General features: G+C 43.1%; 1 protein-coding gene across 1 annotated transcript; it reads right to left on the bottom strand.

Annotated features, from left to right (window-relative positions):
• Window positions 1-38,902: 38,902 nt before the first annotated feature.
• Window positions 38,903-64,793, bottom strand: prcp (prolylcarboxypeptidase (angiotensinase C)). The gene is made up of 9 exons (XM_078221892.1): window positions 64,584-64,793; window positions 58,766-58,906; window positions 55,315-55,416; window positions 51,873-52,054; window positions 49,890-50,047; window positions 45,487-45,656; window positions 44,255-44,419; window positions 41,350-41,537; window positions 38,903-39,768 (listed from the first exon to the last, which is right to left on the bottom strand). The coding sequence occupies exons 1-9, from the start codon at window positions 64,728-64,730 to the stop codon at window positions 39,555-39,557; spliced, it is 1,467 nt and encodes a 488-aa protein (XP_078078018.1). The 5' UTR covers window positions 64,731-64,793; the 3' UTR covers window positions 38,903-39,554.
• Window positions 64,794-72,089: the final 7,296 nt, after the last annotated feature.

The following is a 72,089-nucleotide window of genomic DNA, read 5'->3' as shown; positions in this document are numbered from 1 at the left end:
TTCAATGTGAGTCATATAGCCAAGCAGGTTCTTTACAATTCCCCTCCCCTCAGTTCACTATGGCTGAAGAGTCTTAGACAGCAACCTTTCCCCACCACGCCCCTGCAGCGGCAACCCCAAGTTTTAGCACATCCCTCAGCATGTAGGGTCATAGGCCGGAATTTTACCTGCACGCCCACCCAGAAATCGGGATGAGCAAGGTTCGCAGAACGGAATTATCTGTTGGCCTCGGGCGGGATTTTACAAGCTTCGCCCAAGCGATGTCGTAAAATCCCAGCCCAAGATTCCTGAGCTCCGGATTGTGCCAGTCTGCAACGTTCAGATTTGTTGCACTGGAAGACCAATCAGTTTCGGGTGGACCAATGAGCTGAGATCTCCCAACAACAGCTGATGTTTGTCTCGGTGTGTCCCTGTGAACAGCCCGTAGGGCATAAAGCTATTCGAGTTGAACCTCAACTAAAACCACTCGCTCCAGACCTTCCTTGCAAAGACACAATCCACAAGGAGGTGGACGACAGACGCTTCCCCACCACAGTCACCTCAAGGGCAACGTGCTGTTCAGACCAAGTCTCTGTACATCAAAAACTTGCATCACCATCAACTCTCAGGTAACTTTGCAACTCCTGCTCCTAACTAAACTGTTGCTCCTCCATAAAGGAACACTCACTGGAATCTGGCTTTCTGGACTCTGGCAATCACATGAACTGATATCCATAATCTAAAAAGACTTGTTAAAATCCATGTAGACTACATCAAAGGTGGTACCCTCAAAGACCCTCCTTGTTACCTCCTCAAAAGATTCAATCAAGTTCGTGAGATGTGATGTTCCCTTACAATATTAGTAGAATTTAAATGATGGAAAGTAAACATCGGAGCAGAGAGAGGGTACTAGTAAATTTGGCTATGTGATGCCTGGACAGTGCTGCTTCATGGGTTTCCTGTCCATACTGGGGATACCTGTGTAGGTGCCATTTTGATCGAGCCTCACCCTGTCGGTCACTCTGGAATCCACTGCTGGTGCTGGGAGCCCCTTGAAAGCGACACTGGGCTGGCATAGGGCTGTAACTGAATTTCATACCCAGATAATTGTAGTCCAAGTTTGCAAATGACACTAAGTTAGAAGGTGCCAATAAGTGGTGTAAATGGCAACAGGAGGTTACACAGACAATTAGATTAAGTGAGTGAGCAACATGGAACTCAATGTGAGGAAGTGTAAGATCATCCAATTTCAATCCAAAAAAGGCAAATCAGAATAATTCCTAAATGATGAGAAACTAGGTACTGTGCAGAAGCATTGGAATGTGGGTGTCCAGATACACAAATCATTTAAATCTAATCCAAAGGTACAAAAAGTAATCAAAAAAGCTAAGGAATTTTTTTTCTCTCAAAGGGGTTGGAGTACAAAGGAGGAAGTTACACCTCAATTGCAGAGACTTTGGCCAGGGTTTTACAGCCCACTGCGGCATATCTCTTTAAAAAGAGCACCCTGAACTGCACTTTAAAAAATGCATCCCCACCCTCCCCACAGATACAAGGACCACCCCCCCCCCCCCACACACACACACACACACATACCGGGTTCAACCCCTGTCCTTTCCCGTCCGTGAATATGGGGAACACCCACCCCCCCACCCAAAGCACCATGGCAACCACCCCACACATAAGGGAACCCTCCCCAATGGAGCTCCCCAGAGGGCCATTTCCCTGGCACTGCCCCTGCACTGCTCCCAGTACTGACACCCTGGCAATGTCAGTGCCAGGGAATAGTGCCAGGGTGCCAGAAGGCAATACCAGAGCACTGCCCGGGCATGTTCCTCTCCGTCTACGTACATGTGCGCCTGGCAGTTTCCGCTTGACTGCTTGATGTTTTTAAAAGGCAGCTGTAAACCTTGCTGACATGAATTTTAAATGTGGAGGGTGCATATGGCAGGGAAGCCGCTAATCATATTAACATTTATTAAAATGTATTGAAATAACAGAAACCTTGTTATGTCATTGGCGAGGGTTGGGGAAAATCAGAAAACAAGACCTCACCGGCAAGAATTGCTGCACCTGCCTCCATGGCAGGGGTGGTCACCTTGCTGGAGGAAGTCTGCATGACCGTGGATAGAGAATATCCCACCTCTGCTGCACACCATCCAGGGGTTTGGTCAGGACTATCTATCAGATTCGTGGTGCTGGCTTCCTAGAAGCCATTCCCAAGAAATATCTGAAACAAATGCCGGGGGAGTGCTGGGCAGGCGTTTATACGGAGCATCCCACTGATTGCAGAGATTAAGTTGTACCAGGACAAGCGAATCACCGGGAGGCCACAACGAGCACCAGCAGGATTTGCACCAGTTTTCTCCCTGGAACTGGCACTTTGCCAAATTCTGGTAAGATCCCGCCCATCATCTTTCATTAAACTGAGTCCCCACTTGACCTCTCAATAAACGATCCCATGACACCATTTGGAGAACAGGAATATTTTCTTGTTAACCTACCAATGTCTATTTTTCAAACAGCATTTTTAAAAAATCAATTATCTGATTATTTATCTCAGTGTTCTTGCTGGGGCCTTGCTGTGCTCAAATTGGCTCCCGCATTCACTGGCATACAAGATCAACTAAATTTCAAAAATAATTGATTGGCCTTGGGATACCTCAAGGACATGATATAAAAACAAACTCGTTATTCTTCCACCTTTTTGATTGTTAACTCAGTCCAACTTTTAAAAAAGCTTAAAGAAATACATGTGAAAATGATATGGATATCCCGTTCAGGGTACAAAGTGTTCAGTTGTTACACCCCTGTCAGATCTGACATGGTGGATATAGAGCTGTGTGAATCAGTTCCAATAAAGTAAGACACTCAGACTCCTTACCTCAACATCACAACTCACTGAGAAGATGTCTACATCAAAATTGGTAACAGTTGGTGGCAGGTACCTGAGGCACTGAGTTACACAAGTGATGAAAGTGATTTGAAATAGTTAACACTTAAAGATGAGCAGAGCGGAAATAGTGCTATCAATAATAAGGCCATAGACTGATCTGTCATCCGTCATTGCTGTGTACTATTAGAAGGCTAACAGAAAGAAAAAGAAGAAAATAATAAATAATTTCCAATTGCATACATTATCTTATATAGGATCATGATGTATAGGGGATATTTTAATTGGGGCAAACCATGTTCATTTCACTGGTGTGAAGTATTATCATCAAAGATTGAAAAAAAAAGACAATGAAATAGATTTTAATTAAGTCAGATTTGATTGGCCTTGTCCACTCTCTTGTGAGCATTCATGAATGGTTCATTGTAATTCCCCCAAAAATTGATAAATTAAGCTGGAAGACAACTGTGACTGGGCTGATTGTGTCAATAAAATGATAATGCTCTAAATTTATCTCCAAAATAAATCATTCTGTTTATTCCAGTTTATTTAAATATGAATGCATCACATGGAGTTGTAGCTGCAACGGGGAGATATCAGCAGCAACATCTGTGTGTAAGTACAAAAGCAGAATGTATTCTACTGCTAGGTTTTTATCACTTTTATGGTGATAATATGTACCAATGCCTAACAGCTGGGCAGATGCTGGCTCGGTAATTATCAGTACTGCCCATGGTAAGCAAAGCCACCAGGAAATGATATGATTCTGCATGTAATGAAAAAGCTGTTTGAGGTGACAGTTTAAAATGTGAGTCATATCAATAACTGTGCCATGTTTTAGGTTGTATTCAAAAACAGCTTATTTAACATTGTAACGTTTAACAATTAGTAAAGTTATGACCAGTAAATATGCCAGTTAATGAAAGTGTTTGTTTAAAGAGAGTATTTGCTCATACCTAGATTCATTGTCACCAGCATTCAACAGTGTTTCAACAGAGGCAGCACAGTGGCGCAGTGTTTCGCATTGCTGCCTCACAATGCCACAGACCCGGGTTCAATTCCAACCTTGGGTGACTGTGTGGAGTTTGCACATTTTTCCCATCGTCTGCGTGGGTTTACTCCGGGTGCTCTGCTTTCCTCCCACACTCCTGAGATGTGCAGGTTAGGTTAGTGCAGGACTGGCCATGCTAAATTGCCCTAAGATGTGTAGGTTAGGGGGATTAAATATGTGGGGTTACGGGGGATAGAGTTTGTGTTGGATGCTCTGTCAGAGAGTCAGTACAGATTTGATGGGCCGAATAGCCTGCTTCGGCACTTAGGGATTCTGTGATCTATGTGCTTGCTTATTGGAGAACAAAAGGAATGACTGAAAAAATAGAACATTTTCTGAGGGCTAATCATAGGTCCCAAATAATAATGGTAAAGAGCAGTAGAAATCTTTTTATTCCCTATTGAACTGTGTCCAATTATATTTTACATGCCCTTTATGCTGATGCCAGTAGCAGAGCTGACTGCAACAGCAGTGCTTCAATGCAAACGCAGTGATACGGTCTGTCTGTGGCACCAAGAAGCACCTCAGTCATTTTCTCCTACAAAAAGCACCAGTCATTTGTTCAGGAAATATAGCTGATGCAGAGTACTTTTAATAAAGAAAGACTTGCTTCTTTCAGGACCATTGGATGTCTAAAAGGCTTCACAGCCACTTAACTACTTTTGAAGTGTAGTTATTGTTGTAATTTAGGAAATGTAACTGCCATTTGCACTCAGCAAATTCTCAAAAGCAGCAATGTGATAAAGACCAGATAATCAGTTTGTGTGATTGAGAGATAAGTATTGGACAGGATGCCAGGGATACCTCTCTAGCCCTTCTTTGAAATGGGATCTTTTGCATCCACCAGCAAGGGAAAACAGGGCCTTAGTTTAATATCTGATTTCATTTTTATTCATTCAGGTGATGTGGGCATTGCTGGCTGGCCAGCATTTATTGTTCATCTCGAACTGCCCTTGAGCTGAGTGCATTTAAAGAGTCAACGACAATGCTATGGGTCTGGAGTCGCATGCAGGCCAGACCAGGTAAGGACAGCAGATTTCCTTCTCTAAAGGACGTTAGTGAACCAGATGGGTTTTTACAATAATCGACAATGGTTTCAAGTTCATCATTAGACTTTTAATTCCAGATTTTTAGTGAATTAAAATTTCATGATAGGATTTGAACCTGGGTCCCTAGAGGATTACCCTGGGTTTTTGGATTGCTAGCCCAGTGACAATATCACTATGCCACTGCCTCTCTTTAATCTGAAGGACAGCGAGTGGAATTTTGCTATCTTTTTGACAGTGTCATCTCAAGCAGGAAAAACAGAGTGTCGTCCATCAGTTGTACTGCTGGCTTTTCCTGCCATATTTTTTGACACTCCATCGGCACGGTAGCACAGTGGTTAGCACTGCTGCCTCACAGCGCCAGGGTCCCGGGTTCGATTCCCGGCTTGGGTCACTGTCTGTGTGGAGTTTGCACGTTCTCCCCGTGTTTGCGTGGGTTTCCTCCGGATGCTCCGGTTTCCTCCCACAGTCCAAAGATGTGCGGATTAGGTTGATTGGCCATGCTAAATTGACCCTAGTATCGGGTGGATTAGCAGGGTAAATATTTGGGGTTATGGGGATAGGGTGGGATTGTTGTCCGTGCAGACTCGATGGGCCGAATGGTCTCCTTCTGTACTGTAGGGATTCTATGATGATCGAAAGAAAAGCCAAGAGGTGGCAGGTTCCACGACAAAGCCTGCACAGCCGGCAACTTAGGTTTCGGGAAGAAAGGGTGCCCCAATGTAAAAGAAATATTAATAGAAAACTGAAACGCCCCATGGAAGCTGAAACACCCAAACCCAAACACCCCACTCAAAACACAGAGCAGCGCCAGGGTACTGCTAGGCTGGTCCCTCTCCCCCCTGGGGGCTGTTCTTTCCACTGCGCCTCGAGAAGGTTCTGTTCACCAGGTGCGTGTTGTGGGGGAGGCGTCATGATTCAAATTGTGAATGGACAGTCCAATGTGGGGAACTATCAGATGTAAATGCCGGATATGCATATTCAATTAGATGTAAATTACATTACATTATGTCATTAAAAAATCCAAAGATGTGTGGGTTAGGTTGATTCGCCATGCTCAATTACCCCTTTGTGTCATGGAGATTAACATGGTAAAAACTTGGGGTTACGGGGATGGGGCCTGGGTGGGATTGTTGTCAGTGCAGACACGATGGGCCGAATGGCCTCCTTTTGCACTGCAGGGAATCTATGATTGACCAGGGTGCAGCAATCCCACTGGCGTAAAAGCCATTTTGGTACTCCTCCTCAATTCTTCACCCCTTCTGCTGTTACACCCCTCCTCCCAGAATTCTGGCAGTGCTGGAGAGTTGGAGTGTGAGCCTAGATTTTTGTGACTGTGTGCGGTGTGGGATCTGAACCAGTAAGGAACCTTGCCACTCAGAGGGAAGAGTGTTACCCACTGAGCCATAACTGACTCTAAAATGCATGGGAGGTGACATTTCAACTTTGAAATCCACTCACAACGTTAATGGGTAAATCCTGAGTACTGGAAGCCAGCACATATTCTCAAACTACATGAAGCAAAACTGTTTGTAGATTGGAAAAAAATAACAGTGTATGTAACCATTATTCTAATTCTATTTCACATCAATCCAGTCCACAGCCCTACAAAAAAAATAACCATTCTGAATTTTGAGAAAATCACAACTATCATGTCTTTGAGTAACTGACCGAAAGGATGACTTTCTAAAAAGTATAAGATAAGTGGAGGGAAATATATTAAATGAGAACTTTGATGACTTTCACTGTGACACTTAAATTGACCCTGCATCTGTGCATTATCGAGTATAGTCCCTAATTCTGCACCTCGATATAATTAATTTATTGTATGTTTAAAGCATAATTCTGGTACAGATGATTTCTACAAAGAAACCATACAGCTTACTATATTTTTGAAAAGTTTACCTATAGCCAACAATTTCAATATCATTCAAAGAGTTATAGCATCATTAGGTCCACTACTAGACAGCAAGAAGTAAACACAGCATTTAAGGCATAATTGGTTTAGTCTAAAAGACTTTTCTGGTGAATTATTCTCCACATTTTATCTTGTAAAAATTATTTTTTATGCCAATTATTTTGAGGTAGAGGCAATTCAGAACTTGAATAGTCTGAAAGGACCTTTGATAATAGAAGAAAGCATGGAATGAGAAAAAGTCATTCAGCCCCATCACTCTGCTCCTAATCCATCCTATTACAGATTCTACTCCACCTATTTAATCTTCTCAGAAAAAGAGTATTGTGGGTTTTCTCTTAGAAAACATTAGGAATTTAAAATTGGTATTTACTAATCCTGAAGATTTAGCAAGTCCTTACTGTTGTACTTTATAAAGGTTACTTTTATTGATGTATTGCCTATGTTCTGTTTACCCGACTATGGGATGGGGAAATAAAGTAGAGATATTAAATATATATTTTCAAGGGGGGAAATTAGGTAAGAGATCTGTTAGTTTTAACATTCATGTTTCCACCTAGCTGGCTTTGTTGTCATTAATAACATGTTGAGTATGAGAATATGTGTATTTTCAAACTGCAATTGCAATTCAGTGGATGATTTGTGTCTGCATGCTGCACTAAAGAGGTTTTAAAACTTTTCAGCCCAAAATTTAATAAAGAAAAAAGAATTTAACATGGGAAAGAATGATACTTAGCTTCAGGCTACCTACTGGCTCTATTTTTATTTTCCCAACCTGTTCTTTAACAGCCAGTGGCTAAAATAAAAGACAGCAGGCAAAGAACTGGACATCCCACAGAGAATGCCTGAAACGGTCGTTATTGACTGGTTAGCTTCACAAGTCCCTCACAATTGTACAAGTCATAAAGCCATGCCAGAGACCACCTAACATCTATTAAAATGCTTTCTTTCATTGCGTTTTTCAGAATGTATTTTGTACTTTCTGCATTTTCCTTGCCTCCTGCTGACTGTAACTACATTATTAATATTGCTATCAGCAGGGCACCATAGACCATGGGGTCCAAACCTGCCTGGGTATAAACTTAATGACATTAGTTGACTTCTGTAAATTGCTTTGTGACCCAAGGAATTCAACAGGTTACCCATAGTTCTAACATTTATTCCGGTTCATTGCTCCTACCTCCTGCAGGCAACTATTCACTGCTCAAAGTCCAAATATAGAGCTTTATGCTTTTTATTATTACTACTGTTCAGTATACAATGTGCAAAACATGTCTTTGTCCCTTGAAAATCTTGATTAAGAAACATGATAAAGGTATCACAGTGCTTTCTGAATTAAAATCATGGCACAAATTAAGGTTATTAAATGCCCTTGGGAGTAATTACTTAAATGTAAATACATAGCTCTTTTAAAATAATTAATTATAAACTCAGGAAGGTGCTCCCAAACTGTCCCCACATATACACTTGTAACTTTAACAGTTATCGCAATATTTTAATTGGTTAACTTGAATGGGTGTCAGCAAATTTTCACAGATACCTTCAGACAAAAATATGGGGTTCGAGGTGTGCATATTCATGCTCTGATTCCAATGTAAAACAAATAATTATCATTAACAGCTCAGTTACTGCATTCAGTGTAAGGGAACAAGGACAACTAATGTTCGGCAAGAAATGCTGGTTTTGCCAGTAATGTCCATATTCTGGGAACCGTAATTCAAAATACTACCAAATGAATAATATCTTGCAAACCAGTCCTTGAATGAATCTTGAACTTTGTGGGTTTAAGCAAAATCCTAGACTCACAAAATGAATTTTAATGAATTGTTTGTAATTACTTCAGATTTTAATACTTTTGTATTTATGAAGCACAAGATAATCCAAGATTGAATTTTTCCCTTTCAATTTTGTTGCACATTTTCACGCTGTTGAGGTCAAAACAATGGTAACCATGACCACTAGTGCTTGATATAAAACTACACGTTTCTCAAAAAACAAACTTAGAAAACTTCAAGGTTTTATAACAACCACAAGAGCTGGTTTTGAACTAAGTTGTCTGAAGATTGTACAATAAAAGTGAAAGAGAAAATGAAATGTTGAATTTTATAATACTGCATAAATTTAAAAGCCTTAAGAATTAAATTAATAGCAAGGCAGAGTGAAAGGTAGGAGTGACAGAGACAATTAAGTAGACATTCCCAAAGATTAATGAATACTCCAGAGGGCTCCTGAGCCTACAATAAAACATGAACAATCTAGACAAAAGCGAACAAAACTGTTATGCAATGATTTTGGAAGAATATTGAAAGCATAAAATGAAGGATATTATAAAGGAGATCAAACTGGTTGGATCAATAAACAGATGGAGACGTGTAAGAACAGTAATGTGGAAATCAGAAAATACATTGCAGCTACAAGTTGCTCATCAACTCAGAGAATGGTAAAGTTTATGTGTTTTGAAGTTGACATGGACATAATCGGACTCAGCCAGAGCAATGAAGAAAAAGACAAGTCAATGATTTTAACACATTGTTAAAGCTGCCCAAAACTTCATTGTTTAACACTAAAATAAAAGCAAAACACTGCGGATGCTGGAATCTGAAACAAAAATGGAGAATGCTGGAAAATTTCAGCAGGTCTGACAGCATCTGTGGGGAGAGAATAGAATCAACATTTTGCGAATAGATGACCCTTTGTCAGAGCTTCCCAGTATTGAGGGTTGGTCATTCAGTGTTAATTTCCATCCACAGTGCCAGGCTTATACCCAAGTGGCATTTTGAAAATCTTTCCCAATGTGTCTATTAAGAATGACAAAGCCGTGAATTATTTGTACAATAATATTTCTAACAGCACTATCCACCCTATGGTATTATTCAGTTACTCATTCACACTCACGAAATTATCGAAGAGAACTATAAATCAGATTCCAAGTCCAGGTGATTAATATGGTAAAGTTTGACCAATAGTTCTCTGATCATTAAATGAATCTTCTGTTTCAATTACACAGACGCACACTGGATGTGAATAATTTCATAAAACTAAAGATCGCAAAAATGAAATCTACAAGTTTTCAAAATAACCCAAAGCTCCAGATTTTGGAAAGGGTGAAAGCTGAAAAGCTTTCTTCTCTTGGTCTATATTAAGAGTTGTTCACACAGCCAGGCCAGTGTTACAACAAAATGGGCAACAACTATATTAAAGTAGCTTGATCAAGTTCAAGCATAATAGTAGTCAACAGTAATAATATTATTTTTAAAATTATTTGTTACTGACAATCCAACAAGTCGAACTACAATATTAAAAAAATCACAACAAATCAAACTGCATTATTAAAGGAATCAGAGTGTAAAAAAAATGTTGGTCGACTTTTGGCAAAATATTGATGGCAGTCATCCCAGTAGCAAGACACTGCCAAGATAACAGAAAGTGTGTTTTGTCTCAATTGGCATATAATGAATCAGTATTCATGGAAGTCATCATAAATTTGATTGTATTAGCAGAATGTCTGTAACAGTCATCTCATTTATTTTCCTCCTCAATTTTAAAAAAAAATTAACAACTTTTTAGATCTCCGCTGCCCAGGAGAAAGGAATGACACCTTGAGATTTTAAGACTCCCTTTGGAATCACAATAGCATCCAACCTGGAGTGGAATTTTCCCAAGTCCCTGTCGGTGGGTTTGATGGCAGGCACGGAGGAAGAATGTGGCAGGAGGCCCAAAAATTGATTTGACACCGGCGTGAATTTACAGCGGGATCTTCCACTCGCCATGCAGATCGGAAAACCCACTAGAGGCCAGCATGAACCTCATTTGTGACCCATGAATAGAATGCAGACGCCATGTCAGAATCTCCGCGATGCCTGAGGGAAAACACACCGGCGTGAAACACGTTTAGAACAACGTGATCTGCAGATGTCAGGATGCATCTGAACAATGCCTTAGGCTGCCTCTGGAGTCCAAGGTGGAGGCTGCCCAAAAACCCTGAAGCCTGGAACATCATAGCAGTGGGTGGAGGGAAGCATCTATAGGTGGACCTTCCTGACTCTGTGTCCTGGAGGAGGTCAATCTTCCAGCCTCGCAATGTCCCTGGAGAACCATTTTCATTCTCAGGAGGTCCATCTTCCAGTCTTAGGGTGCTCCCGAAGGTCCATCTTCATTTTCAGAAGGTCCACCTTTTTTCTTTAATAGTGGGTCAGTGATTTTGGGCACCTTTTCAATATGGCAGCCAGACACAATGCAAACTACACATCATCCAGGCCTGCCCGGGCACATAATTAGTGAGTTGGGGCCAATGACTTGGCGTGTTTTCCCACCAGCTGCCGCAATGGGAAACACTCCATGTTCCCGCCCCACCACAGCACTTAGTTTCAAAATAGGAAAATTTCTGCCCTTTGTGAGTCACCCCTCATGCTGATCAGTGAGCCAGGCTGCTGTTGCACTCACAGGGAAGTAGAGTTCTTGACATACAAAGCAAAAAACTGTGGATGCTGGGAATCTGAAATAAAAACAAAAAGGGCTGGACTGAATGTCCACAAGCTGAGCTTCCTGTCACTTGCCATTTTAATTCTCCACCTGACTCCCACTCTGGCCTTTCCTCCCTTGGCCTGCCATAGTGTTCCAATGAAACTCAATGCAAACTCAAAGAAGAGTGCCTCACTGTTCAACTCAGCACTCTACAGCCTTCTGAACTCAATATTGAATTCAATAATTTTAGACATAACCTCTGCCTCCATCTTGTTCTCTATTATTTTTGATGGTCTTCCCTCACTTCAATCCTTATCCCTTTATGCTGCATCCAGATGGCTGCTATGTAGCCATTCATATCTCAACTGAACGCATCGTTTGCTTCTTTACGATAAATATTACCACATTGTCTGGCTTTTGGCACCATGATATCTTTTGTTATTTAATGTCTCCCGAACTCCCCCATCACAAATCTTCCCCTTTGTGTTTCATTTCCCCTTCCCCACTTCCACTGGTTAAAAATCTAGAACATTCCTATCTCTCTTTCAGTTCTGATGAAAGCTCATGTTTCTCTGTTTCTCTCCACAGATGCTGCCTGACCAGCTGAGTATCTCCAGCATTTTTCATACATATTTTGTCGTCAGTACTTGTAACTTGGAAAAGTCTTAAATGTCTTCAAATGAAAAATGAGACAGTTTGTAACACCCCAGGGCAGGTTTTAGTGAAGTAACGCACTTAACCAATAGTTTTTTAAAAAAAGGTTTCTCTCATTTCTCTCTGACTATTAATAATTCAAATCTTGGTGATTTTGTCAAACTAAATGGTATGAGATTTTTCACACCAGCTTTAATAAAGTGGATCTGCCTTTTGTGATCTTTTGTTGGCAACCCACTGGGCAAAAGAGAAGCGAAAACTTGGACTGAATTGAAAACTAAAGGCATTCAGCCAAATATTGCAAAAGACAAGGTAGACAAAGAATATCAAGCTGAAGCATTCCATATCCGTCGCGTAATATTATTGTGCCAGTTTAGACTCTTTATGATCTTCTTCTTACCCATAGCTAATCAAATTTATAATTTCTTGCCTTTTAAGGATCCTACATCAACACTTCTTTTTGGGAGGAGATAGAAGAATGACCATGCTGTTTTTATAATACAATAATTCAATGTGGTTCACATCATTACACAGACGACAAATCAATCATTCCAAGCTTTGGATGAAGTTTCATTATTTCAAAAGGCGATGGCCTAGTGGTATTGTCGCTAGACTATTAATCCAGAAAGTCAGCTAATGTTCTGGGGACCCGGGTTCGAATCCTGCCTCAGTAGATGGTGAAATTTGACTTCAATTAAAAAAACCTAGAATTAAGAATCTACTGATGACCATGAAACCATTGTCGATTGTTGGAAAAACCCATCTGGTTCACTAATGTCCATTAGGGAAAGAAATCTGCTGTCCTTACCTGGTCTGATCGACATGTGACTCCAGAGCCACAGCAATGTGGTTGACTCTCAATTGCCCTTGAACAACTTGGGATGGGCAATAAATGCTGACCAGCCAGCAATGTCCATGTCCCAAGAATTAATTTTAAAAATGATATAAACTTGAATTAGAGTCATAGAGTCATAGAGGTTTACAGCATGGAAACAGACCCTTTGCCCCAACTTGTCCATGCTGCCCTTTTTTTAAACCCCGAAGCTAGTCCCAATTGCCCGCATTTGGCCCATATCCCTCTATACCCATCTTACCCATGTAACTGTCTAAACGATTTTTAAAAGACAATATTGTACCCGCCTCCACTCCTACCTCTGGCAGTTTGTTCCAGACACTCACCACCCTCTGTGTGAAAAAATTGCCCTTCTGGACCCTTTTGTATCTCTCCCCTCTCATCTTAAACCTATGCCCTCTAGTTTTAGACTCCACTGCCTTTGGGAAAAGATGTTGACTATCTAGCTGATCTGTGCCCCTCATTATTTTATAGACCTCTATAAGACCACCCCTCAGCCCCTTACGCTCCAGAGAAAAAAGTCCCAATCTATCCAGCCTCTCCTTATAACATCAAGTCCTGGTAGCATCCTAGTAAATCTCTTATGCACTCTTTCCAGTTCAATAATATCCTTTCTATAATAGGGTGACCAGAACTGTACACAGTATTTCAAGTGTGGTCTTACCAATGTCTTGTACAACTTCAACAAGACATCCCAACTCCTGTATTCAATGTTCTGACCAATGAAACCAAGCATGCTGAATGCCTTCTTCACCACTCTGTCTACCTGTGACTCCACTTTCAAGGAGCTATGAACCTGTACCCCTAGATCTCTTTGTTCTGTAACTCTCCCCAACGCCCTACCATTAACTGAGTAAGTCCTGTCCTGGTTCAATCTACCAAAATGCATCACCTCGCATTTATCTAAATTAAACTCCATCTGCCATTCGTCAGCCCACTGGCCCAATTGATCAAGATTCCATTGCAATCCGAGATAACCTTCTTCACTGTCCACAATGCCACCAATCTTAATGTCATCTGCAAACTTAGCAACCATGCCTCCTATATTCTCATCCAAATCATTAATATAAATGACAAAGAACAGTGGATCTAGCGCCAATCGTGGAGGCACACCATTGGTCACAGGTCTCCAGTTTGAAAAACAACCATCTTCAACCACCCTCTGGCTTCTGTCATCAAGCCAATTTTGTATCCATTGAGCTACCTCACCCTGGATCCCGTGAGATTTAACCTTCTGCAACAATCTACTAAAGTCCATGTAGACAACATCAACTGCACTGCCCTCATCTATCTTCTTGGTTACCCCTTCAAAAAACTCAATCAAATTTGTGAGACATGATTTTCCACTCACAAAGCCATGCTGACTGTCCCTAATCTTGCGTCTTGCATCTCTAAATGCCTGTACATCCTGTCTCTCAAAATACCTTCCAACAACTTACCCACCACAGGTGTGAGGCTCACCGGCCTGTAGTTCCCAGGTTTTTCCCTGCAGCCCTTTTTAAACAAAGGCACAACATTTGCCACCCTCCAATCTTCAGGCACCTCACCTGTGACTATCGACAATTCAAATATTTCTGGTAGGGGACCCACAAGTTCCTCCCTAGCCTCCCACAATGTCCTGGAATATACTTCATCAGGTCCTGGGGATTTATCTACCTTGATGAGCTTTAAGACTTCCAGCATCTCCTTCTCTGTAATATGTACACTCCTCAAGCCATCACGATTTATTTCCCCAATTTCCCTAACTTGGTTTTCTCAACAGTAAATACTGATAAGAAATGTCCATTTAGGGTCTCACCCATCTCTTGTGGATCCGCACATAGATGACCTTAAAGGTCATTTACCCTTGATAGATTACTTGGGTAACACGGTGGCACAGTGGTTAGCACTGCTGCCTCACAGCGCCAGGGACCCAGGTTCAATTCCCGTCTTGGGTCACTGTCTGTGTGGTGTTTGCATATTCTCTCCGTGTCTGCATGGGTTTCCTCTGGGTGCTCTGATTTCCCCCTTAGTCCGAAGATGTGCAGTGGCCATGCTAAATTCTCCCCCAGTGCACCCGAACAGGTGCCAGAGTATGGCGACTAGGGGATTTTCACAGTAACTTCATTACAGTGTGAATATAAGCCTACTTGTGACTAATAAATAAACTTTACATGGGTAAGGATTTTTATAATGTTGGAAACTGATTGATAATCATGGAAAAACTGGTCTGGGTAAGAAATGAATCAGGTTTGGTGCTATTGAACCATTTTTGAATTTTGACTCTGGAGACTGAAATGGGGACTGAGGATTGACCCTGGGAACTGAATCCCCACACCAGCGGGGATCACATATGGTCCCCAACAACAGGAACCAGGTGTGGTGGCCTTGTTGGTGGGACCAGAGGCCACTGAGGTCCCCCAGGAGGTCAGCTGTAGGGGGGTGCCCCCAGGGCAGTGCCAGCCCAAGGGGGCGAGGTGGGTCAGTGATGGGAGGGGGCAGTGTTGGGGCTGGCGATGTCTGGGGGTGGGGAGGGGAAGGGTTGAGGCCAGGGCTGGTGACATCTGGGGGTGTGAGGGGGTCGGGGCCGGTGATTTGGAGGCCAGTGACCAGGTGAGCAGGGGAGTGGAGGGTGCATGTTAACTGATCTCCTCGTATTCTGGGAGATCGGCACATGCACACTAGCATTCTGAGCACTCTGTTGCCGGCCTCATGGGTGGGATTAGTCTCCTACCGGCGTAAATCCCCTGACAGCCCCTGTTCTGCACAGAGTGCCAGAAATTCATTTCACTAAGCTAGCCCAAAAAAGGGCGGGAAGAACTCCCATTTTCCCACCTGTTGGGCACTTCATTTCTTTTGGCAAAATCATGCCCCCCGTGTCTGGCTCCAGAATGAACTGAGCTGGGTAGACTCACTGCGGTATCTAATTGATGTCATTCTATGTCACAAAGAATGTCCTGATTTGGTATTAACTTAGTGAAGTCATTCAAAAGCACCAAGACAGGATTGTTGGCACAGGAAAGGATAAGTAAGATGTTACTGCAGCAGCAAGTGTTATTTTTTCCTGAAATTGGGACTGCGTAGCAGCATTGAGAGAACGTTAATCCCAGTCTAACCATATTTAACCTGATTTGGACATTCCTGATGCTGTCACTGGAAACCTGAATTAAAGATTACAATCTAACTGTTTGCTTGTCACTGACGGGACACTTCATCTTGCGTTCAATAAAGCAGGAAAATATACTTTTCCAATTTTCTCGGTCTTTTTGAAAAGCCACCTTAAGAAGTAGTTACTTCATGAGTTCACTTGCTTTCCAGTAAAAGTGTTGTAATCCCCTCAGTTGGCAGCAACAGTAAAGAAGTCGCACAGATGTAGCTGAAGCATTTTACTGAGATCACCCATATTCAGGCACATTGCCACTTCTGTACAGAATAGACACCCACTGAAGAACAAAAGGGCAACAAAAATACAATGATATAAGTGCCTCGTTTTCAATGAAGTTTTCACTGGTGGTCATCGCTTTTCCAATTAGTATTAGGTTGATTTTCACCCGCTCCAGTGAATCGGAATGGCGCGGTTAAAATAGCAGCAGAATTCATCACCCTGTTCCCGCCAGTGAATGTTTGGATCTCCAACAGTTCAGATGTGGATGTTATTTTGAAATACCAGTGAATGGAGCCAATCCCATTCACACTCTGTCATTTACAGCCACTCCTGAGAGACCTAACCAGCAATCCTTAAATAGTTGGGCACAATTTGCTTAGAAAAGTTTCAAAGGTTTGTAATTTTTTTTGTAGAGTTAGGAGGAGAATTAATGCTCTGCTTAGCCAAGTCAAAATAAAACCTCCAGTGGTCTTTTCTTGGTACTGTCTCCCTACCCACCCCCACCCCAGCCACCCCTACTCACTCCTACTGCCACCCCCTCTCCTCCCCCTCTTATTTTACCTGCACTAGCCTGGCTCCATGGTGGAAACGCTGAATTTTCAGCCCCTATCAATTAGTAAACCTCTGTACGTACAAGGGCAACTGACAGCTGGCATGCTGATGAGGTCTACCTTGGATCAATGGGCTGCTTCCAATAGGATGGTGATACTCCCACCCCTGTCCAAAGGAAGCGGTCAAATGGAAAACTACTCCCATGTTTTTCCAGTGCTCTAAATTAAAAGTCTTTGGAAGGAATGAACCAAGACTAAGCAGACTTATCTGTTCATTCAGCATTCACCAGAACTACCAGAAGTGAAAAAATAATACTCCACCTTACAGTAATTTTGCATAGTATCATAATAGATGCCTAAGCTTGCTATAAACCTGAGTAGCATTTAAATATTTACTTTTTTTAACATTTCAAGTTGTTAGTTATCAAGAAGAGAAACCAAGAATAGTATGACTTTAGATATTTGTCTCAATACTGTGGATTTAATTACTGAGTTACTATTACTGAGTTACTAGTTACAGTTTAGTTACTGACCCATTTAATTGGACTACTTAAAAGCTATTGTGATCAAATGAGCAAGGCCTGAGAAATTAGGCCCAACATAAAAGTGGACATTTGAAATTAATACAGCTAAAAACTGCTTCTATAAGGTTACCACAGATCAAAAGCCAACAGCAACACATACTAGAACTGTCTCACATACTGAACAGGGGTGCTTCACCTTAACAATAGGGAAGTCATCATGACCTGAAACCAGAACCTAGACCTTTTACATATTGAACAGAGAGGCTCAAACTTTACAATGCAAGAGTCTTTATGGGCCGAAACCCATCAGGATATACTCAGGCATTAGGGACAGAAGTTTACTGGCTCGCTTCGCCCCTGACAGATACTGGCCCTAGCGCTGGCCCCTGGCAGTGCCCAGAAACCGGCCCTCGTGCTGTCCCCTGGCAGTGCCCAGACACTGGTCCTAGTGCTGTTCCGTGACAGTGCCCGGACATTGGTCCTAGCGCTGGCCTCTGGCAGTGCCCAGACACTGGCCCTAGCGATTCCCCTTGAAAGAGAACACTGCTGGGGCAGTATCAATGACAGCAGCCATTGCTGCCCAGGAGTACTGTCCAGACATGACCCTTTCACCCCTGGGGTATGTACTTACCTGTGCACCCATGGTAAGTTCTCTTCACAGAGTCCCCATTTGTGAAAAGCTGCTGGGAACCCCACCGGCATGATGGGAGGTTATCTAATGTGTGAGGATAATGCAGTGGGGAAGCTCGCGAATGATATTAAACTCAATGCTAATGGGGGTTTCAACCTTTCTGTGAGAAATCCATTAACTTCATTGTTGGGGGAGGGGGGAGAGACAATAGGAATGGGAATTGCTGATGGCGTAAAAGTTGTTTGGGGACTCCGGTTGGATTCTCTGCCCTCACAACCATTCCCGCCTACCAAAAATGAGGACGGAAAATCCTCCCCTTCATCTTCCACGCAAATCAGTCCCTAACCCATGCTGATGCCCTGCAATAACCAAGGACAAGGAGTTTAAGCCCCATTTTCACATATGTGGGGCAGAGTGTTACAGTCTGTGCACAGAATGCTGGCTGGAGGGAGAAAGCTGGCGTGTAGCTCTGCAGCTGCACAGTTGTATTTTCTCTCCTGATGGTTTCTGCTGTCACTCTGGCCAGGGTAGGGCCTAATAGAGCTGGCAAGGCCGGCTCCACAGAGATCAGGATGCCTTTTTGAAAGTTCACCCCAATGTGCGTTAAAACAAAACTCCCCCCAGAGCCACAGACACTGGGGACACCCACCATCACCCCCACAAGACCAAGGCAAACCACCGCCATACAAGTACTGGGGCAAAACCTCCCCACACACAAGCACCAGGGCAACACCCTCCCACACACAAGCACCAGGGCAACACCCTCCCACACACAAGCACCAGGGCAACACCCTCCCACACACAAGTACCAGGGCAATCCCTCCAAACAAGTACGGGGGCAATGCCCACCCCCCCAAACAACAAGCACTGGGGCAACCCTCCCTATATGCCACCCGTGCACCAGGGCAACCCCCTCCCCCACAACAATGAGCACTGGGGCGTGGCAACCCCTCTCCCACACAAGCACCGGGGCAACACCCCCACCACACACATAAGCATCAGGGCAACCCCCATCTCCCCACAACAAGCACCGGGGCAAGTACTGCCCCTGACACAAGCAAAGGGGGGGGCAACCCCTCCAAAAAAAGCACCAGAACAACCCCCTGCCACATGAGCACCAGTGTGATGTCCCATCGGCAAGGGGAGAGTTCCTTACCTGGGGGATCATATGGCAGGGAAGCCCCTTAACTACATTGAAATTGATTTAAATGTATTTCAATGAGGTTCCTGCAAGGAATTAAGATTATTACATAAAATGTATTTGTATAATGTAAAATATATATCGGGTAAAATTTCTCCTGTATTTTATTGTTATCAATGCATAAAGTAATCTTAATGTCTGGAAACTTTGAGTGTGATTTGGTTCAATTTTGTTTTTGACTTGTGGTAAAATTCTCCAACCTACAAAATATCCGGACCCAAAGTGACAAAAATCTTTTCGAGGAATGATTTTCAGCTATGCAATTGGTTTCGATACATTAAATTCAGCAATTCAGATTGGCTTCTGAATTTGCAAGGTTGGGGATTTGATTGAAAAATCTCAATCAGGACAGTTGCACTCATTCTTCTTAAATAAATTAGTAAATATAAACCATAGCCGAAGAATGTTAAAAACATTAATGTTCTTCACTTTTGTTTTAACTTAATATATGTACTCATTTGCCAAGCGCCAAGTTTACAGTAGATAGCCACTGAATGTACTGGCAAGTTTCAAATAGCACAGACACAGTTTTGCTTAATAAAATTAAATATTCTGTTTGTGCACCAAACAATCAAAAGAACTGCCAGGTCTTGGCAATATACCAAGGAGCATTTTATTGGGAAAATTCTAGGCCTCAAAGACTCTCTCCAGTGCTTTTGTACTGTTTTGAAGCAAAAGGCCAATGGGTGACTAAAGCTGCAAATAGTCCCTGCCTCCAGAGACTAGTGATTTACACCATAAAACAGCAATTGCTCCTTGGAGCATCTTCCACCCACTTTAGAGAAGGGATTAAGCAGATACATTCAGTTCTGCCAACAGATTTCTCTTCTCTAAGCCCTCAATAGCCCTCTCACAGTCACTAAGATAATCACATTAGTTTTGTCATTAAAGAAGCTTCTCTTTTAGCCACAGTTTAAACTGCTAAAACCACCCATAGAGGTGGCATATATTAAAAAGACAAATATCTGTATTTTATGGCCTCTGACTTTCACTGCTGCTCTCATCATTTGAAACTTTGCAAAGTGCAACAACTTAGATTAAATATTTTAATTGCCGATTTTACTGACATTTGTCACATGACATGATCAAAACATATATCCTTAAAAGACTATAAACAGCTCCTTGCCTCAATGTTGTAACTGTAATTCTGGTGTTGTACATTTTGAAGGGCAATCAGTAAGTCAGTCAAGCAAATATTTAGAGGAAGAAGCCTCACTTACTTAGTGAGTAAGCTGAGATGAAAGTGTAATGCAATGATTTTCTTTTAAAGGAAATTATTATTTATAGTATGTGCGCACTATAGAATCAAGGAATAACATAAAGTTCATGGGACTTTCAATGAAGAAACAGATGAATTTAATGGTTCCCAAGGAGTCTTTACACTGAATGATATCAATGAAGTATTTAGAGGTTCAAGAATATTGCCAATGAAACAAAGGTTTTAAGAAGTTGCAGCAAGTTGCAATGAGTATTAACTGAACTGTATTTCTCATAACAGTGAAATATGCTCAAAAAACCATTACATTTCTATTTGCAATAAAAATAATTACAAGTCTTGCAGTTACTTGGGTTATACCTCAGTCAAGAACTAGCTGATTTCTGATCAGTATTGATGAGCCATGCTTATTAAAGCTATTCTGACAAATCGGATATTTTATTTTCAGTATGTCTCTAAATAATAGGCTCCAATTTGGTTTAAAGTATGAATGCAGAAAAGATAATGAATGCTATGAATTAGTCCTCTTTTTATCTTTTTCAACTAATTTGTGAATTGCAACTTCTGATAGGAACAAAAGTGGGTAAAGTCGAAGCCACCATTAAACATGTGAAGAATGAAAAAGCTGCAGCAGTGGATAAGATATACCTGGTGACGCAGTAGCCAACATTCAAAGGGGATAATGAGATGTCTCCTTTTCCAAGTAAAAAGATTAGCAGACATCTAGACAAGATCAAATGTAAATAGCCCGATCATCAAGAAGCAGTTAACCTCGATGACTGAGGGATCAATGGATGCATATGGGTGCTAATTTTGAGAGTCAAGGAATGAGAGAGACAGACTGCCCAAAATACAGTAGGCAGAATCAAAGAGAACCAGGGTATAGTTGTCAACTCCTACAGAAGCAGAGAGGCCAATTTAACATCTAATAGCAAGCCAGCTAACAACAGAGGCCACTTTTAAAGCCTTACAACCAAGCTAGCACAGTGGTTAGCACTGCTGCTTCACAGCTCCAGGGACCTGGGTTCGATTCCCGGCTCGGGTCACTGTCTGTGCGGAGTTTGCACATTCTCCTCGTGTCTGCGTGGGTTTCCTCCGGGTGCTCCGGTTTCCTCCCACAGTCCAAAGATGTGCGGGTTAGGTTGATTGGCCATGCTAAAAATTGCCCTTAGTGTCCTGAGATGCGTAGGTTAGAGGGATTAGTGGGTAAATATGTAGGGATATGGGGTAGGGCCTGGGTGGGATTGTGGTCGGTGCAGACTCGATGGGCCGAATGGCCTCTTTCTGTACTGTAGGGTTTCTATGATTTCTATGATTTCTAAGGCTGTTTAAATATCTTCACTGAACCAGACAGGAGCATCCTCCTGGTATTGTGTGGTAACTATAAGCTAGATTTGAATTATAGATTTGTTTAAGGTGGATGTTGTTTGAGAACAGGCAACATATCATAAGAACTAGGAACAGGGGTGGCAATTCAGCCCCTTGAACTTACTCTGCCATTTAATAGATCATGGCTGATCTCATCTCGGCCTCAACTCCACTTTCCTGCCTGTTCACCATAGCCCTTCAAACCTTTACTAATTAAGAATCTGTCCACCTCTTCCTTAAATCTACACAAACTCCCAGCATCCACCACAATATGGGGTAGTCAATTCCACAGACGCATAACCCTTTGAGGGAAGTAATTTCTCCTCATCTCTGCCCCTTATCCTGAAACTATGGCCCCTTATCCTGAAACTATGACCTCTTGTTCTAGATTGCCTCACAAGAGGAAACATCCTCTCCACGTCTACTTTGTCAATCCCCCCTCATCATCTTGTACACCTCAATTAGATCTCCTCTCATTCTTCTAAATGACAAGGAGTATAGGCCTAAACTGCTTAAGCTCTCTTCGTAAGACAAACCCCTCATCTTTGGAATCAATCTAGTGAACTTTCTTTGAACTGCCTCCAATGCAACTACATCTCTCCTCAAGTAAGGGAATTCTTACAGAGTTCCACTATTGTAGATACAGTTTAAAATTAGGGGTAATTTCTAGATAAAACTGTGTGTTTGTTTATCACTTCCAGTCTTATCGCATTATAGTTCTGTGCAGCATGTTATGGTGCAAGTTGTAGGAAAATGATCTGGATTTTTCACCCATTGTGCACACACACTCGCTGGGCCTGGAAGCAGGTATGAAACACACATCCAGCTGTGAGCAGCCCTGGAATGCCATTTCAAGCTGCCAAGTCAGTGAATGAGCAGCCAGTGAGAAACATGCACTGGGAAAGGCTCAGCACTGCTGGGAAGGGCAGGGAGTGGAAAGGCGCCAAGTAAAGGGAAGATATGGTTGGTGCTTCTAATGAGCTCCCTCAGGGCATGGCCGCTGTAGAGTTTTCTCAGAGCTGAAAACCTGTAAAAAAAACATTGTGATGGATAAACGCTGTGGAGCCAGGAAGTTATAGATGTTCTCCATTTACGTGGTGGCACAGTGGTTAGCACTGCTGCCCCACAGCGCCAGGGACCCGGGTTCAATTCCCGGCTTGGGTTACTGTCTGTCTGGAGTTTGCATGTTTTCTCCGTATCTGCGTGAGTTTCCTCCGGGTGCTCCGGTTTCCGCCCACAGTCCAAATATGTGCGGGTCATGTTGATTGGCCATGCTGAATTGCCATTTAGTTTCAGGGGGATTAGGAAGGTAAATATGTGGGGCTACAGGGATAAGGGCTGGGTGGGATTGTAGTCAGTGCAGACTCGATGGGCCGAATGGCTCCTTCTGCACTGTAGGGATTCTATGGGCTAACTATGATTTGACACCCCACCAACCATGAAGCCATGTAAACTTGCATTCAATTGGCCCTTTAATGGGTTAGATTGCTTGCTTGATTGTCAGTGGTCACACTTCCAATTTTCACACATACCCGCCAACCGAAATGTTGCCCAAGTGCACAATGGTATTGGGACACAGGCCAACGTCTCTTTGGGCAATTTCAAACGCTTCTGGGTTGGCCACACGTCCGCTCAAGCAGTGTAAAATTCTGGCCTATAATTAAATAAGCTCTTCCAGTCCTTTGTACTAACATTTACCTTGTAGTAGTTGGGTGTAGTTGAATGTCCAAGTGTCAGTTCTCCTTAATCATTGAAAAAGCACATACCATTGGTGAATGGCTGCTAGCAAGAATCCCGTGTACGTATTTGAGTACACATATTCTGAGTTTGGCCTTCCACTGCATCGCAGTGATGATGTAAATGGATGTTGCCCTTCACTAGCCTGATTCCTGATCTCATTGATGGTGATACTGCAGTATCAGCATCAGTGAGGCAGCACGAATGTGCTTGTGGGTATAAGGAGAATTTTCTTCAACATGCACCGACAGAATTTTGTGGCACTAGGCTAACATATTTAACCCATATTTGAGCGCATAGCATGTGTCAAGAGGCTGAACTGTATTCCTTGAAAAATATAATAATTGCAGAAATAAGTGGGACAACCCGAAATGCTGAATTTTGTGGCACATTGGCATTTGACAACATTAGGCAAGTACTGTAGATTAACATTGCTGAAGCAGCAATCAGCTTGTTTTTAAATAACATACATTGAGGTGAGTTTGAGCCATGTCATTTGTTAATGTGGTCTAAGAAGAGAAAGCAGTGTACTTACAGATAATCTGTAAAACCACTAAAAGGCTGTACTTATAGACTACCTATCAAACCAGTGAAGAAACTGTATTTATAGATTACCCGTCAAACACTGCAAAAACTGTGTCCAAATGGTAAATATTTAACATATAATTCACTATGTAATATTTTTTATCTCAACTAATTTGCTAATACCTGTCAGAAAATAATGCATTGAAATATTGACTGTGCATGTTAATCACTCGTACCTTATCTTCAGTTACAAAATAGATCCTTTAATTTCATATATTTAAAATAAAACGCCATTAAACTTTAGCTGTCCATGACAATGTTTATGTTGTGATAGCTTTCCATCGAGAAATATTGTACTTCATGAAAGGCCATATCTGACTGAAAAGTTTGAAGTTTTCTTTAATCTTTCCATTGCCTTGGCTGGTATAATTCAGCTTGTCAATGGTTTTGACAAAGTCAATTGTCCCTGAGCAAATGTGGAGAATGATATGCAATATTGAGGGTGATTCTCCCAGCCCGAAGCACTGCTCAAACAGCGCAGCGGGCCGCAAGACATCAGCGGAAGCAATTTTGCAGGCTTCTTGTGGGCGCCACAGTCTCCACGAGTCTCCCAGGCAAAGAATTCCAGAATAACCAGCTCTGTGCCAGAAATTGGGGCAAAGCTGATTACAATATAGAAATCAGGATTTCAATATCATTAGCGGGCCTGGGACTGAAGTCTCCGGGCCCGTTAGCATCCCCGCCCCCCCACTCCACTAATGGGGACCAGGCTGCTGACCCCGCTGGAGGGAATAGAGGTAATTGAGGCCCCCCAGGAGGTCGAGGGTAAGGGGGGTGCCCCTTGGGTCAGTGGGGGATTGGGAGATGGGGGCTAGCCGGGGTGGAGGGGGTGGGAGACATTGAGGCCAACCCAGGGAGGTCCAGGAGTTCAGCAATCAGGGGATGGGGGGTGTCGGAAAGCCAGCGATGGGCATTGGGGAACTGGCCAACGATCAGGCTAGCCAGCGCTCTGAAGGCCAGCAATGGGTGGCCATGCGCGTGCACCAATCTCTGCTCTGACAGATTGGCACATGCACAGTGGCCCACTCAGCGCTATGCTGCCGGCCTCTTGGGCAGGAATCGGCCCCGCCCACAGATATCCAGAGTGAATCCCACTGGGGCACCCTGTGATACAGAGTGTGGGAGATTCATTCTGGAAATCATGCTAAAAATAAGTCAGCGTGAGTTACTCCTATTTTCCTGCAAATTGGGGACTTTGAATTTTTTTGGGAGTATCCCGGCCATTATTTTTAGATAAGTAATTTAAGCGCTAATTTTTTTTACCTTTTTTCAACTCGCAATAAATTGTTCTTTTGCTCGCAGAATGTAAAATTCCAGCTAATGGGACACACTATAAGGTCTATAAAATTGCCACAGGGCATGTCTCACATTATTCCAGGTTAAAAAATACAAAAGCCGTAAGATTCCGATCTTAAAAGAACAATGAGGACGATTCTCCCAAATAAATTCTAAGTGTCGAATTCGTGGGAAAACAGGAGTAATTCACGCTGGTTTTTTCAGTGGGAGTTCACACAAGAATCTCCCACACTCTGTGCAATGCTGAGGTCACCAGCATGAATATTATTAGATTTCAGGGGGTGCAGCATATTCCCATCTGAGAGGCTGAAACCATTAGGCCTCTGCACATGCGCAGTGGCCTCCAAAGGGTCAGCCTCTGGTTTGCTGGCCAGCTCAATCGTTGGCCAGCCCAGGACCCCCGCAGTGCTGCCCCCCAACCTCCCTATGGCCCGATTGGGGTCCCCCCCAAAAAAATTCCCGGGCCGGCCTCAACCCCGTCCCCCCCAATCTCCAGCAGACCCCCCTTTCCCCCTGGCAGAACCCCCTTCCCAAGCCCACTCTGATTGTTGGTCTCTCTCCAGCCCCCATCGATCCCCATGCAGAGTGGCAGTGAGACCCCCCAGCCCCACCAATTTCCCCTCGGTCCCGCCCCGAGGCCACGCCACCCCAATAGCATCTCCCACCCCACTGGGCAGTGCCATGGTTCCCACTGGGCATGGGCATTTTGCGGCATGGGCATTTTGCGGCATGGGCATTTTGCGGCATGGGCATTTTGCCCCTTGGGCAGTGCCAGTAGGCACAGGCTGGCACTGCCAGGGTGCCCATGCCCAGGGGGCAGCCTCCACCGCCCAACCACCTGGGGAGCCCCGATTGCTCCCCGTCTTTCACTCCAGCAGGGTCTGGCCACTAGCTCCCCGAAAGTGGGGAGCTCTTGTAATCCCCGCTGGAATGAAATACTCTGATGGGGTGGGAGATGCTGGTGGGCCCGGAGAATTCAGTCCCGGGCCCACTAATAGCATTTAAATAGTATGTTAAATACCATTTAAATGCTAGCCCCGCCTCCCAGCCGATTTCTGGCACGGCACAGACACCGCCGGAAGTTCAGGCCTGGGAGACGAAAGTGCAGCATGAACATTCGCGGGATTCCCACACATCAGCTGATGCGCAATATTCCCAGCCCGCTGCACTAAAAAAATAGTGCATCGGAATGGGAGAATCACCCCCAATGTTCTAAAAGTACTGACAGCAGATTATACCTACTGAGCATGAGATCATTTGAGCTGTTGTTCTAATGTCCCGGCTAGCATGGTAGATTCGCACAGTACTGAGCTGGCAAGTATATTAAACCTCTATCTTCAACTACTTCTAACATAAAGTGAAAGATTAAAAAATGAGCCCTGACAGTAAAAAGCAGAAGACAGCGAGGGCGATTCAGCCTGCGTTCGCAGTCAGAGATAACAGTAAGAATCCAGAAACACAATTCTCACTGGAGAGATCGCATTTCTCGATTTACCGTGCCCCCCACCAGGGATGTCATGAGGTTCATGCCCACAAAAGGCGAGAACATCATTTTAATGTTTTTGAATATAGTTTAATGTAATTACCCACCCACCATGTGAATATTCAAACCTCACGTTGGCCAGGTTTGCAACAGCTATTTCAAATGCGAATCAGTTGAGAGGGTCCCCCAAGGGCTATACTTACCTTTGCAGCTCTCTGTGGAGAGCGACACGCCCAGGCACTGCCCCTTGGCACAGGTTGGCACTGCCAGGTTGGCACTGCCAGAGGTGGGCCCTCCAGAGGGCCACTGGGCAGCTTCCCTTTATGTGTGGTGGGGGTGGAGAGTGTTGAGGCCATTGAGGTGTTTGCCTCAATGGCCTCAGACTTGGCGGGGGGGGGTTGTGGGCAGTGAGGGAGGGGGAGCGCCGCCAATACCTCTGTGGCAGGGGGAGGAGGGAGGAGGAGAAAGCCGGCTGAGGAGGGGGGGGGGGGGGGTAGAGAATAGCCCCGATACCTCCATGTTGGAGGGGGGGATGGTGGGAACAGGTGGAGTGATTGATTTTCTGTTGTGATCGAGCTGCCTTTTTAAAGATGGCCCCCTGCTCTCTGTGGGACTGGCCTTTCTGGCTCTGTCAGAGCCTACCCTACCAAGCCGACAGCGCAAACCCCACCCACTCACTTTCCTCTGCAGAGTGGCTCCAGATCAGCACTAAACACAAGGCTGTACAGCTGGAAAACTAGGCTCCAGATTTCAGTCAGAACTTCACACTTTGTGGGTGGAATTTTCCCTTATTCTTTTCAATGTTTAGAATAAAGAAACAAAGACAAAGGAGGGCATCCAGCAAAATGTGAAAGGCTCGACGGTAAAGAATAAAAGTACAATTAATAATTTTCACTTTATCTACTGACTTCTAACTCACAACTAGGGGCTGAAATCTGATTTTCAGGAAACCAGGTTTATAACAACTTTTTCAATGTGGTATTTTAGTTTTGCAAAGTTGAACAAAAATATCTTGTATTGGTTCAAGTCATTCATTCACACCTGCCTCCTTCACACTGAGGTGTAAACTGCCACCTAGTGGATTAACTAAGAACCAGTTCACCATGTGTGGATTTCCAGGTCCCACCATGAATCATTTTGGAAACCACAGATGGTCAGTAGATTTGGTTAAATTTGGATAAAATTGGTATCCTCATCGATCCACAGCATAGAACGCTAAGAGCACCAGAACTCTTGAGGTAATTCTTCTGGTTAAAATAATTCTCAGATGTGTACAGTTTATTGTGTACAGGAATGAGATAGAGAATCTGGTGAACTGGTACGGCAACAATAATCTCTCCCTCAATGCCAACAAAACGAAGGAGATTGTCATCGGCTTCAGGAAGTGTAAAGGAGAACATGCCCCTGTCTACATCAATGGGGACGAAGTAGAAAGGGTCGAGAGCTTCAAGTTTTTAGGTGTCCAGATCACCAACAACCTGTCCTCGTCCCCCCATGCCGACACTATAGTTAAAGCCCACCAACGCATCTACTTTCTCAGAGACTAAGGATATTTGGCATGTCAGCTACGACTCTCACCAACTTTTACAGATGCACCATAGAAAGCATTCTTTCTGGTTGTATCACAGCTTGGTATGGCTCCTGCTCTGCCCAAGACCACAAGGAACTACAAAAGGTTATGAATGTAGCCCAATCCACCACGCAAACCAGCCTCCCATCCATTGACTCTGTCTACACTTCCCGCTGCCTCGTCAAAGTAGCTAGCATAATTAAGGACCCCATGCACCCCGGATATTCTCTCTTCTACTTTCTTCCGTCAGGAAAAAGATACAAAATTCTGAGGTCACGTCCCAACCGACTCAAGAACAGCTTCTTCCCTGCTGCTGTCAGACTTTTGAGTGGACTTATCTTGCATTAAGTTGATCTTTCTCTACACCCTAGCTATGACTGTAACCCTACATTCTGCACTCTCTCGTTTCCTTCTCTATGAATGGTATGTTTTGTCTGTATAGCGCGCAAGAAACAATACTTTTCACTGTATATTGATACATGTGACACTCATAAATCAAATCAAATCAAATCAAAAAGATTTAGTTTGCCTGGTGACCCAGTGGTTAGGTTTCAGCAGTCCCTACAGTGAGGTTTGGGTTCAATTCCCAATCAAGGAGTGATGATCTATAAGATAGCACAGTGGTTAGCACTGCTGCCTCACAGCGCCAGGGACCCGGGTTCAATTCCAGCCTTGGGTGACTGTCTGTGTGGAGTTTGCACATTCTCCCCGTGTCTGTGTGGGTTTCCTCCGGATGCTCTGGTTTCCTCTCACAGTCCAAAGATGCGCGCATTAGGTTGATTGGCCATGCTAAATTGCCCCTTAGTGTCCCAAGATGTGTAGGTTAGGTGGATTAGGGGGATAGATGTGTGAGGTTATAGGGATAGGTTGGGGTGGTCCTGACTCTTTGTCAGAGAGTCGGTGCAGACTCGATAGGCCAAATGGCACAGGAGAGATTCCATGATTCTATGATATTTGAGACAATTAAGAAAAATAGATAATTTAAACCTTTATTAATAATGATTGCAGATAGAAAATTAAACAAACAAAAACAGAAGGACTGTGGGTATGAGCAGTATTGTGGTTATGTTGGTTATGATAGATTCTTCCATCACTTTGATAGATGGATATTCATTCATGGTCAACCCAGCTAAGCTGAGCATGTCCTTGATACCAGATATGCAGCATCTTCAGTGTTAGGGATTTTGACCTGACACTTGATGTTGCAGATAGACTTTAAGCAGCAAATGTACAATGAGTTGCTTTATGTGACTTTGGCAGGTTGCCTCAGAGCCACAGAGAAGTGATATGTGAACCACTGCCTGGTAGACTTAGAGCTTTGTTTTAAGACAAACTCCATGTTCTCTCCAAGCTTTATGGGTGAGCCTGCTGAATGCTGAGCTTCCTTTTGCCAGGTGATGGACGGTTTCATCATCCAACATGGTCTTGTTAGAGACATTACACCCCAGATAGCTGAACTTCCGAGCTGTGTTGAGGAGTGTACTGTTGATTATGATGTTGTGTTGGGCTCCTATGACATGAAAATAAACCTAACATTGCATGCTCATAACTTTATTCTTACTTTTTTTCTAAATGCTTTTCTGCTGACCAAATAAAGATGGCTGCTACAAGCCACATGCCCACAGAGTTGGACTTTTGTTCTGGGAGCTCCCACCAGGAATTACAAAAACAACAAAATTCTTCACTCAGTAAGTGGAATCCCACACCTCATTGTGCATACCCCTTGCAACCAACAAAGACAAAGGAAGTACTGATGGACTAGTTCCCCAAACTGGAACCATCATAAAAGAGAGAGATCTGAACTCATTACACTAAGTAGTAACAATGGCATTCTAGTCAAAAGCACAGGAACTGACTGTTAAAACGGAATGAGTCATCATTGTGAAATGTCTCATCACCCAAGCTTTTCGCCTTTTCGGTTTAACATTACAGGTGGGATTTTCTGGCCATGCTCACTTCAAAACCGGAAAATCCCGCCTAAGGTCAACAGACCTTCCTGTGGTCTGCCTTTCGCTTGTTCTGATTCCCGTGGCGGGCAGAACAGGAACATTTGCCCCCACATCTTCAGCATCACAAGAGATCTGCTGTTTAACATCCAACTGGTGAACCACCAAGAAGCAGCCCTCCAAGGCAGAGCAACTGCCTGCTCCTGAAGCCTGTTTCTGCTGGAAAATCTCCTACCATCACCTGCAGAATCGACCCAGTCTCTGTGTACCTACTTCACTTTGCAGTATCAGCATCAACTGCAAAGTGAATTGTACAACTCTGGTCTTCAGCCAGCTGAATTCAAACTCCTACATGAAAGAATTCCTCATTGGACTCTGACTCTGGACTCTGGACATCTTGTGAAATAATATACATTTCTGTGGTTCTTGTACTCTTACTACACATAATTGTAAAACTCCTTTATATATCTTTGTTCTGGTGTGTGTGTTTGTGTGTGTGCCTGTATGTGTGTAATATGAATTCACAAACACTCCCCCATGTTTTGAACGTGAGATAAACTAACCTAAGTTAATCATAAAGTGAATTTGCTGTGAGTTATTAGTAAATTGGATCACACAAACTGAATGTTTATGAAAACATGCCACCCATACTTAAAAAACAATTCAAAACATCTTCTACTTACGGATAGACGGTGAAAGGAAATAAGTACTATTTGCCAGTCTCTCTCTCTCTCCTTTCCCTAACAGAAACTCTGTCCACTGTGTCCCGTGCTTGTCTTCTGAGGAGGTCGGTGCGGTTTTTCGCTGTGGCGCGTTGGAACTGTTGATCAATGAGTCGAGCGCTATATCCTGTTCTTATGAGGGCATCTTTCAGCGTCTGGAGGTGTCTGTTGCGATCCTCCTCATCCGAGCAGATCCTGTGTATACGGAGGGCTTGTCCGTAGGGGATGGCTTCTTATGGACAAGCCCTCCGTATACACAGGATCTGCTCGGATGAGGAGGATCGCAACAGACACCTCCAGACGCTGAAAGATGCCCTCATAAGAACAGGATATAGCGCTCGACTCATTGGTCAACAGTTCCAACGCGCCACAGCGAAAAACCGCACCGACCTCCTCAGAAGACAAACACGGGACACAGTGGACAGAGTACCCTTCGTCGTCCAGTACTTCCCCGGAGCGGAGAAGCTACGGCATCTCCTCCGGAGCCTTCAGCATGTCATTGATGAAGACGAACATCTCGCCAAGGCCATCCCCACACCCCCACTTCTTGCCTTCAAACAACCGCACAACCTCAAACAGACCATAGTCCGCAGCAAACTACCCAGCCTTCAGGAGAACAGTGACCACGACACCACACAACCCTGCCACAGCAACCTCTGCAAGACGTGCCGGATCATCGACACAGATGCCATCATCTCACGTGAGAACACCATCCACCAGGTACACGGTACATACTCTTGCAACTTGGCCAACGTTGTCTACCTGATACACTGTAGGAAAGGATGTCCCGAGGCATGGTACATTGGGGAAACTATGCAGACGCTGCGACAACGGATGAATGAACACCGCTCGACAATCACCAGGCAAGACTGTTCTCTTCCTGTTGGGGAGCACTTCAGCGGTCACGGGCATTCAGCCTCTGATATTCGGGTAAGCGTTCTCCAAGGCGGCCTTCGCGACACACGACAGCGCAGAGTCGCTGAGCAGAAACTGATAGCCAAGTTCCGCACACACGAGGACGGCCTCAACCGGGATATTGGGTTCATGTCACACTATTTGTAACCCCCACAGCTTGCTTGGACCTGCAGAGTTTCACTGGCTGTCTTGTCTGGAGACAATACACATATTTTTAGCCTGTCTTGATGCTCTCTCCACTCATGTTGTTTGTATCTTAAAGACTTGATTAGCTGTAAGTATTCGCATTCCAACCATTATTCATGTAAATTGAGTCTGTATCTTTATATGCCCTGTTTGTGAACAGAATTCCCACTCACCTGAAGAAGGGGCTTGGAGCTCCGAAAGCTTGTGTGGCTTTTACTACCAAATAAACCTGTTGGACTTTAACCTGGTGTTGTTAAACGTCTTACTGTGTTTACCCCAGTCCAACGCCGGCATCTCCACATCACAAGCAAATTAAGCAGAGGATGGAATTTAATGCACCTGGAGGAAAGTTCCAAGACAGTGGGACTGGAGGAAGGATGTACGATGGAGATCCTGCTGCTTCCCCAATTTAAGTCCAGGGCAGGCAGGCTGGAGAATGGCCTTCTCACTAGGATGCCAACTGCAGCTGCTGAATGGGCAATAGCCACTTAAGATCCTTAACCTAATTTGTTTATGGTATAGTGAGGGGAGGGGTCCATCATTCAAAGGCACTCAGTGCTTGATTGAGGAACGTAGCATCTGGAATGGATTTCCCTTAGCCAATCATGTGCATCCCCCCCACCACCCTTGCAGGTCCCTTCCCTCCCTCTTGCTGGTGACCCTGATTGCAACCCCCATCTCGTCACTTACCTTTCTCCACCGATCCCCACAATGAACCCTGGTGAAGACCCAAAGTGTTTTACTGGCAGTAGCCATTGTTCCTGGAGAAGTTGCTGGTAATGGCGTTCTGATTAGCCGACAGCTCTTTGAGGTGGGTTTTCCACCTTACTGCATGGAGTGCATCAATTAAATGTCTCCTGTGGAGCTGGAAGCCTTGGAGCAAGATTCCCCACTGACAATCAGGCATAATTTCCTCAGGGCTCCCAGATTGAGTTTGTGTGGGGTGCCACTCATTTTGGTGCACGTGGTACAGTAATGGGCAACACAGTGGCTAGCACTGCTGCCTCACAGCACCACAACAGGTTCAATTACGGCATCGGGTGACTGTCTGTGTGGGGTTTGCACATTCTCCCCGTGTCAGTGTGGGTGCTTCGGTTTCCTCCCACAGTCCAAAGATGTGCGGGTTAGGTTGATTGATCATGACAAATTGCCCCTTAACGTCAGGGGGATTAGGAGGGTAAATATGTGGGGTTATAGGGATAGGACAGGACCTGGGTGCGGTTGTCATCGGTGCAGGCTTGATGGGCCAAATGGCCTCCTTCTGCACTGTAGATAACTATGATGTTGGTCCTCCCTACGCTCTCGATGAATTCCACCAAAAAGCGTGCATCAATAAATGGGGTAAAAGATAGTGTTTCAGATTTTTAGGGCATTGACCGAGATTTTCTGCGTCCCATGGCATGTTTGCCTGCAATGGAGGCAGCTCACCATTGGCCCCCAGCAAGATTTTCTGGTCCCGCTGAAGTCGATGGTGTTTTGAATGGTTTGCCCACCCCGCTGCAGGACATTGCCTTCAATGTGACCGGAAGATCCCACTGAAGGGAAGGGCTGGAGAAACCGCCCATTAGATGAGTTTTGGTGCATCAGGAACTTTCCAGTGAATGATCGGATTTGGGATTGACTTAAAACATACCCTTCCTGCAGAAGCATTGGCACTGCTAAATCAAGCTGTGAGGGAACATTTAGAATATTAAGTCAGGCGAGACAAATAAATCTTGCAGTATATGGGAGGAGCTAAAAATACACATTTATTGCCAAAGCAGTCTAGATTGTGAGTTTGGGTGAGGAAGAGGACACTATAGAGAACAGACTATAGGTAAGATAAGAAAACAAGAACAAAAATGGGAAAAAGGTGCTGAAAAATAAATGGCTTGGATTTGCAGTGATTACAAGTCAGGAAACCAATGGTACCAGTTGGAATAGAACATGATATTGTAAGCATGACAGAAATTTGGCTTCAGCCAATGAAAGATGAGGATTAAATCATAATTAGCCATAATATTTTAGGAAACTTTGAAAACAATAAAATACATTAAAATACTTAGTAAAAGATGATTTCAGCTACAGGAAAGGAAATTGTATTATAATGGTGCACAAAGATTGATTGAATCGTAGAATCGCTACTTCACAGAGTCCATTCAGCCAACCGTGCTTGCACCAACTCTCTTTTGGGTGGAATTTAAAACAAAAAAATGAGAAAGCAAAATTGTGGTTGAACAGTCCATCAGCATTCACCATCTAAGCAAAAACATGAAGAATGACCACTTGGGCACAAATGAAACCATCTTCTAGAATGGTCAGTACCATCAAAGAACAAAGAACAAAGAAAATTACAGCACAGGAACAGGCTCTTCGGCCCTCCAAGCCTGCACCGACCATGCTGCCCGTCTGAACTAAAACCCCTTACCCTTCTGGGGACCCTATCCCTCTATTCCAATCTCATTCATGTACTTGTCAAGATGCCCCTTAAAAGTCACTACCGTATCCGCTTCCACTACCTCCCCCGGCAACGAGTTCCAGGCACCCACTACTCTCTGTGTAAAAAATCTGCCTCGTACTGGGTGGCACGGTAGCACAGTGGTTAGCACTGCTGCTTCACAGCTCCAGGGTCCCGGGTTTGATTCCCGGCTCGGGTCACTGTCTGTGTGGAGTTTGCACATTCTCCTCGTGTCTGCGTGGGTTTCCTCCGGGCGCTCCGGTTTCCTCCCACAGTCCAAAGATGTGCGGGTTAGGTTGATTGGCCAGGTTAAAAATTGTCCCTTAGAGTCCTGGGATGCGTAGGTTAGAGGGATTAGCGGGTAAAATATGTGGGGGTAGGACCTGGGTGGGATTGTGGTCGGTGCAGACTCGATGGGCCGAATGGCCTCCTTCTGCACTGTAGGGTTCTATGTTTCATCTCTTTTAAAACTTGCCCCTCGCACCTTAAACCTATGCCCCCTAGTAATTGACTCTTCCACCCTGGGAAAAAGCTTCTGACTATCCACTCTGTCCATGCCTCTCATAATCTTGGAGACTTCTATCAGGTCTCCCCTCAACCTCCGTCGCTCCAGTGAGAACAAACCAAGTTTCTCCAACTTCTCCTCATAGCTAATGCCCTCCATACCAGGCAACATCCTGGAAAATCTTTTCTGTATCCTCTCCAAAGCCTCCACATCCTTCTGGTACCTGATACGCTGCAAGAAAGGATGTCCCGAGGCATGGTACATTGGGGAAACTATGCAGACGCTGCGACAACGGATGAATGAACACCGCTCGACAATCACCAGGCAAGACTGTTCTCTTCCTGTTGGGGAGCACTTCAGCGGTCACGGGCATTCGGCCTCTGATATTCGGGTAAGCGTTCTCCAAGGCGGCCTTCGCGACACACGACGGCGCAGAGTCGCTGAGCAGAAACTGATAGCCAAGTTCCGCACACACGAGGACGGCCTCAACCGGGATATTGGGTTCATGTCACACTATTTGTAACCCCCACAGAGTTTCACTGGCTGTCTTGTCTGGAGACAATACACATCTTTTTAGCCTGTCTTGATGCTCTCTCCACTCATGTTGTTTTGTTTCTTAAAGACTTGATTAGTTGTAAGTATTCGCATTCCAACCATTATTCATGTAAATTGAGTTTGTGTCTTTATATGCCCTGTTTGTGAACAGAATTCCCACTCACCTGAAGAAGGGGCTTGCAGCTCCGAAAGCTTGTGTGGCTTTTGCTACCAAATAAACCTGTTGGACTTTAACCTGGTGTTGTTAAACTTCTTACTGTGTTTACCCCAGTCCAATGCCGGCATCTCCACATCATGACTTCTTTGACTGAGCCAGTTTTGTATCCACCTTGCCAGCTCATCTCTGATCGCATGCGACTTCACCTTCTGCACCAGTCTGCCACGAGGGACCTTGTCAAAGGCCTTACTGAAGTCCATGTAGACAACATCCACTGCCCTACCCTCATCAATCATCTTCGTCACTTCCTCGAAAAACTTGATCAAGTTCATGAGACACAACCTCCCCTTCACAAAACCATGTTGCCTCTCACTAATACGTCCACTATTTCCAAGTGGGAATTAATCGTGTCTCGAAGAATCCTCTCCAATAATTTCCCTACCACTGATGTAAGGTTTACCGGCCTGTAATTACCTGGATTATTCTTGCTACCCTTCTCAAACAAAGGAACAACATTGGCTATTCTCCAATCCTCTGGGACCTCCCCGATACCTCCACTTCAGCAGTCACGGGCATTCAGCCTCTGATCTTCGGGTAAGCGTTCTCCAAGGCAGCCTTCACGACACACGACAGCGCAGAGTCGCTGAGCAGAAACTGATAGCCAAGTTCCGCGCACATGAGGACGGCCTAAACCAGGATGTTGGCTTTATGTCACACTATCAGTAACCCCCACAGCTTGCCTCCTGGACTTGCTGGCTGTCCTGTCTGGAAACAATACACATCTCTTTAACCTGTGCTTAATGCTCCCTCCACTCACAATGTCTGTATCTTTAAGACCTGGTTGGCTGTAGCGATTTGCATTCTAATCAGTATTCTGTAACTTGATTTTGTGTCTCTGTGCCCTGTTTGAGAGCAGATTTCCACTCCATCTGACGAAGGAGCAGCGCTCCGAAAGCTAATGGTATTTGCTACCAAATAAACCTGTTGGACTTTAACCTGGTGTTGTTAAAACTCTTACTGTACCTCCCCGATAGCCAGTGAGGATACAAAGATTTCTCTCAAGGCCCCAGCAATTTCCTCTCTTGCCTCTCAGTATTCTGGGGTATATCCCATCAAGCCCTGGAGACTTGTCTACCTTGATAGTTCTCAAGAACCCCAATACCACCTCCTTTTTGATCTCAACATGACTCAAACTATCTACACATCCTTTCCCAGACTCATTTTCCACCAAGTCCTTGTCTTTGGTGAATACTGACGCAAAGTACTCATTTAATACCTTGCCCATTTCCTCTGGCTCCACACATAGATTCCCTCCCTTGTCCTTGAGTGGGCCAACCCTCTCCCTGGCTATCCTCTTGCTCTTTATATATGTGTAAAAAGCCTTGGGATTTTCCTTAATCCTGCTGGCCATTGCTTTTTCATGACCCCTTTTAGCTCCTTGCTTAAGTTTCTTTCTACTTTCCTTGTAATCCACACTTGCTTCGTGCGTTCCCAGCCTCCTCACTTTGACAAATGCTTCCTTTTTCTCTTTGACTAGGCTCACAATATCTCTCGTTATCCAAGGTTCCCAAAACTTGCCATACTTATCCTTCATCCTTACAGGAATGTGCCGGTCCTGAATCCCTATCGATTTACACTTGAAAGCCTCCCACATGCCAGATGTTGATTTGCCCTCAAACATCTGCCCCCAATCTACATTCTTCAGTTCCTGCCTAATATTGTTGCAATTAGCCTCCCCCCAATTTAGCACCTTAACTTGAGGACTACATTTATCTTTATCCATCAGTACCTTAAAGCTTACTGAATTGTGGTCACTGTTCCTGAACTGCTCCCCTACTGAAACATCGACCACCTGGCCGGGCTCATTCCCCAATACCAGGTCCAGTATGGCCCCTTCCCGAGTTGGACTATCTACATACTGTTTCAGGAAGCCCTCCTGGATGCTCCTTACAAACTCTGCCCCATCCACGCCCCTAGCACTAAGTGAGTCCCAGTCAATATAGGGGAAATTAAAATCTCCCACCACAACAACCCTGTTACTTTTACACCTTGCCAAACTCTGCCTACATATCTGTTCCTCAATCTCCAGCTGGCAGTTGGGTGGCCTATAGTAAACCCCCAACATTGCGACTACACCTTTCCTATTCCTGAGCTCTACCCATATTGCCTCGCTGTATGAGCCCTCCAAGGTGTCCTCCCGGAGTCCAGCTGTGCTATTCTCCTTAACCAGTAGTGCAACTCCTCCACCCCTTTTACATCCCCCTCTATCACGCCCGAAACATCTATATTCTGGAATGTTAAGCTGCCAATCCTGTCCTTCCCTTAACCAAGTCTCTGTAATGGCAACTGCATCGTAGTTTCTAGTACTAATCCAAGCTCTAAGTTCATCTGCCTTACCTGTCACACTTCTCGCATTGAAACAAATGCACTTCAGTCCACCAGACCCTCTCTGATTTGCAATCCCACCCTGCCTGCTGTTTCTGAGTCTTACTGGCCCTACTCTCGAGTTTCCCTTCAGCTAATTCACCTTTGCTTTGGGTCCCACCCCCCTGCCAAACTAGTTTAAATCCTCCCGTGTGACACTAGCAAACCTCCCAGCCAGAATATCAGCACAGAAATGAAAAAAAAACTGGAGGTGTCAAAATCCAGCTGTGGTATTAGGAGGGAGACAGAGAAGTAATAGCACATGATGTCAGTGGACTTGTGTAACCCAGAGGCCCAGGCTAATGGTTTGGGGTCATGGGTTCAAATCCCACCAAGGTAACTGGTGGAACTTAAATCCAATTCATAAAATTTGGAATTGGAGGTTAGCATCAATGATGATGACCATGATACTATCAATGATTGCCATAAGAACCCTAATGTCACTAGTGTCCTTTAGGGAAGGAAATCTTCACCGGCTCTGGCTCACATGTGACTTCAGATCCATAGCAATATGGTTGAATCTTAACTGCCCTCTGAAAGCAAGCCCCTTGGTCTTCAAGGGTAAATAGGGATGGACAATAAATGCTGGTCTTGTCGGCGATGTCCACATATCATAAAATGAATAAAATAAATTTTCTAAAATTTCCTTTAAATACAAGATAAACTGACCTTCATGCCTTATGCATGTGATTTATTTAAAGAAAATACAGAAAGAACAGCAGAAATATAACCTTTAAGATCTTTTAAACAATGGATAAATGTAACAGCAAAATATAGAATGGAAGAGAAAGGGAATAAAGAGAAGCAAGTGGGTTTTCAGCTGCAAGTCCAGCGCATTTTTAAATGGGCAAACATGGAGTGAGTGAACTGTCATCATCTCTTTCTGTTAAAAGTATGAAATTATTCACAAATCTAGTAAACATAACTAACACTGGAAACTAACAGTCTGACCAGCAAACCACAATTCAGAGATGTAACTTAACATACAATATCACAAGTTAATAACCTAATCAAAGTTATGGAACAAATTAATACACATAGGGATCAAATTAACAATGTGTGATTTAGATTACAAGCTTCAATAGGTAAAAAAAATATTCTGTTGGTAATTAAATAGCCTGACCCACATCATCAATTATCGACTTCCTTAAATGCAAAATTTCTCTTCTGGGTAACATTAAGACATCAGATGTTGTAAGTTAGACAAAGCAAGTTATACCATGAAAGGAATATCCAGCAAATCAAGTAAAAAAAAAAATCAGTAACATTCAGGAACTATATCCCAAATAGAATATAGTTTAATGATTAAAAGAAGTACATTTCATCTTAAAATGGCATTGGTTCATTTTTCGCCTCTTGAATCCACTTTTTGATGTATTCAACTTCCAGAGCTCGTGCTTTCTGGACAGAGATCGGGTCCTTATCATTTCTAGAGCGCAGATCTAAATGATGAGCTCCTTCAGGAATAATTATGGCAATCAACGTGTCAGAGATCGATTTAGTCACCCCTCCACTTGCCCAGGGATCCAGACCACCATTGCTATGAAAAGCAAAAAAAGTACATGCTGTTAACATAAAGCTTAAACATCATTATATAGAATAAAGCACTGGTGTCCCCACTAGTGTGTTCTAATATTCTAATAGTGGGCTGCCATTTTAACATCACTGTTTAATTAGGAGCATTCCCCAATATCAACATTGCCATTTCTGCTTTAGCACAGTTACTGAGCCTTTTTCCAAAAACAAACCAACACTTGCTGCCTCCCTCCCTATCCTCCCACTCACTAACCTTCCTGCTTCAATGATTCCCTCCCTGACCCTCCTACTCGCTGCCATAAATTTGCTGCAATTAAGGCAGATACCAAGGGATCTGTGACACAGACTCCCTTAGTTCATTGTATGCTAAAGCTTAGACACCAGAACTCTAGACTGAAAACTGCTACTGTTAACAAATTCTTTACTTAATTTCCCTGAGGATGCATAACTTTTGCTGTATACTGGAGGAAACTGTCCAAACAAAAATACTTCATAAATTGAAAGATGGAAGCAATATCCCATGGATTAAGTGATTTATCGACCAGGTAAACGTGGAAATACACATTCAAATACTAATGACAGGTGATGCATAGAATTATTGATCCAAAAGTGTTGAATGTGTTATATATTATTTATATAGATGTGCAGCTTAGATGGATTGGACATGTTAAATTGCCCCTCAGTGTCCCAAGATGTGTAGGTCGATAGGATTAGCCATGGTAAATGTATTGTAGGGATATGTCAGGGTAAGGGCCTGGGTAAGATGCTCTGTCAGAGTTGGTGCAGACTCGATAGGCCAAATGACCTCTTCTGCACTGCAGGAATTAAATGAGTTAGACAGAGTCAACAGTTATGGGGGTACAACAGGGAAGTGGAGTTCAGGCAGAGCAGGCCCGAGGGGCTGAATGGTCTACTCCTACTGTTCTTAAAAATGCAATTTATCATTGCACTGAACATCTTCGCTTATTCAATTTTCCCACAAATAAAAGTAGTCTGGTTTCCGGTGTGAGGCATCATAATATATTTTGCCATTACTAGGAGGCAGAGATAAAGGTCTCAACAGTTTAACTGTTTCACAAAGCTCAAGAAGTCTACAGGAAAACTAATCTTTCAGCTCATCAAATCCACAAACTGGTCTTCCAAACTCTTTGGAAATCCATTATTCATTTATAATGCTTAATACTGAGACAGGGCGAGAAAGATGAACACTCCAGTAAAGCTTCCAACATGAATACCTAATAATTTACTTCTTAGGACATCTGCTTTTAATTCAATTGTGAATAGTCCATTAAAATATTCCAATTAATCATAAACATAGCTGATCGGTAATCAGAATAGAAGCTCAAATTAACCATAAAGATCTTTTCACTACTTATTCATCCAAATCTCTGGTTGCCAATAAAGGATAGTGCCCGATATCCCCTGCTAAACCACTGCACATTCTCTCTATCTAGAGATCTTCTCCAAGCATCAGCAGCATCAACATGACTGTAATAAGATGCATTTCTTTCTTCTTAACCAGCAACTTTATTGTTTAAAAATATACAATCTGACTCTGAGGCGACACCTGAAATTAAAAACATACCTGAAGATAATATTGCTGTGTGAATTGATATTTTTCCCACCATAGACCGTAGTGATCCAGTCAGGTCTGGGACGTATACCCCATTCTTTCTTGCAATTATCAGAAAATAACTGAAAGTCCCACGGCACTGGTTCAAACATGTCTTTGACACCATCTGAACATGTAGGCATCACCATTTCTGTACAAGTCTGAGAACAAAAAAGTGAAGAAAATATAAATCTGTGACCAATTTGTTTAAACAGCCTTGCTTAAATAGGACTTACATTAAAAAATCAGACATCCAAGAAGTGGAGAATGGTGAAATCCTCTTGGGGAAAAAAAGCTTTTTTTTAATAAAAAAGCTACCACCGCCACCACCACCCCTGCCCACTGTAAACAAGCTAACCTGTTAAAATGAAAAAAACTCTGTAGGTGTCATGTGCGGCTATGAACTTAAGAATATGGCAAACTCAGATCTTTTACTTAGTCATAAATACATGCTTACATGGTGTACTGGAAGAAAATTAATACCTTACAGTTAGAGGATTTTATTAAGTTAAATTTTTATTACAATGGGAACAGTTTCTCTATCTACTCATTATTTTGAGCACCTCTATCAAACCCCCTCTCAATCTTTTCTCCAAGGAGAACTCCTCCAGATTCTTCAATCTATCCACATAACTGAAGTTCCTTACATCCAGAACAATTCTCAAATCTTTTCTTCACCGCTTCTAAAGCCTTCACATCCTTATGAAAAGGTGCCCAGAATTGAACACAATACTCCAGTTAAAGTCGAACTACTGCTTTACAAGGATTCATCATAACTTTGCTGTTTTTGTAATGTTTACAAAGCTCAGGAGCCCACATACCTTTTTAACTACTTTCTCAACCTACCCTGCCACCTTCAAGCATTTGTGCACATTTACCACCCCTCAACCCAACCCTGTCTCTCCATTGCTGTGCTCCTTTTAGAATTATATCATTTATTTTATATTACCTCTCCTGGTTCTTCCTATGAAAATGCATTACTTTGCACTTCTCTGCATTAAATTTAATCTGCCAAAAATCAGCCCATTCCACCAACTTATCCATGTCTTCTTGAATACTATCACCATCCTCCTCACAGTTTACAAGACTTCCAAGTTTTATATCACGTTAAAATGTTGAAGCTGTGCACTGTACACCCAAGTCTATGTCATTAATATATATCAAGGAAAGCAGTGATCCGAGTACTGATCCCTGAGGAACCCCACTACATAACTTTCTCTAAAAAAAAATCAAACATTCACTACTACATTTTGTTTTCCTTCACTCATTCAATTTTGTATCCATGCAGTCATTGTCTTTTTTATTTTGTGTGCTTTGTTGGTGAGCCTATTATGTGGGACTTTACCATATCAACCAAATTACCTTCACTGAGCTGTTATTTGAACAAAAAACTCAATCATGTTAGTTAAAAACAATGTGTCTTTAACAACTACATGCAGGTTTTCCTTCATTACTCCACACTTGTTCAAGTAACTGTTAACTTCACCCAGGATCATTGTTTCTTAACGTTTTCTGACTGACTGTCCTGTAGTTTTTGGGTTTATACTTATGCCCTTGTTTTTGAACAGGGGTGTAATAATTGCAACTCTCCAGTGTTTGGCACCACCCTTGAAAGATTATGGTCAGTGCCTCTGTAATTTCCATCCTTACTTCCCTCAATATACTTAGCTATATCCAATTCTGATCCTCGTGAGCTCACAGAATTCCTACTGTGCAGAAGGAGGCCATTCGGTCCATTGAGTCTGCACCAACTCCTGTAACCCCACATATTTTACCCCACTAATCCCCCTAACCTATATATCTTGGGACATTAGGGGGCAATTTAGCATTGCCAATCCAACTAACCTACACATTTTTGGAGTGTGGGAGAAAGCCAGAGCACCCAGAGGAAATCCACGCAGACACGGGGAGAACACGCAAACTCCACACAGACAGTTCCTCAAGACTGTGTCAAAACTGTAATAACTTTTATATGTGTTAATTCAAAAAAGCAGTTGTTAGATTATAAAATTAACTTTTGTTTAAAAACTTAATAAAACTCATCAGAAGGTACAGCAAACCTAAAAACAGAAACATCAACATGATTCATTCAGGAACATCATACTTTGGTTATAAAAACAATCTAACACAAGTAAAATACTTTATATGACCTATCCCTGCTCCTACGCTATATACTCTAGCCCATGGAACAAATTTATGAACTGTTTTCTAAAACAAGTTTATTTCAAAGAGACAATTCTTGTGAAAAAGTTGTGGAAGAACCTGTCTTAAATATTGCAAATTTATTTGATATTTGTTTCAAGATGGGAGTGACATTGGTAAGGGTTCATTCACTGACCAGACTTCATTGGTGGTTGGCCTCCTAAGACTGCTGGAGTCCTTATTCAAATGCATACAAAGGGTATTTAACTCTAAATTCTTTCTCACTCTGAGTATATTGCATCTTCAGCTTTGCCAGACCAATCTACCTCAAAGGACATCAAAAGATGCACTGTGATGAATGGCGTACTGAGCACATATCTGCATGCTACAAATTACTTGTGTCAGGTGTGGTGGGATGAGGAGGGGGGGGATAGAAAGCAAGATAAACCTAGATACCTTTTTAGCTTAATGAATTTTCTTCAGCTACTCGTTTTTCCCATTTGAATCAAATTGGAAGAATAATTTGGCATGTTTAATTCAGTCTTGGCTTGTATGTCTTGTGTAGGGGACTCAGAACTAAATGCTTAACAGAAAGGTCGTGTAAGGAAGTACCAAAACCAATATTACACTAAGCTCCTAGCACCATATACTATGATCTGGTGTCACTGCCCAAAAGATTGACCTTATTGGAGCACACATACATCACCAACACACAACCACATGTAACAGCATTCACCTGGTAATACCAGCCTTGATCGTCAAGATTGGAAGTTGCAGTCTGCGATATATTCAGACACTCTGCATTGCCTGTGTAGTTGAAATATACATTCACAGCCTGAAAGATGTTTTTCAGTAGGGACTCTGCGGGTAGTGAAGGATCCTTAAGAAAGGTGCAAACAGCCTGAAAATAAATCATTTTTAAAATAGATTAATATGTCGTTGAAGATAGATTGATCAGATTTTAATAAAACCTGCAAGTCGATTAGATGGATAAGATTCATGAAGTACAGTTATCGGCACAGAAAAACTTTTAAATGTGTCCATTTTAACTCTTCCTCACCCTCGCGTGCATCTCCACTGAACTGCAAATTGAGGGATTATTTTAGATTAGTTCTCTAATATGTAGGATTTTCTTCTCTCTTCTGTAGTTTGCATGTAATGCTTTGAGACACCTTAGCAGGTCGCAGCAATCCCAACTGCTCCAAGAATGTACTTGAACTATTTTGGGATCACAACTGTGTTAATAACTCTATTAACCACAAAGAAATACACTTTTTGTTCACTGCTAGCCTTATATGTATACAACTAATTTTAGGATGACAAAATAAATATTTAGAAATTATAATTTTTTTGTATTAAGCCAATATTAGTGTTAAAATTGAGTTTTAGCAAATACAATTACACCAAATGCATTCCATTGTCTATTCTTATACGAGTTAATAGGATAAAAATAGTTTACAGCATGCCCTCAACAAGCCCAAGGAATACACTATGAATCTTAAAGATGATACTATGAGTTTATACAAGCTTTAGGAATATAAAGTTAAAAAAAAGGAATGGTATCCAATAGTTGAAGAATCAAAGCCATTTCAGCTTAGAATGTGATTATTCAGTTAATTTTGCCATAAGTGTTATTTATTCCTACTTCCATTTCTCTGCTCTTTACCAACACACCGTAGTTTGGAAATCATCCTAGTCAGCTAGAGATAGAATACTGGATATTCCTGATATCATCTGTTCTCAGAAGTCATCAGATCAGGTTCACGTTTGGCCAGAATGATTTCTGCAATCCAATTCTGCTTAAGATAGCACTTCACCAGTCGGAGCAGGGTATAAACAAAATGCTCAGATTTCAGAATTAAACATTCCCCTCAGTAAGTACTATACTGGAATCTCTCTTCTGTTTGCATGTCCTCTCCTGCTTATTTGCAAAATAATGAGTTTAAAATAGTTGTATATATTAATTACCTTAATAGGCCAGGCAGGAAGAGGTTGTAAAAAATCGGCCTCATAGGGGTAGTCCACCATAGCCAAATTAACCCAAGTGTCACTCAGCCATGACTTGAAGGATGCCACATCAGATGCTTGTAATGGTGAGCAGAGATGGAACGCGTGGGAAAGAAAGGTTAAGCCTTCCGCTAAAAATGGGAATAAAAAATGGCATCAAATGTCAAAAAGTATTTAAATATTACATCAATGTAGAGATATCAATAGCAACACTGAGAATTCATAAAGTAAGCTAAACAGCCAACCTGATGATAGTTTAGCAATTATTACAGTGAATGAAAATTGGCAGTAACAGTAGAGCAAGATTAGACAGCAAAAAAAGGTCAACAGCTGGGTAAATGTGTTTACTTGGTGCTGGCAGTGATTGGCAGCATGAACTACATTACCTCTCGTCATAATGCGACAGCAGAAAGTCAGATTTAAGGCACAAAACAGATGGTTTCCAAATTAAAATATAATTCCCTAGAGAACCTGCAACTTCACGTGTATCACAAGTTGCAGGTTCTCTACAGAATTATATTTTAATTTGGAAACCATCTGCATTGTGCCTTAAATCTGACTTTATCTCTTGTCATAATGCAACAGCAGAATGTCATACTGTCATTTTACCACTACAATATCTTCACATTGGAAGGAAGTACCATGTCACGCGTACAAGGTTAATGGATAAAATGGATTAAAAGCAGAGCCCATGACCAATAAATAATGCTGAAGATCTTAATTAAATAAATTTTAATGCTCGATATGGCAAAAATTAAAAAGAGGCAATAATGGTTAATTAACAGGATTCTAGGCAGAGCTATCCAAACTGCTGCATGTGCAACTGAGCGCTCTGAATATCTGACCCATGAAGCAGAGCGACTTAAATTCTGCAGTCCACTCTGAAAATTATGACAAAAAATTCAAAAAAATTGTAAATTAGCTTCAGATGGAAAGAAAACATTTGTATGATTTAATTACAATTATAGTATCGGACCCCGTATCTGGGAAGTTCAGGACTGGATGTGTGCCAGATTTGGGGATTTTATGGATTCTGGGTCCTAGGCCTAGCATATAGTACCTAAAATAAAAGGGATTTATTCAAATTGCTACCTAGGGTGCCAGCTTAGAGTGTAACCAGTTGTCGGGTCCATCTGGATTTTGTGACACCGGACCTGAGTCTGTGACTTAAAACCAGGGAGAATAGAAACTAAAGAGTATTTTGTGATTTCAGTGATTATTATTGTAATTTTAAAAATAAGGCCCAAGGGCCAGTTTGGACAGAAACCTTAGAGCTTTCTAAAATTACAGTGGAATATAGGGCCAGAAATTTGTCCCTACCATTTTTAAGAGCATAGGGTTTGCAAATCTCAAACGTCCGTGTCAATTGCCAGGAGGTAGACTGCATACAAGTTTGGTACTGCCTCCTTATTTACCAGAGTACAACACTGACCTGAGTGAGGACCAAGCTGTCAGATGCCTGAGCACTTGGGAGGGGGGTCAGGCAGCATGTACTAATTGCACATGGTGCAATCAGCCTTTTTGTTCTTAAATTTGTCTTTGCCTCTAAGGAAAACTGCGCTGAATCACAGGAGACTTGCTGAATTTTGTTGCTGCAATTTGGAAAAGGAAAATGGAACATCAGGATGAAGAGAGGATTCCTAGACTGGAGACCTTAGTCATAGAGTGAAGCCATGGTTCTATGAGGTAGCCAGGAGATCCTCAAAGACCAACCTCAGAACAAATTGGGAGCAGATAGCCAGGTCAATTCCTAAAGGACCTGGCAACAGCGCAACAAGAAGTCCAATGATCTTGTGCTTACGTTCAAGTTCTGTGAATGGAACTTTACAGCACATCTCCAATCCAACACATCATAAACCTCTCAATTTGCTCAATCTAGTACACCTTACCACCTACACATTGCAGCTACTGTCATTCATGTTATCCAAATGCTCCATCTGACTGTCACACACAGTTTAATGATCCCAGCCATATATCCAGCTTCCACTGCTTCCACATTCTTCCCAGCTATTCTGGCTCAGGAATCAATAATCCTGTGTTTGGTCCCATGCCCGTGTGATCCGGTACCTTCATATGGCCACATGTGTGACTGTTATCATGTCCACTTTGTTGAACTTTCACATCCCACAGTCAGGCTGGGGGGGCAGGAGCAAGGGAGAAGGAGGGTGTGGAGAATGCATTTTTGATAGACATGGAGATCTCCTTCCCTTCACATCGCTCCTGTAAAAGGAGACAGCACAACATCACAAAAAATGAGGGAAAGTCTAGAGAAGGGCTGCTTTCCTTCGCTCCTGTTGCTTCCCTCCTCCCAGCACCATCAGCATCAGGAGGATGAGTTGATTCTATGGTCCAGCTTGCATCTCCCAAGGGTGGGAGGGAAGCCTTGCCGAAGGGAGGGACAGGGGTTCCCGTTGTTATAATGCAGTCACTCATCACTGGGACAGCTGTCCTGGAGGCTGAGATCGGGAAGGTTGATAAGGCTGAGCCTGCCCAGCCACCTGCTGATATCCCCAGGGCATGCTTAACCTGTTGGGGATTCAAAATTAGAAAGAGCCCACATGCTGGATCACAAAGCAGTGGCGGGGGAGTGGAAAGCCTCCTTTCACGGTCTCTGACCCTGGTGCTAAAAGGCCACAAGGCTCCTGGAGTGGCAAGGAAGGATCTGTAAGAGCTACCATGCCTCCAGTTCAGGTGAGGTGGTTATATTGCTGGGCCCACATTTTTATTTGGAGCTTTTGGGCATTGAGCAGCCTTTCAGGCAGCTTGCTTCATCACTGTCCACATAAGGAACATGCTGCTTCGTCGAGCGAATGTGCATGCTCTCCAGGTCAGCATGCAACAAACATATTTCTTTGAAGAAGTGTCCATCTGCGAGTCTCCCTGCCTTCATGTGGGAGCTGCCTGTGACGCTACGACAACGGATGAATGAACACCGCTCGACAATCACCAGGCAAGACTGTTCTCTTCCTGTGGGGGAGCACTTCAGCAGTCACGGGCATTCAGCCTTGGATCTTCAGGTAAGCGTTCTCCAAGGCGGCCTTCACGACACACGACAGCGCAGAGTCGCTGAGCAGAAACTGATAGCCAAGTTTCGCACACATGAGGACGGTCTAAACCGGGATGTTGGATTTATGTCACATTATCAGTAACCCCCACAGCTTGCCTCCTGGACTTGCACAATTTCACAAGCTGTACTGTCTGGAGACAATACACATCTCTTTAACCTGTGTTGAATGCTCCCTCCACCCACATTGTCTGTGCATTTAAGACCTGGCTGGCTGTAGAGATTTGCATTCTAATCAGTATTCTGTAATTTGATTTCTGTGTCTGTGCCCTGTTTGAGAACAGAGACCACTCCATCTGACGAAGGAGCATTGCTCCGAAAGCTTATGGTATTTGCTACCAAATAAACCTGTTGGACTTTAACCTGGTGTTGTGAGACTTCTTACTGTGCTTACCCCAGTCCAACGCCGGCATCTCCACATCATGTTTTTTTCAAACCAGGGTCTGAAATATGGCACCCTCCAACAGGAGCTCTCTCACATCAGAAGAATCTGCTGTCCTCTGGGAGTCACTGCTCAGGAATCCACACTTCCATCAGCACGGGGTCACATGGATAGTGAAGAGAGCACAGATGCTGAGGTGACCATATTGGATGGTGGAGGAGTAGGCTGGATGTCACTGCAGCAGCTAGCAATCGGGGTTGGGGGTTCAATTGGCCATGGTGGAAAGAGTGACAGATCTCCCAGTATACTGTGTGTACAACATACTCGGGGATCAGGGCGCCTACGCAATGGCACACCTAGAGCTCAGCAGCTGGCTTCACCGGTGAGCTGAGAGTCTGCCCACTCCTCTATTAGCAAGATTCACATTATGGCCTCTGTAGTGCAGAGTGCCATAAATTACCATTACCTACCTTGCTGAAAAGGTTCTCACCCGTTCATCACTTCGAATTTTTTTGAGAAAATTCCACCCATAATGTCTACATTTGTAAGACTACGTTAGGCAGGAATTGGGCTGATTCAGATTCTTAAAAGGAATATGCAAAAACATAATGCCATACCAAGAAACAATAGTACATTTATATCAAATTTATGGCTACTAATTGGTGTATTTTTGCAGGGGAACATGTATGTGAATAGAGGATACATTGTGCAGCACCTATAGAATTCTTCTTTTCCACCTTTTTTCAGTGATTTTATGGATAAGCAGAGCCATTATATACACCAACATATATCATGCAGAAATTCTTTGGCTCCCCAAGTTATTTTCTCAAAACATTTTAAGATTTTAATCTAACATGAAACTTTCAAACTAATAATAAATAAAAACTGCAACAATCATCAAATCCCAGACTTTGGTACCTGTGGATGACAGGTTATTTATTGCATCCCATGAATTCCTGATGCTGTCAGCACAGCCTTGCCCACTCTTCAAGAAGTCATTGGTTACAACAGCGTAGAAGTCTCCACATGCGGTCAAATTTTCAAACAGCCAGATGGGAGCAGAAGCAGCAAGAGCTCTACAACACAAACACAGATGGCTTAATAATACTTCAAATGATTGGGTACAAATTGCCCACTATTTTAACAATGAATTTATTTTAATACCGGCATTAAAATAGTAGGAACAATTTTATATCATCATTTTTACAGCAATAATCATACAGCATAATTTTCAGGCCAAACTAATTACAGAAAAAAAGCACTTGTTCTTTACCTAGATTTCTCTATTAGAAAAAAATGTTGAAAAGAATTACAAAAAAGGTCCCCAAATAGACTGGGTGGAATTTTCCATTCTGTGCACAGAGTGCTGACTTTAGACAAGAAAACTGGTATGGTAACTCGCAGGCTGCACGACCGGGTTCTCTCTCCAGATAATCCAGCACCCTGGAGGCATGGTGTATGCCATCACGCTGGTGAGGTGGGGCTGGAAAAAGCCAGCAGCTGGGAATCCTAAGATTGGGTCACCGTTCCGATCTCCGACAGAAAAAACAAGAGCCCCCCCCGCCCCAGACACACACAAAACGGGAATCTACTGCCCCCCACCACCCCCCCCACACATGCACAAGGGTCACCAGGGGGGGCAAACCCCCCCCAGGGGCAATACTTAACTGTACATCTCCAGGGGATTCCCTTCGGCTGGTTCCTGCTTTTGAAAGGCAGTTGTAAATCTCGCCGACTTGGGGGAATTCCAAATGTGATAGCACAATGTGGCAGGGAAGCCAGCCAATTATATTTACATTTACTGAAATAAGGTTCCAACTTCCTGGGCGGGAACCTCGTTACGTCACCAGTGGGAGGGAGAGGAGAATTGGAAAATGAGATTGCGCCAGCGAGATTCTCGTTTTCCCAAGTCTGGCAATATTTCCACAGACGTCATCCCTTGCACTCACGGTGAACGCAGGCACAAAATTACAGAAACTGTATTTTCAGCCAGACTTAAATTTGCTAATGCAAAGCATCTAGATGGCACAGATTTCTGTAGAGCCAATAAACAACTTCATATTTTTAAATCAGATTACATATGCAAGCACCCATCTAGACGGTCACAGCACTTTCAGTTAAAATTTGAGTTAGGTTACACACTGCACAACATTTATATAAATAACCATTGCGATTGAAAGTTTTATTTGTAGAACAACAATTGTAAGAAAGAGAATTAGACAAATATTTGAGTAGGAGCTGTATAGATCTACCACTGACATCCACCCCAACCCTGGAAACACAACAAAAGTCCCAACCTAACAGCCCCCTCACCCTAACACACACTATCTCAGCAACTACCTCCCTCCCCCCCCCCCCCCCCACCCAAAAATACAGCAGAATCCATGCAGCCAATACCCTCTTCCCCCAGGGTCCCAACTAACACCTCCCTCCCCTCCCCCCACACAAACATACTCCCCCATCCACCACTTCGCACAGGAAGAAACTAACCTGAGTAATAATTTAAAAAAGGAAAAGGCCCAGAAGACAGGAGGACAACAAGCCACAATATAAGGGCAAAGGCATTACAAGGGGCAACAATGGTTGGACGTGAGCCGAACAAAAAGAGGCAGAGCATAGCTGTTATTTTCCTTGCGGTTGTGTATAAACACAATTTCTAATATTTTTACCACAGTGACCTATCATAGAATCATATATTAAATAGATTCATTGCTTTAAAAATGGAATATCTGAATTAAAAGAAAATTGTTTAAAGACCAAACTGAATACAAAGTGAAAGTCATTTATTTTACTTCTAAAATGGTATATTCAAAAACAGTTCACAATTCCACAGCATTTTAAATTGTACTTAATTGTTCAAAAAAAAAGATTTTTCTCCTTATCTCCCGAACTAACACTCACCCAACAACAATGTTTGGATACTTCATCCTAAACCAGGCTGCTAACATTCCTCCATAGGAGCCACCAATAGCAATAACAGGACTAGTCTTTGCTCCGGGGATGGTTTGTTTGAGACTCCTAATAAGAACTGCAAAATCAGCCATAGCCTGCTCAGACGTGAAGTAATTCAAGTTCGTAAGATTCTAAAAGAGAAACATTCCTAAAATGTAATTCCAAGTAATAAGTGAAAGTGAATATAATATTGATTAATAACCTGCACATATTTCAAAATATGTCCATGTGAACAAGTCATTTTTAAAATTGTTAAACAATATAAAGAGAACGGTTATGGAATCAATGCAAAATGAGCTCACAATTAGCATCTTTATCACGCACACAGCAAACAATTTGGGAAGACAGCTGAAATGCAACAATCGCTTGCCAGTGGCTTGGAAAATCATTGTGATTTTGTCCTGTTCATGCTATACCAATGGTATGGATCCCAGGGCCAAGACAGCACAAGCATTAGCAGCAAACATATAGCATAAAAACAAAGCACAAATTTGTAAATAGGATGGGGATCACGGTGTAGTTGTAACGTTATAGATAGCCACTTCAAAATACACGTGACAATCAACATTAAATACGTCAGCCATTAACTGGTGAAAGAATTAAAATACTGGTTCTATCGGTGCAACTATTTTACTGTCATCCTCTGAAAATTGCTTTGAACAAAGGTTTGTTCTTTGAAAACACAAGAAATACAACCCAATACTTACTACTTAAGGTCACAAAGTTCACAAGTGTGGTAAAAGCAGCATTTGTCTGATTAAATAAACTGGGATGGAAAAAGTACTTTTGCACGCTAATCCTGATGATCATTTTCTGCTGCTTTCAGACTACTCTGCAAGTTGTTCTCATGGCCTGTGATTTATGGATTCACTCCCTTAGTCATGTACTTCTTATATAGGACCAAAGAGCTCTAACCCAAGCTCATCATTTACCACCAATTGTTTCATTAAATTGCCCAATACTCCAAGATGAGTTAAAAAGAATAAGAAACACATCCATGGCTGCTCATATCCACGGTGCTCTTGCATCATGTTTTCCCCCACTTAATCTACTACCTCACAGCTGCACATGAAGTTTCAAAATTAAAACTAAAATCACAAACATTTGTTTGACTGCACTTCTGGATTCCTTTCTCCCATACATGCTGCTCTCTTTCACATTCCCCTCTCATTTCATTCACTTTTGTGTTATTTTAAAATTTACTGCCTTTAGAGCAGAAGTAGTAAGAAACACTTTTTGAGGCTGTGGGAATTTGGCAGTGAAACCTGTCCTGCTCTACATATCTCTTCTGGTGGGTTTCATTGAATCAATTCAAACATAGTTAACTCAGGTTTATAGCTGTAGGAGCAGTTGCATTTTCTGCACATACAACTCACATTTGTCAGCATAAACAGACCATCACCCACAGAATTACCTTCCTTGTTCCTTTTCATACGCCTAGTTTAGCTTTCAGTGCTTCCCGACAAACTATTTTGGAGTTGCTGCATCCTTCCTTACAAGCACACAAAGACTGATTGCTGAGCCAAATATAAAAGGCATAGAGCACGGCTAAAATTTACATTATAAACCAGAATTAGAAACGGAACAAACATTTTTCCATATTTTACACACCTTTTCTTTCATATTGCTAGGCATCAATGCCAATATCTCTCCCTTTCCCTGTCTGGATACTTTAAGTATCTTTTTATTCCATAGTCCATTATCTTGTTGACTTTTTAAAATTTTAAAACAAGAAAAATAGGTGCTGATCAAATAACTAACTTGGACTTAATGTACTTGGCAGAGATCCAAGTGAATTATAACTAAAGAATTGGCATAACGACCTAGTTTCATGGTTCATATTAATATTTCAGAGGCAATTTTTAGCTTTGGGAAGATTAAATTTGAACAGGTAAGGTAATTAAAATGCTGGAATTCATAAGTTGCCAGAACACCATACATATGTTCAGTTAATGAGGTCAGAATAAGAAGGAAGAAAATTTAAAATGATGGATGACCCATCTCTGTGCTTGTGGTAGAGGGGATCTACACCTAACTCAAGAAAAAAATTAAATTCTGAACATAGTTCCCAGATGAAAAGAAACTAAAAGCAGTTTGCAAATAAGAGTTTCTTGGTGAAACCTGCAAATCTGGAAAAGAGGGTCCTTAACTCCATTAGAGATGTGCATTATTTATGTGGGCCTAGGTTTGGTTTTGAAAGCCAAGAACTAATTAATGTAAATTTCTGTTTGGAATATCCTAGAAATGCCCTGTTGTCATAGAGATAGGTTATGGAGAACTATCCTTTTGTGTGTAGTTTACCTATGTGTCTTACTCACAGAGCCAAGCAATTCAGCTTTAAGAAGCCAAAAGACTTTGGACTTGGAACTGGAAGCAACAAGGTTTTTGTGTAAGCCCGGAGTTTAAAGGCAGAGGAAAAGAATTTGCTAAGAGCTGTGGATGAGAAGAATAAAACTATTGGAAACCAGTAGTATTCCTAATTTATTTTAAATGCATTACTCCAGTTCATATCAAAATGAGACTAATTGAAATACTAGGCTTGAATTTCCTTATCAGAAGATTTCACTACACTCTATTAATTTAATGGAATAAATTGTGTGTTACAATGGTAGTGCTATAGAGGGCAACACTAAATCTCTATTGCCTTGACACAGGATAAGACTATAGGAGCAGAATTAGGCTACTCGACCCATTGAGTCTGCTCTGCCATTCAATCATGGCTGATATCTTTCTCATCCCCATTCTCCTGCCTTTTCCCCATAACCCCTGATTCCCTTATTAATCAAGAAACCTATCTATCTCTGTTTTAAAGACAATCAATGACCTGGCCTCCACAGCCTTCTGCGGCAAAGAGTTCCACAGATTCACCACTCTCTGGCTGAAGAAATTCCTCCTCAGCTCTATTTTAAAGGATTGTCTCTTTAGCCTAAGGTTGTGCCCTCTGGTTCTAGTTTTTCCTACACGAGTGGAAACATCCTTTCCATGTCCACTCCATCCAGGCCTCGCAGTATCCTGTAAGTTTCAATAAGATTCCCCCTCATCCTTTAAACTCCAATGAGTACAGACCCAGAGTCCTCAACCGTTCCTCATATGACAAGCTCTCCATTCCAGGGATCATTCTTGTGAACCTCCTCTGTACCCTTTCCAAGGCCAGCACATCCTTCCTTTGATATGGGGCCCAAAACTGTTCACAATACTCCAAATGTGGTCTGACCAGAGCTTTATACAGCCTCAGAAGTACACCCCTGCTCTTGTATTCTAGGATGATTTGTTGTAGTTAGGTTTGTAGCAAGAACAGAAGACATCTAGCACAGTATTGGAGATAGCAAAACATTTGTCTCTGAAATAGACCAGACAAAAAATTAATTTTGTAATGTGTTTCCAAACTTACTCCGAATGATTTTTCCCCAAAAGGCATAGACTCTCCATAATAACGGTGTTCAGCAAACACCAACATGGCTTCCAGTTCCTTAGATACATCCCACATAAAACCCTGAAAAAAATTATACATTAAAAACCTATGATTTTACACTGATAAGAAAAAGACAGCGCTAAGATATGCCACCATTCACTTTAATTTTCAGAAGGTTTGGGTTTGTGGGGGTTGGAGGGGGGGTGGATTGAAGCAAACTAGTTAGATCTTTAGCCATGGAAGGCAGCAAAGACAACAAAAACACATTTAACTGGAAATGCTGATCAAATGAATAACAAGTAGTAAATTAGAAACATGAAAGGAAAAGCAAGACAAGAGAATGCATTAAAATTAAGTCAAACAACAAGAATAAATAAAGGAAAGAAAGAAGGAAAATGGGCAAAAATAAAAACAATAAATAAAAAGTTGTGTATTCCAACATCATCCAACTTTATTTTTAGCTTCCTCTGATATTTATACTCATGACAAGGGAAACCCAGAACAACAGATTCCGATACCCAATTTCCATTACCTCTGTTCAGCAATGGGTTTTCCAAGGCTTTGTTCCCACAGCTGTCAGATTTGATAAATATCATTAGTTCCGTACAAATAGGGTAAAGCTCCACACACATCTATGAGATGATACTCCCATTCAATAGAACAACAACAAAATGCATTATAAGGGACAGTTAACACAGAGAAACATCCCACAGCTATTCACCGAGGCACAAGGAAAACAGACACCAGCCAAAGGAGGAGAGGTTAGGAGGCGTTACCAAAATCTTAGCCAAATAAGTGGGTTTCTGGAGACTTAACGGAAGAGAGAGAGGTTGAGGGGTGGGAAAGAATTCCAGAGTGTGGGACCTAGGTGACTGAAGGCATGGCTATCAATCAATATGGGTGGGAAATGGGTCTAAGTGTATAAAACTGGAGTCTGAGAAACAGACAACACGAGGGGTGGTCACAGAGCTGAATCGGATTAGAAACAGTAAGGAACAAGGTCATGGAGGAATAGAAACACAAGATTAATCCCCACTTCCCCCTGAAAATGAATAACAGACTTAATGGGTCAATACAGAAACCTGAAGATATGCTTATTGTCCAAAAATGTGGTGTTGCAACATTTAAACTAACCAATCTGAAAACTACATACAACTTTCAAAAACCAACATTTTTACACGGTCTTTAAGAAAGCTCCTTATCACTATGGTAATTTTCAGTGTAAAGCATACACTCAAAACCATAAAAAATCTAACATCCATCAGCTAAGACATGCAGCAATTGCAGAAGGAGGAAGACTGTTCAAAAAGGGCACTGCATAAAATGAAATGGGATAGCTCATCCAACTAAAATGGCACTATACAGTCACAGTATACAGTCACAGAAGTCTTTAAGAAACAGTAGCTTTTGGATTTCATTGTAAATCCTAATTGTGCGGAGGAAGAAGAAACTATGCAGAAATCAGGTTGACACTAAATTTAAGGCGGGAAAGGAGCATGCAAATGATCACCAGCTAAAGAAAAGTTAATTAAGATCAAATAAGGATTATATGAATACAAGGAACAGAATGGGTGAATTGGAAGTGCTGAGAAGTAGGGAGAAAATAAACTTCAACGGAATAACCAGAAGTTTGGCTAATGAAGTGAGAGGAGTGGAAACTAAACCTACAAAGCTTGTCTGGAGAAGGGTAAAAGAGAGCGAAACTGAAAATTAATATTGCATTGCATCTCATAAGTCATATTGGTTAGATTTAGAAGACTGAAAAGTGACAGGAACATGCAAGAGACAAATAACAGAAAAAGATTACTTTGGATTTCTAATTAGAGTTGAAAATTTGCAATTTAGAAATACAGCACAGATTCTTAACGTTACTGCTGGAATTGATTGCCAACTGGGATCAGAGGCAACATGGAAAACTTTTAAGCAAAGCTTAATCCTTTTTCTGCTCATCCTTAACTCTGCATTGTCTGCTCTATGCCATTATGCATCTGCAATCTTTTTGGCCATTGAGAAATTAACAAGAAAAGCGAAAAACTGATCAAATATAACAAAAGCAACAGCGAAAACACAAAGTAGAGCAACTAGAAAACCAGATGGATAACATCTCAAGAAAGGTTATAATCCAGATGAGGAAGTAAAAGCCCAGGAGGAAGCAGAGGAGAACAATTGCAGGAAACTAAAAACTGAAAGCAGGAAAAAAAAGAGAAATCACAGCTTAGCCCAGCAAGTTCATAAGCAAAGATGGATAATATAATATTCTAAGAAGATTCCTGCACACAAGCAATTCAATTATTGTGTAAACTATTTTCAAAAACATTTTAATCTTTTTGAAAATAAAAGTTTAGAATGCTCAACAGTATAAAATTGAGTGTTTTTGTTAACACAGCTTGATAGTAAAGTAGCTCTGAATTGTATATTAAAATATTTTGGAAGCTACTGTCATCTTCCCAGTATGTTATTATATTCAAATGATTAACATTCTATGATCTGGAAATTCTTTCACAGAGTGATAAAATCTATTCACAGCATCATTTTTGCATACACAAAAGCATAAGAAGTACTAGGTCTGGACCATTGCATCACCTGAGCTCAGTCAATATCAGACAATCAGTGTGCATTTCTATCAACGAACCCATCCAATTTTCCAATATTTACAGCGTGCCAACATATCACCCCTTCCAGTTCATTACATGAGCATCCAATGTCTAAAATTGTTTTAAAGTTTATTTATTCGTGTCCCAAGTAGGCTTACATTAACACTGCAATGAAGTTACTTGCAATGAAATGAAATGCAATGAAAATCCCATAGTTGCCACACTCCAGCGCCTTGTTTGGGTACACTAAGAATTTAGCATGGCTAATGCACTTAACCAGCACGTCTTTCGGACTGTGGGAGGAAATCAGAGCACCCGGAGGAAACCCACGCAGACACTGGAAGAACGTGCAGACTCCGCACAGACAGTGACCCAAGCCAGGAATTGAACGCGGTTTCCTGGCGCTGTAAGGCAGCAGTGCTTAACCACTGTGCCACCCTAGTTATTTTAGGTTGGGAAAATTAATATCTCAGCACTACCAATATGGCAATACCATAACATTTTAATAGTTCCAATTTCATTACATAATATTGTCAAATCTATAGTAAGATAAAAAGTAGCCGTGTTTCCTGATTGCTATCCTGTAATCTCTCCTGGAAAGTATGCAGATCAATTTCTGGTGAGGACAGAATTGGATACAGCTGAGATTCTGCCTCATCTTTCCCCTGCCCACCACCCCTTCCCCAGGTTTGTACACTTCCACCTCACAACTTAAAAATGGTCGTATTGAGGGGCAGGCAAGCAGGGGAAGGGGAACATAACCATGGCAACAAAAGTCAATGACTTCAAAACAGAAACAGAAGAGAAAGAAAACTTACAAAGTAAATTGATCTTACCGTATTATTACAGAACCATGTGATGTCTCCCTCATTTCCTGTATAGAAAAGAATGGGGCCTCCATTGTGGTTCCAATATCTGTCTGCTATCAGGTACCTCTGGTTGAATGTAGCAACTTCAGCAAATCCAAAATGATCAACCTGTGAAAAATATAACTTTCATATTTAGTTAAAGCTGTAATTTAGATAACTATCTTATTTATCTTTTTGTCTATATGCAAATATAAATTTTTAAAAGTGCACAAATGGTATTAAACACTTGTATGGGCAGCAATGTGGCGCAGTAGTTAGCACTGCTGCCCTACTGCGCCAGGGACCCGGGTTCGATTCCCGGTTTGGGTCGCTGTTTGTACGGAGTCTGCATGTTCTCCCCATGTCTGCGTGGGTTTCCTCCATGTGCTCCGTCCGGTTTCTTCTGACAGTCCGAACGACATGTTGATTAGATACATTGGCCATGCTAAATTTTTCCTCAGCGTACCCTAACAGGCGCCGGAGTGTGGTGACTGGGGGATTTTCACAGTAGCTTCATTGTAATGCGAACGTAAGCCTACTTGTGACACTAATGATAAATAAACAATAGATTCGGAGTGCAGTTTCTGACAGTTTCATTAAGTCACCCACCTTTATAATATTGCCAATTTAAGAAAGAAATATATCACATATATCCCAAAGTAAAAAAATACATACAGAACATCTGTGATAACACAAACTCGGCATATCAAAGAGTGATGGGGAGAGGTTATCAGAATTTTTCTCTGAATTGAATGTTGAATCATTTACTGAAAGTGTAAAACTAATGAAAAGAATAAATATAAAAAAAGATACAGAGGTAAAGATTAAGGGGACGATTCTCCCATCCTGCCGCGCTGGTTTTTTAGTGCAGCAGGTCGTGAGATTCGAGCGGCGCCCGATTCGCTCGATCTGCGTCCAGGCCTGAACGCGTCTCCCAGCGCCATCAGCTTCGCACCGGAAATTGACGCAGAGTTGCCTAATGAATGCAGCCCTTAATCTAATGTAATTTAAATGTAATTAGCAGACCAGGGACTGAAATCTCCGCCCCCCCCCCCCCCCCCAGGAGTATTTCACTCCAGCGGGATTACACTAGCTCCAAACTTGCAGGGAGCTGGCGGCCCAATCCCACTGGAATGAAGGGTGGGGCAATTGAGGCCCCCCAGAGGATCGGATGCCAGGGGATGCCCCCTGGGCATTGGCCCCCTGGCACTGTCCAAGGGCCAAAGTGGCAATGCCCAGAGGGCATCTTGGCACTGCCCATCCAGGATGGGGCAGTGCCAAGGGAGCAGGGTGATCAGTGGCAGTGAGGAAGGTGGCTGGTCTTCGGGGTGGGGGTAGCCTGCTGGTTGAGGCTGGCCCGGACATGTCCGGGAGGCCAGTGATTGGGAGCTGGGGGATGAGAGAGCCGGTGTCGCGGGGCTGGCCACCAATCGGGACACCAGCAGTGCGGGTCACTGCACATGCTCCGATCTCCGCTATGACAGATTGGCGCATGCACAGTGGACCACTGCCAGCCTCTCCAGTGGGGATAGGCCCTGCCCACAGCTTTTTAACATAAATCATGCTAGTGCACTCTGCAGTGCTCATTGTTGGGAGATTCTTTTTTGAAACACTCAATACTCCTTTGCTTTAAAATCAGATTAAGTCAGCCAAAGTCGTAATTATTCTCACAGAATTAGTGCATAGCAACTGGATATCCCCAAGTGAAATTATGTCAAGCCGAGGATCCAGAAAGTAACACAGGCCTAGTTGGGGAAACTGCCCGAGAACCTTCCAAATACATACCAATTTTATAATGATATTATAGTGAGTTTCCTTTTTCAGGACTGTGTAGTGTGTGCATGTGTTTTACGTTGTAAATGCTTCTCCTAATTGAATTCATCACCAGAGCAAAGGAAAATGTCCATTAACTCAGTGAAACTCTTTCACTGACTTGATTGGTTTGTTGGTGTTCTTTCGGATTAATGGATGGCATCTTAAAGAATTGAGGAATTCAATTGTTTGGAACCAGATTATTAATGTGGTATTTTTCTGTGGAATCCAAGAAATCCATAGTTCAGATTTTCTTGCTATATAACAAGGTCTAACTTGGATACCATGACTGATGGATTGTAAATTAGATTTTTTTCACGAATATTCACATGATAATGTTACACTGAAGTATATTTTACCCCTACTTGTGATATTCTGGTTAAAGTGGTCGAGAGGTGACATGATGAGAGACTGCGATCTGTGTTATTGACCTCCAAATGGTAAGAAAGACAGACTGCAGCAGAAATGGAAGCAGGTTGTGGATGTATGGCCAGCAAAAAATAACAGAGGTAATTCTCCCAGCCCGCTGTGCTGCTCGAGCTGGGAGAATCAACCAGTTAGTTTGTAATTCACCCAGTCTTCTCCATGGACCCTTTCAGGGCTTTACAGAATAAATCTATTAATGAGCAGCCAAAGCTTATATTAACCATGAAGTGTGTTAGCTCTGAGATACTGATGAGCAAATGCTGCAGTAGCATAATAATCTTTTAAAAAATCTAAAACCACAACTTGGAAAATGAAGTCACATGCTAGGAATACAAGTTACATCTGGAACTCATTAGATGGAGAATTTAAAGGATGAAATCCACATCCTACTTATTACAAAGTCATTCAGAGGCTAACGTATTGTCAAAGTTTTTAGGTTCATTAACAGACTTAGGAAGGTAGGGGCAGGAGTAAGCCATTTAGACCATCGAGCCTGCTCTGCCATTCAATACAATCATGGCTGATCATTCACTTCAATGTCTTTTTCGTCACACTATACCTATATCTCATTACTTCCTTAGTGTTTAGAAATCTGTCAATCTCTGATTTAAACATACTCATTGACTGAACTTCCACAGCCCCCTGGGAAAGAGAATTCCAAAGATTCACAACCCTCTGAGTAAAAATGTTTCTCCTCATCCTGGTCCCAAATGGCTTCCCCTCATTTTGTCTCCTCTGGTTCTAGACTTCTTAGAAAGAAGTCTCACAACACCAGGTTAAAGTCCAACAGGTTTATTTGGTAGCAAATACCATAAGCTTTCGGAGCGCTGCTCCTTCGTCCTTCTTTGCATCTTCCACACAAAATCATTTGCACCTAACTTTGAGACCCACAAACTTGGAAATATTACGTTTGGCCCCTACATCCAAATCATAGAATCCCTACAGTGCAGAAGGAGGCCATTCAACCCATGGAGTCTGCACAAACTCTCCAACAGAGCATCTTACCCAGGCTCACCTGACCTATCCACGTAACCCCTCATTTATCCTGCTACTTCCCCTAACCTACATCTTTTGACACTAAGAGGCAACATAGAATCCCTACAGTGCAGAAGGAGGCCATTCAGCCCATCAAGTCTGCACTGATAATAATCCCACCCAAGCCCCATCTCTGTAATCCCACGTATTTATCCTACTCATCCTCCTGACACTAAGGGGCAATTTAGCATGGCCAATCCACTTAGCCTGCACATCTTTGGATTGTGGGAGGAAACCCACGCAGACAAAGAGAGAAGGTGCAAACTGCACACAGACAATCACCCAAGGCCAGAATTGAACCCATGTCCCTGGCACTGTGAGGCAGCAGTGCTAACCACTGTGTCACCAGGCACTGTATATCATTAATATATATTGTGAACAGCTGTATTTATTGATCCTTGCCATACTCCACTGGTCACAGCCTGCCAACATGAGAATGACCTGTTTAGTCCTATTCTTGGTTTTCTGCCCATTAACCAATCCTTAATCTATGTCAGTATGGTACACCTACCCCACGTGATTTAATTTTGCTAATTAATCTTCAGTGGGGGCCTTTATCAAAAGTCTTCTGAAAATCCAAGTATGTTACACCTACCAAACATCTTCAAAAGCTTCAACAGGTTTGTCAACTATGATTTCCCATTCGTAAGTCCATGTTGACTATGCCCAAAAAGATCATTGTTATCCAAATGTCCATTTATCACATCATTTGGAATATATTCTAGTATTTCCCTATAACTTATCTAAAGCTAATAGATCCGTAGTTCCCAGCTTTCTGTCTCCCTCCCTTCTTAAATAGTTGGATGACATTTTCTACATTCGAATCTGCAGGAACCTGTCTAGAATCAACAGAATTTTGTAAGATAATCACCATTCATCCACTAACTTGATGCCTACTTATTTTAACACTCTGGTTTATAGAATATCAGGTCAGGGCTTATAATTCTTCAGTCCCATTAATTTCTCCAATAAACTTTCTTACTAATACTAATTTCCTTCAAATCCACATTCTCCCTAGTCCTTCAGATCCCTAATGCTGGGAGATGTCTTGTATCTTCCTCAGCAAAGACACACACAAAATAATCATTTAGCTTCTCTGCCATTTCTCTATTCCCCATTATGAATTTTCTTAACTCTGCCTGTAATGGATCCACATTTGTCTTAGCCACGTTTCCTTTTTAGATACATATAGAAACTCTTATAATCCATTTTTGTGTTTGATGCTAGTTTACATTCACATTCTATTCTCCCTTTATCAGTTTCTTGATCCTCCTTTGCTGTATTCTAAAATCCTCCCAAATTTCAGATTTACTACTAGTTCTGGCAACTCTATGGATCGTTTTTAATTCTACAGAGTTCTTAACTTCATCTGTTAACCACAATCGGCTGACTTTTCTTTGAGTTTTTGTTCCTTGAAAAAATGTTTAATTGCTGCAAATTATATAATACTTTAAAGACTATCCATTGCAATGCACCGTCATGCATTTTCCTAGTTCACTTCAACCAACTTGCCTTTCAATTTTTCTTGGAACGTTTGGCAGTCACCCTCGCTACCTGCCCGCTCCTAACCTGTGATGTAACCACCTCCCCAAACCTGTTACCCCACATAGCTCTCATTGCAATAGAGAACACTGGAGTGGGTTAATTTAAATTTAATATAAAATGTCACCTGGCAAAAATAATCCAGGGGATAATCTAGGAGATTTTCACAGTAACTTGGATGCAGTGTGAATGTAAACCTACGTGTGACTAATAAATAAACTTTATAATCCGGTTGAACTTTCCTGAGGTTACAAATCTAAGTTTGGCTACTGTAAAGAGGCACGAAGCAAACCCTGGTTAGATGAGAGGAAGAAAAAAATCATCATCGTCACCGTGTTGTTTCCTTGTGACTACAGGAAGTCCATGATCGGATAAACATTTTAATACTAAATACTGGTTTTTTTCCTGCAGTTTTCACAATGGCTGAAGTTACAATTTGTCGATACAGCATTTATAAACAACTTGATTGCAGCAAATTCCCACTGCTAAATTTTAAACGGTGAATAGGTTATTCCTCATTCGTAGTTTAAATATAAAAGGAGGGCATTACACAAAGAGAAACAGACTCGGTGACAGACTAAAAGCAGCACTTATTGATTTGAAATTAGAAAGCAGCTTCCCGAGTCCTGGTCAGTTTCTGTTCCCAGATGGAGTCGGTCATATGAAACCAGGAGGTTGTGCAACTTGCAGAAATGAGGATGTTCTCAGTCTGCCTCAATTTGAGATGTTTGTCCCACATCAGTTTGATGAGATTTCAAGTTAAACCTAACCGGCCGGCTCTGGCCATCTGCATTTTCGCTGTATCAGCAAAATCCTGCGGCTGCCGGAGTCTGAGACAAGAACAGAGAAAGCTGGAAAATCTCAGCAGTTCTGGCAGCTTCTCCATGGAGAGAGAACCAGAGTAAACGCTGGGTTTTCCAGCTTGCTCCGTTCCTGTTGCACATTAACTCTCAGTCAGTCAATTCAGAGCCACTCGGCATCACACACTCACCTTCTGCTGGAAATACCGCGTCTGATAATCAAATTGCTCCGTCTGGCCGGCCGGAGCTCCGGGCAACGCCGAGGTCCCGGTGAGCAGGGCCAAGGCCGCAGTCGCTATGGTGACCGCCGCTACCGGTAACTTCAACTCGACCGCCATCAGCTAGTAAAAGTGTGAACTGACTGGAGAGGAGCCTGACACAGGGACGGGCGGGACCGAACTGAAAGGGGAGGAGCCTGGCACAGGGGCGGGGCCTGACTGAAAGGGGAGGAGTCTGGTACTGAGGAGGGTGGGGTCTGACTGAAAGGGGAGTCTGGTACTGAGGAGGGTGGGGTCTGACTGAAAGGGGAGGAGTCTGGTACTGAGGAGGGTGGGGCCTGACTGAAAGGGGAGGAGTCTGGTACTGAGGAGGGTGGGGCCTGACTGAAAGGGGAGGAGTCTGACAGGGCAGGGCCTGACTGAAAGGGGAGGAGCCTGGCCACATGGATGGGCAGGGCCTGTCTGAAAGGGGAGGGGCCTAGCACATGGGTGGGGCCTGACTGAAAGGGGAGGAGCCTAGCACATGGGTGGGGCCTGGCTGAAAGGGGAGGAGCCTAGCACACAGGTGGGGCCTGACTGAAAGGGGAGGAGTCTGGTACTGAGGAGCCTGATAAAGGAGGGCCACAGTGGCAGGGGCGGAGCTTGTGGCAGGGGCCGGGTGTGGATGAAAGGGGAGGAGCAAGAGTGAGTCCAATTGAATAGCTGAGGAGGCATCTGACTGATGGGGGCGGAGTCTGACTGACCAATGGCAGAAGTCTGATTTTTTCATTCATTTGGGGGACATGGGTATCGCTGGCTGATCAGCATTTATTGCCCATCCCTAGTTGCCTTGGGAGGGCAGTTGAGAGGCAACCACATTGCTGTTGCTCTGGAGTCACACGTAGTAAGAGGTCTCACAACACCAGGTTAAAGTCCAACAGGTTTATTTGGTCGCACAAGCCACAAGCTTTCGGAGCACTGCCCCTTCATCAGGTGAGTGAAGGGGCAGTGCTCCGAAAGCTTGTGCTACCAAATAAACTTTAACCTGGTGTTGAGACTTCTTACTGTGCTTACCCCAATGCAACGCCGGCATCTGCACATCATGATCACATGTAGACCAGAGCAGCTAAGGACGGCAGATTTCCTTTACTAAAGAACATTAGTGAACCAAATGGGTTTTTCCAACAATCGGCAATGGTTTCATTGTCATCAGTAGATTCTTAATTCCAGGTATTTTTCATTGAATTCAAATTCCACCAGCTGCCATGGCAGGATTGGAACCTGGGTCCCCCGACATTCGCTGAGTTTCTGGATTAATTGTCTAGCGATAATACCATTAGACCATCGCCTCCCTGACTGATGGGCTGGCAGGGGGGGGGGGGAGCCTGACTGATTGGGGGAGGGGGAAGGAGCCTGATTGAGGGGGGAGTCTGACTGATGGGGTCACTGGTCTGATTGATGGAGGGACGAGTCTGAATGATCGGGGGAAGGAGTCAGGCTGACGGGACAGGGAAGTCTGTCTGATGGGGGAGATGGTTCTGAGTGGGGTCAGAATCTGCTGGGAGGAGGAGTCTGACTTTTTTTGGGGGGGGTGAAGTTTGACTGATGGGGCGGTGGTGAGTCTGACTGGGGGGACAGAACCTAAGTGATGGGGTTTATGTCTGAAGGGGGGTGTAGTTGTGTGAAAGAGAAATGTAACTGTGAAATGAAATGACGAAGTGTAAGTGACAGTAGCGAGTGGAGTGAGTCATCAAAGATGAAGGAAGCATTGTCTAAACATCAGGAGCGTGCAACTGACAGAAAAATGAGAAATGAGTACAGCTGACACAGTAGCAAAACTGCAACTTAATGGAGGTGGAGTTGGACTGTGATAGGAAGCAGATGGTGTGTAACTAACAAATGTGATTGGTTTGTATGTCTGTAACAGACAGGAAAAAGAATGCAACAGGAAGGAGACAGACCAGTCAGAGGATAGTAGTTAACAGGAAGATTGCAGATGATTTCTATTGTGCAGCACTGACATAACAGATTTCCAGCTTCTTTTTGAAGAGGAACTGTGAAGACTTCCTGCTGTCCTGGGTAATATTATCCATCAACCAATATCACTTATAAAGAAATAGAATATCTGGTCATAGAAACCTAGAAACATAGAAAAGCTACAGCACAAAACAGGCCCTTCGGCCCCACAAGTTGTGCCGAACATATCCCTACCTTCTAGGCCTACCTATAACCATCCATCCTATTAAGTCCCATGTACTCATCCAGGAGTCTCTTAAAAGACCCTATTGAGTTTGCCTCCACCACCACTGACGGCAGCCGATTCCACTCGCCCACCACCCTCTGTGTGAAAAACTTCCCCCTAACATTTCCCCTGTACCTACCGCCCAGCACCTTAAACCTGTGTCCTCTCGTAGCAGCCATTTCCACCCTGGGAAAAAGCCCCTGAGAGTGCACCCGATCCATGCCTCTCAACATCTTATATACCTCTATTAGGTCTCCTCTCATCCTACATCTCTCCAAGGAGAAAAGACCGAGCTCCGTCAGCCTATCCCCATAAGGCATGCCACTCAATCCAGGCAACATCCTTGTAAATCTCCTCTGCATCCTTTCAATCTTTTCCACATCCTTCCTGTAATGAGGCGACCAGAACTGAGCACAGTACTCCAAGTGGGGTCTGACGAGGGTCTTATATAGCTGCATCATTATCCCCGGACTCCTAAACTCAATCCCTCGATTGATAAAGGCCAGCACACCATACGCCTTCTTAACCACCTCCTCCACCTGCGGGGCCGATTTTAGAGTCCTATGGACCCGGACCCCAAGGTCATGTACCTGTTTATGAAACTGTGTTGTGCATAAATTATTTCTGCATTTGTCTGTATCACAATGTTGATGACAATTTTAAAAATCTTTACCTATGAAGCATTTTGAAACATCCTGAAAGGAAGAAAAGTGCTATGTAAATACAAGCACATTCCTGCTTTATGTATTTTCCAGATTCCTCCCCTCCCCCCCCGCACCCCCGCCCCCAATTTTCAGCTTTTGCAGGTGGCAGATGGTGTGGGAGGAAAGTGCATGTACTGAGATGCCTAAAGAATCACAATCAGGAATTCAGCTGAATGAGTTTTTCTGTCCATTAAGCATCTTCACAGATACAAAATTTCTCTTAGCTGTTTCCTTTCAATACAAAAAATAACTAAATCACAGGAGTCAGCAATGAGTCACATAGAACATAGAACAGTACAGCACAGAACAGGCCCTTCGGCCCACGATGTTGTGCAGAGCTTTATCTGAAACCAAGATCAAGCTATCCCACTCCCTATCATCCTGGTGTGCTCCATGTGCCTATCCAATAACCGCTTAAATGTTCCTAAAGTGTCTGACTCCACTATCACTGCAGGCAGTCCATTCCACACCCCAACCACTCTCTGCGTAAAGAACCTACCTCTGATATCCTTCCTGTATCTCCCACCACGAACCCTATAGTTATGCCCCCTTGTAATAGCTCCATCCACCCGAGGAAATAATCTTTGAACGTTCACTCTATCTATCCCCTTCATCATTTTATAAACCTCTATTAAGTCTCCCCTAAGCCTCCTCCGCTCCAGAGAGAACAGCCCTAGCTCCCTCAACCTTTCCTCATAAGACCTACCCTCCAAACCAGGCAGCATCCTGGTAAATCTCCTCTGCACTCTTTCCAGTGCTTCCACATCCTTCTTATAGTGAGGTGACCAGAACTGCACACAATATTCCAAATGTGGTCTCACCAAGGTCCTGTACAGTTGCAGCATAACCCCACGGCTCTTAAACTCCAACCCCCTGTTAATAAAAGCTAACACACTATAGGCCTTCTTCACAGCTCTATCCACTTGAGTGGCAACCTTTAGAGATCTGTGGATATGAACCCCAAGATCTCTCTGTTCCTCCACAGTCTTCAGAACCCTACCTTTGACCCTGTAATCCACATTTAAATTAGTCCTACCAAAATGAATCACCTCACATTTATCAGGGTTAAACTCCATTTGCCATTTTTCAGCCCAGCTTTGCATCCTATCTATGTCTCTTTGCAGCCTACAACATCCCTCCACCTCATCCACTACTCCACCAATCTTGGTGTCATCAGCAAATTTACTGATCCACCCTTCAGCCCCCTCCTCTAAGTCATTAATAAAAATCACAAAGAGCAGAGGACCAAGCACTGATCCCTGCGGCTAAGTTAAAGCAAAAAGCATTCAAAACAAAAAGAGAGTAAGAAGCATTGTATGCTCAAGAACCATAAATTTCTATAAAGGGGGTTTATAAATTTGGATCTGTCATAATTATGTTCTAGGTTCAGATGCCATTCAGTACTAATGAGTGCGTTTAAAACTCTGGGATCTCAAATTATTGCAATGTTTCCAGGAATCACCTGATGAAGGAGCAGCACTCCCAAAGTTCATGATTCCAAATAAACCTGTTGGACTTTAACCTGTGTTGTGAGACTTCTTACTGTGTCCTTTTTTAGGCAGTGTCTCGGGATCAGCTTGCTTCCAGTCAGGTTCGATGGTTTCTGAAGTAGCTGATCGGTCCAATACACGATCTGCAGACATTGTCACATGCTTGCCAGGTGCTGCTTCTGGGGTCCGGTAGATGTTTGGAAGTTGTGTGTTCTGACGACTTGACTTCACCTCTCCATGCACTTGACGACGCTTCTTGATATGGTTGGTGCCTTTCCGAATAAATGTCTCCATATTGGTTGGTCACAAACCTGGGACTCCCATGAGTCAGTGGACATGTTTGATCTCCTCAGGGATGCTTTGAGGACTGACATCCTGAAAGTCTCCTGCCACAACTGAGAACAGTTGGTTCAGGAGCCTGGTATCAAGCACACAGATAATATGTCTGGCTCAATGGAGTTGGTTTTGTGTGATTAGCACCCTGATGTTGGACTTGTTAGCTTGGGCCTCATTTCTTGCCTTGAGCTTTGGAGGATCTTGCAAAGACACCATGGTGGTACTTCTCCAGTGTTTTAAGGTGCCTGATGCCAAAGCATATAGGAGGGGGAGAATCATTGTTGCCTGGTAAACAATGACGTTAGACTCAGGTTTTGACATCTTGGTCCTCGAATGCCCTTTTTTCCTCAGTCGACCAAAGGCTGAGCTGGCACATTGGAGATTATGAAGAATTTAATTGTCTATATTTGCCTTCGTCTCCCAAGATACGGAAAATGGCGCACATTTAATCTCTGCTGCCCTCCATCTATCACAGACCTCTTTTGTTGTTCTTTCCCCCTCCCCTTTTCCCTGCCTCTGTTAAAGCCCAAACTTCTCCTCTTCTAACAAAAGATCATCAAGCTGAAACATTAACTTGGCTTCTCTCGCCACAGATGCAGGGGAGTCTAAAACTAGAGGGCATAGGTTTAAGGTGAGAGGGGAGAGATACAAAAGTGTCCAGAGGGGCAATTTTTTCACACAGAGTGTGGTGAGTGTCTGGAATAAGCTGCTAGAGGTAGTAGTAGAGGTGGGTACAATTTTGTCTTTTAAAAAGCGTTTAGAGTTACATGGGTAAGATGGGTATAGAGGGATATAGGCCAAATGCGGGCAATTGGAACTAGCTTAGGGGTTTAAAAAAAGGGCGGCATGGACAAGTTGGGCCGAAGGGCCTGTTTCCATGCTGTAAACCTCTATAACTCTATGAGATGCTGTTGGGTCAGAATATCACCAGCATTTTCCTTTCATATTTCCAGCACCTGCAGTACTTTTTTTATACAACGGAATTAAATTCAATTTGATCCATCTAGCCCATTCTAGCCTGTCCCATAAAGTGATGCAGATACTCTCTAACCCACAAAGGTCGTTTAATCTCTTGGGAGAGGTGAAAAATCAGATTAAAACCAATTTTAATTAAGGGAAGCAACCTGGAAAGCACTCTCGTTCAGACAACTGAAACCATTTCAGATCCCTCATGGTAGGTTGGTGCAAAAGGTTGGATCTCATGGGATAAAGGGGGAGGTGGCTAGATGGGTGGAGAACTGGCTTGGTCACAGAAGACAGAGGGTGGTAGTGGAAGGGTCTTTTTCCGGCTGGATGCCTGTGACTAGTGGTGTTCCGCAGGGCTCTGTATTGGAACCTCTGCTGTTTGTGATTTATATAAACGATCTGGAAGAAGGTGTAACTGGGGTAATCAGTAAGTTTGCGGACGACATGAAAATGGCTGGACTTGCAGATAGTGAGGAAGGGAACATTGTCAGAAGCTACAGAAGGATATAGATAGGCTGGAAATTTGGGCAAAGAAATGGCAGATGGAGTTCAATCCAGATAAATGCGAAGTGATGCATTTTGGTAGAACTAACGTAGGGGGGAGCTATACGATAAATGGCAGAACCATAAAGGGTGTAGATACGCAGAGGGACCTGGGTGTGCAAGTCCACAGATCCTTGAAGGTGACGTCTCAGGTGGAGAAGGTAGTGAAGAAGGCATATGGCATGCTTGCCTTTATAGGACGGGGCATAGAGTATAAAATTTGGGGTCTGATGTTGCAGTTGTATAGAACGTTGGTTCGGCCGCATTTGGAATACTGCGTCCAGTTCTGGTCGCCACACTACCAGAAGGACGTGGAGGCTTTGGAGAGAGTGCAGAGGAGGTTTACCAGGATGTTGCCTGGTATGGAAGGGCTTAGTTATGAGGAGAGATTGGGTAAACTGGGGTTGTTCTCACTGGAAAGACGGAGGATGAGGGGTGACCTAATAGAGGTGTATAAAATTATGAAAGGCATTGATAGGGTGAACGGTGGGAAGCTTTTTCCCAGGTCGGTGGTGACGTTCACGAGGGGTCATAGGTTCAAGGTGAGGGGGGGGGGGGGAGGTTAAACACGGATATCAGAAGGACGTATTTTACACAGAGGGTGGTGGGGGCCTGGAATGCGCTGCCGGGCAAGGTGGTGGAGGCAGACACACTGGGAACGTTCAAGACTTATCTAGATAGCCACATGAATGGAGTGGGAATGGAGGGATACAAAAGAATGGTCTAGTTTGGACCAGGGAGTGGCGCGGGCTTGGAGGGGCCAAAGGGCCTGTTCCTGTGCTGTATTGTTCTTTGTTCTATGAACCCGACTTATAGAACATAGAAAAACTACAGCACAAAACAGGCCTTCGGCCCCACAAGTTGTGCCGAACATATCCCTACCTTTTAGGCCTACCTATAATCCTCCATCCTATTAAGTCCCACGTACTCATCCAGGAGTCTCTTAAAAGACCCTATTGAGTTTGCCTCCACCACCACTGACGGCAGCCGATTCCACTCGCCCACCACCCTGTGTGAAAAACTCCCCCTAACATTTCCCCTGTACCTACCCCCCCCCCCCCCCCCCCCACCTTAAACTGTGTCCTCTCGTAGCAGCATTTCCACCCTGGGAAAAAGCCCTAAGAGGTCCACCCGATCTATGCCTCTCAACATCTTATATACCTCTATAGAGGAGGAAGGTGAAAAAGGGGTGAGGTGAAGGAGAGTGAAAGAGGGTGAA

Source organism: Mustelus asterias, chromosome 10 (assembly GCF_964213995.1).
Source record: "Mustelus asterias chromosome 10, sMusAst1.hap1.1, whole genome shotgun sequence".
Taxonomy (NCBI): Eukaryota; Metazoa; Chordata; class Chondrichthyes; order Carcharhiniformes; family Triakidae; genus Mustelus; species Mustelus asterias.
This window is presented reverse-complemented; position numbering and strand designations above follow the sequence as displayed.

Bases quoted from the DNA above. Each gene is read 5' to 3' on its own strand.
- prcp (XM_078221892.1), bottom strand. From the start codon at position 64,730: ATGGCGGTCGAGTTGAAGTTACCGGTAGCGGCGGTCACCATAGCGACT. The intron at 58,907-64,583 runs GTGAGTGTGTGA...TATTTTTCACAG, and splicing joins CGCGGTATTTCCAGCAGAAG to GTTGATCATTTTGGATTTGC. The intron at 52,055-55,314 runs GTAAGTTTGGAA...TTTCTCTTTTAG, and splicing joins TTGGGGAAAAATCATTCGGA to AATCTTACGAACTTGAATTA.